Source organism: Filicampus tigris, chromosome 7, assembly GCF_054856515.1.
Source record: "Filicampus tigris isolate MCC_2025a chromosome 7, RoL_Ftig_1.0, whole genome shotgun sequence".
NCBI classification, from domain to species: domain Eukaryota; kingdom Metazoa; phylum Chordata; class Actinopteri; order Syngnathiformes; family Syngnathidae; genus Filicampus; species Filicampus tigris.
In genome coordinates this window covers 19,960,495-20,021,442 of record NC_141223.1, presented here as the reverse complement: position 1 = coordinate 20,021,442, position 60,948 = coordinate 19,960,495, and the positions used below count along the sequence as shown (strand labels likewise).

Genomic DNA, 60,948 nt, shown 5'->3' with positions numbered 1-60,948 from the left:
TGAAGACATACTTTGTAAAAGCAAACGATTAAAAATGTCAGTCACCGTTAGATATGCTTCACCGTCCCGTGGCTGTTTGGCCTATTCGACCAATTACGTATTATGAAACTGACACTATTATATGCATGTGGCGTGTGTTATTCTATGATGGATAAAGTTGTCATTAGCACACAGTTATTTGCATGTCAATGGACATAATACTTGTAATTTGCCAATAAAGCTTCACTTTGTGTGGCTGCCCTTGTTTGTCGCCGCTGAAATGAAACTATTAAAACCAGCAGCGATTGGGATGAGCCTGAAGTTGTTAGCTTTCAGCTAACTTTGGACTCGTCTGCAAGCTTCCACAGCAACGCATTACATCAGTGGAGCCACCGGCGGCATGTTGTCGAACAAAATCGCAATAATCTTCTAAGTATTTTTATTCATTTTCAACCTGTTTTAGCATGTGACCCATGTTTTGTTTTTGTTTTGCACACATGCTTTGGCTGTAATGAGGTTGTATTCAGAGATTTGCGTAACAAAATGCGGACTATCCGTAACAGTTGGCAGCTCTGTGATTGGCTAGCGATAATGACACAGTAGGAACACTGCCCCACAAATGCATTAACAATCACCCTGATTGACTTGCCACCAGTTCATGGTGTAATCTTGCTTCCATAAATCCGCTTGGAAATGTATTGGTATATGGACAAATGAATCACTGCCTTCACCTTACAGTAAATACATTCAAGGATCAAACTTCCCAGAAAACGACAACATGCTCATTTTAAAAGTGACTTGAAGGGGCAGATGGCTTTGCCAGGAAGTGTTGTTCTGCAAGAATGGAGTTTGCAATTTGGAATTCAAACATTTTGGAAAGATGGCTTTTATTGGTGGTCGGTGGTAATGGAGGTTGAAACCGCCTGCAACCCCTGCTAAGAGAAAAGAAAGTAAAACAACAACCTCTTTAGGGGAGTTAATAATATGTTGCATGACTTGCACTGTCATGCTGTTTCCTCCGCACAAGTAGGTTGTGCACTGATGCAAAATCCAGACCAGAGCCATGAGTCATCATCAAGATGAAAACAAAGCACTTATGTGTTCGAAATGGAACTGGCGACGCATTCACTGGTCGACAGGAAGGCCCAGGTGCCAAATCATTCCAGACAGTCAGCTTTAGAACCTGGATCAAAGTAGACACATGGGGCTCATGAGATCAGAAACCAGTCATTGTGTAGCATTCTCAATCGGGAATAAAACACGGCAGCGGATCCACGGTCCAGGCATATGGCATTTTGAGGTTACCAATACCACGCAATGAACTACTTTGTGCAGCTGTGCAAGGATACTATACGTTGTCAGGCGGCACAAAAGCACTCACTTGCCTTACTTCCTTGGTCAATTATGTCTATAATTAAGTTTTCCTTCATGTAAGCAGTTTTGGGGCAGCAAAACATGTTCTTTTTTTGATGCGACTATTTAGCTTTTAAATAATAACAAAGTAAAAGTGTTTTGTTTGTGAGTACCAGAGAGGGCGGGAATAGGTCATCACACTTGCATTGTATAGAAAAAACGTGTCTGCTGCAAGATAGAAAATGCATGTTGTATTTCTCCCAAATACACGATTTTCAACATTCTGGGCATAAACCATGTACAATATAAACGTGCAGATAATACCATGTTTGAGAAAGCCATGTGGAAGACAGACCCTGGCACCAGCCCTCCATAGTGGGCCAGCAGCGCTAGCTCAAAGTAACCTTATACTGTCCAAACAAAGTGCGACCTACGCATTTCAACTGGCCTACGTTTATGACCTGACCAAGGAGATGCATGAACGCAAAAGACATGGACCACCGTCTGTGCGGTTAAAGGTTACGTCGACCTGCCACAATGACAACATGATCGACTGTCGACTGTTGTTTCTAACGGTGAGAGGTCGCAGTTTGTCAGCACACAGATGCTGCAGCTCTTGCACTTGTATTTGTTTGACCAGAGTCCTCTTGCCATCACCTTTTCTACGATCTCTTACGAGCGTTGTTAAGGGGAAGATTAGACCTCCCTGTTTCAGCTTCCTGTTTGCAGTGCTTGTTTATCTTGAGCGGCAACAATAGACTTGTGATTTGTCAAGTGACAGTGGTGACTCAGAGGGTAGTGTGGTAGCTTGGGGAAAGTGTTGCAGTGAGGAAAAATCATTATATGTGTGCAGAGGGGAGCTGACTCTAAATGGATATTCGGGCCAGCTGTGTGTTTCTCACCTCATTCCTCTCTTCCTCTCTGTATGATAAGTAGCCGATGGGGATTTCCATGTGTGCAGGTTTGTCTCCGTGGCTGTTTGTTCACATTCCATTTTGTGAATGTTGTTAGACAGGCCTGCGATTGGTTGGCGGTCAGTCAAGGGTGTTCACTTTCTGTTGCAGAAAATCAGCAGGGATTGGCTCCAGCGCTGGCGACCCTTGTGATGATGCTTTGCAAATGCATGAATGATTGGTTGCTAAGAGACATGCACTTGCAATGTAATTCATGTGCATCAAAAACTATTAGGCTACTTCCGAGAGAAGGTCATTACTAATGCAACTTTATATTCAAAAAGAGGAAATGCTTAAACAAGCATTCACACAAAGATTATGTGTCAAAATATTGTGGAAATTCTGAAAGACAAGCATTAATGCTGTGATCATTATTTTGGGGGGCTCGGCTTGGGACTCGTTTGACTAAAGTTGGCTTGACTTAATTTTGACTTCAAACACATAACTTAACTTTTATCTGTTCGTAGTTAAAAATCAGCATTTTCAACCATGTGTGTCATTTGCTTTGTTTTTAAATTTAACAATTTGGCAGTGCTAAAGGTATTCATCTTTTGAAGGCATTTTGCATTGGCAAGAAAGTTCAGCCTTGATTGCATGTACAGCATTTACAGTATGTATATATTGTAGGTGTTCGTGCATGAGTACAAATTAAGGAACTGAATGATGCTGACATTTCAGTTCGGTCGCAGACAGAGGAAGTTTCAGCATTAATCTCAGTTGGCACATGACCGGGGGGAAAGAAATCTCAAGGTCATGTGATGCAAAATGGAAAGCAACCCACACGGAGCTTGTTTTCAGTTCCTCAGAAAAATGGTTCCGTTTCAAGCAAATAATTTGTTCAGAGGGCATCATGGTGTAATAGTGGTCAGCAACTCCGCATTACAGCTCTGATGTTCATGGTTTGAATCTGATCTTTGGCCTTCCTTTTTGGAGTTTGCATGTTCTCCCTATGCTCCTAATGCAAAGACATGCATTCATTGGTTCATCGAATACTCTAAATTGTCCATAGGTGTGAATGTGAGAAAGAATGGTTGTTGTTCTATATGTACTGTCTGATTGGCAGGAGAACAGTCCGGGTGTACACCACTCCGTCCCAAAATCAGCTGGAATATTCTCCAGTTCAGCTGCTGGAGCCTATTCCTAATTGAGTTCCCCTCTAACAAGTGCTATAGAAAATACATGGATGGATATGATGTGCATGTCCATGTTGGCATGTATCATAAGATCTCATGACTTCCCTCCACATACATTGCTACTGCCTATTCAGTAAATTGCATGAAGTGTGGGGCCTACCTCTGGTGATTTTGGGCAAGACAACCAGTCAACAGAAAGGACATCCGGACAGACGACCATGTACACTCATTGTGGTCATCAACAGAGACAAGACGAATTATTAAAGAAAGCAATGTAACATGTTGCGATGCTTCCTAACCATTTCTTCCGGTTGGCGTCGCCTTTTGGTGCCACTTGATTAGGCTTTTCAATCGTCATCAGCCTTTCCGCAAGACAGAAAAGAGAAAGCAGAAGGAAAAGCAAAAGTCTGCAGTCAGACACTCAATGTGACATTAGACTGGAGGCATCTAAACTGGACTTCAGCGGTCAAACATCAGTCTGTTCACAGAGATCTTCATGGGACAAAGCCAGCTGGTCAGTGAATAACCTCAATACTCTAGGGGTTTTCAAACTTTTGGGGGTCCAGGGAACCGGAGAGAAACTTTTCCAAGGATCCCCCCATTTTAGGTAATAGGGATGGGACAGATGGTATTCGGTAAAATGCAATAAAAACATAAAACTACCGGCATGAGTGGAGGATTTGAGAGGGAAAATTTGAAGAAGCATTGCCTTCCTTCAAATCTCAGGATTAATGTGGATTAATTTTTGTTTCACTGACATTTTACTGGCTGAAAGCATTGCTTGAAAGATGTCCCGTACCCTGGAAAAGCAAGTCTTAATTTGAACATGTACATCGGTTGCACATGATTAAAATGTAGTAAACGGAGCATTTAATTGGCCCAAAGATTAGATATAGAGGAGAAATTGGTACGTTTATTTTATAGGTATGCACCTTTTAAAATTATGCAACAGTTTAATGCAAGTTAAACCTCAACAAATTCTACTCGTTTTTTTAATCAGAGATGCATGTACATTATTCTAGATTCATTTTTCTGTGCTGATTTCAAATTTTCCCTAATTTCTAGGAGACGTACATCAGGTTTTCATACTACTAATAATATAATAACAATAATATAATATGTTATGAAGTAATATATAGAAAATATTTCTGTTTTTATTTATTTATTATTTGTTTATGGATAATGGGAGAGGGTCAGCAACAGACATCATAGCTATAAATTACAGCACATTGTAAAATCTGTGCTGCAAAAGGTTTTATTGGTCGAATTTAAAAATAAAAAATGAAAATATCTCAAAAACCCGATGCTAGAAAGGCAGTAAAGACATTTTTTAAATCAGCATCAAATACAGTATACATATAGCCTTCTCTGATTAAAATTCGCTGTTAATTTGTGAACCCAAAAGTTACGGCCAATATAAGAGCAAAATCAGCCTTGTGTTAATGTTTCTTTCCATTCAGTAAGGAGTGTTTCTCTTTATCTGTGTGTAAAATGCCCGGAGACAATTTCTGTTGTGATTGGTGCTACATAAATAAAATTGTATTGAATTTTTCAGACAACTCTCCTCATGGACACAAACGCGACTGTCTTCCAAGGCAATCGTAGCAACCTGACCTGCTCCCGTGACAATGTCGTGAAGACGGTGATTTTTCCCGTCCTCTACTCCATCCTGTTCCTTGCTGGGCTGTCGCTCAACAGCCTGGCGGTGTGGGTGTTCCTACGTATCCCCTCTCGCTCCCATTTCGTCATCTACCTCAAGAACATCGTGGTCGCCGACGTCGTCATGACCCTCACGTTCCCTTTCAAGGTGAGGCCCAAGGAGATTGTTTCATGTGGGATTAAGATAGATGACAGTCACTGATGGTGTAATGATTCGTTCACCTGACTTTTGTGCAGATTTCAGTTTCTGACATGCAGAAGGGAGATTTCAAGAGTGCTTTTGCAAAATTTGGAGACTGAGGTTAAAGTTTTTGTCCATAATTCCAAAAAGTGTGTTTGACCCAACACAACAACGCTCACCAAACCTAAAATAAAGCATGGTGGCGGCAGCATCATGTTTGGTGGCTGTTTTTTTTAAGATAGAAGTTGAAAAGAATTATGAACAGAGATGGACTCTTAACCCTTTTTTGCCGGTCTGTCCTTCGTCCGCGACCTGGGCACCTTTTCGTCCTCGTCCCTCTGTCCGAATTCATAAAAATAATTGTCCTCCGACCCTGCCCGTTCTCATCCTTTTAAAATGCTTCCGTCCTTACATTCCGTCAGTCCGTCCTCCCAGCCACCCAAAAAAAAAGTCCATCATGCTGTGGGCGAGATGCTAACGGTAGAGGTTTCATGATTCACACAAATTATTTAAAGCTCGTTAGCTGGCTAATTTCCTATTCACAGCCTGTTACCGACTGGGAGTATCGCAAGTGGATTGAATTGCTTACAACTGTATAACCATGAGAGCATTTAGCTGCCAACACAACCACAGTGACTTGCCCGGAGCCCGCCAGGGGACATAGCGAGAATATTTAAAGAGGAAGTCAACCCAAACAAGAATATGTTCCCAGCAGGCCCACTAGTTGAAATACGGCAGGGTTGTGAGTATGTTAATGATTGTGCTTGACGTTTGCATTGGTGTAGAAGTGTGCAGTATCATACTGAGAATGAAGTTCGAATCTTGAGATTTAGCAAATAGGTCATTGACTTTGTATTAAAAAGTTGGCCAGAAATTGATTTTTTTTCACACTGAGAGATTCATAACTTTCTTACAATTTATTCCAGTAAAATGCTACTTATATTTAACATTGGAATTTAAAAAAAAAAGATTTGTCTGATGATTCTGGTGTCATGTAAATCAATTCATCTTTAACATTTCACACACATATGTTCTTTAAGTTCATCCAATGAGGTGGGTCGGAAAGAAATGTACCATGCAACAACCTCTGGTGCTCCTCTGAGAACCATACAGAAATTATATGCACCCATTGCATTACAAATTTATAGATATGTCGCTTCCCACTAAGGTGCACTACTTGAGGCTGCCACGTTGTAAATGTGTTGACGATAAGCCATCCAGTCTGCTGAATGTAATACTGTGTATAGACTGAGGCGAATGAAATGGTAGTAAACAGCAGTCTGACATTTCACATGGGAATATAGTCATCTAAAAGATTCATGGAGCACTTTATGGCATCAAATCGGCAGCCAGAAACATTTTTCACTTTAGTTTGAACTTCCAAAAGTTATTTGCCTGTGAACAGCTTTACTAAGGTGAAATCCTTTGCAAAGTTCTTCAGACATGTGACCAAATGTAATGAGATACAGCACAAACAAGAGCTCTGTTAAGAAATTATACCTTTACAAAAATAATAATGTTCGGCCGTGATTGATGGGGAGTTTGTAATCGGTTCGTCCAGTGACTCTGACCGAACAAGGATAGAACCGTAGGAGGCGCGGCCATTCTCCTCATTAACAAGAGGTGTTATTCACGGAGTCACTTATTTCGTAATTTCTCCCAAATTTATTGATAAAATAGAAAATTACAACCCTTTTCATTTTCCTGATCAAAAAATATATAAAGTGAACTTGTTAGTGAAAACATGGCCATCTCGGCCCAGCCATCCCGGCCCAACCATCCCTTTAAGCTCGCTGGTGGACTTATCCCCAGTGGTAGAGCTATGCAGTGACCAATGGTAGCCGCTATCCCCTGGCCACTCCCACGTCTAGAGGAATATTTTCATAAACGTGATTCTTTGGTGCAAAAACCTTGCTGCCATCTCCATGCAGTTGTTTGACACTGAGGCATGTTGATGCTCTGCCCCCATAATTTATATTGACCATCTACACCAGGGGTGGGCAATTCCGGCCCTCAAGGGCCTGTATCCTGCCTGTTTTCCATCTCTCCCTGCTGGAACACACCTGATTCAAATGATCATATCTTCAGCAAGGTCCGCAGAAGCTGGAAAACGATCCTGATCATTTAAATCAGGTGGGTTGCACCAGGGTGACATAGAAAACATGCAGGATGGCCCTCGAGGGCCGGAATTGCCCACCCCTGATCTACACTCTAAAAATAGCTACCAGTCACTGATAGTGTAGTGGTACACGCGCAGAGTTGTGTGCAGGCAGCGTGGGATCGATTCCAGCTCAGTGATGGTGTCTGTGTGTGTGTGCCCTGCTAATAGGGTTGCGTCAGGAAGGGCATCTGGCGTAAAATGCGTTGCCAAATCAATCATGCGAATCGTGCGTGCACTTGATTCGCTGTGGTGACCCCTGAGGGGAAAAGCCGAAAGGATAACAACAACAACACTTTAAAAATAGTTGGGTCAACAATAACCCAAATTCTGTCAAAAAGGCACCGACACAACTTTTGGGGTTATTCATTTAACCCCAACAGTTGGGTCAATTGAATGACCCACAAAACAACCATGCTAAACAATCCAATTTTTTTTGGTCTAGAATTTTGAAGAATTAAGAGAACGTTATGTCATCGTGCTTCCTAAATGAATGAGTCATTGATCGCCAGTATGCAAACTGGTGTTCAGCACTGATTGGCCATTAGCTAGCAAATTAGCGCATGAGATGCAATACAAAAGAGATAGAATACAAAAGCAAAGAAAAAGGCATTATCTAGTAAATTAACTTCAGCAAAATGTTGTATTTCACTTCAATTAGTTGCTGCTTATTGTGGTGGTCAAGCTTATAAGTATGTGTACATTTACTTAAAACCCTGACTGTGGATGGTATGATTAAAAATAAGATTTTAGGCGCTGTGCATTATCTAGGCAAGACAGACCTCACAACTGCTGATTTGTGAGGTACAGTTAGCATGTCATCTTATAGCCATCACTTAGTGAGTTGTTGTGTCACCCTAGCCACCCCACCAAAAAAGTCGTAGCTCCACCCCAGTCTATCCAAACGGATTTTGGTTGAGAGGCAGGGTATACATCGGAGTGGCTGCCACTCAACAACTGGGATAGGTTCCAGCTCACACGCCACACATAATGAAAATAAATGCTAAATTATCTTCATTTGACTTGATTATTGTAATGGTCTTCTGACTGGACTCCCTCAGGCATCAAACAGCTGCAGCTCATTCAGAATGCTGCAGCTCAGGTTCTGACGAAAACAATGAGATCAGAACATATTGCTCCAGTCCTATAGGCTTTACACTTGCTCCCAGTCAGGTATCGAATAGAATTTAAGATTCTGCCACTGGTTTATAAATCACCGACTGGTTTGGGTCCTGAAGACATTAACGAAATGTTTTTTGAATATATAAATGTAACCCAGTAGGGCTTTGAGGTCTGCAAACTCGGGTCAGCTGTTATGTTGCATGCAAATGGAATAAGTTGCCGACCGAAGTGAAGTGAAGCCCCAAGTAAATGCTTTTGCCTTATCTTGTGCATGAAATGTGCATCCAAACAAAACTAGCTTACCTTGCCTATTCAACGGATGTATGGGAGATCCACATGACATTGTGTAGGTATACCAAATGAAGGGCTGACCATTTCCTCTATGAATTCTGTGTTGCTGCAGGTGTTATCAGATTCCAACATGGCCTCCACTGGCCTGCGAATATTCGTGTGCCGGGTCTCCTCGGTGCTCTTCTACCTCACCATGTACATCAGCATCCTCTTCTTCGGCCTCATCAGCATTGACCGCTGCAGGAAGACCCTGACGCCATTCAAGGGCACCAATGCCAAACGGCTGGCCCACAGGAAGCTCCTCTCCACCGTAGTGTGGATCGCCCTTCTGGCGATCTGCCTCCCCAACGTGATACTGACCGGTAAGATGCCACGATCGCCGTACTTCAAGTGCAGCGACCTAAAGGAGCAGGCTGGACTTTACTGGCACGAGGTGGTCAACCACGTGTGTCAGGTTATTTTCTGGGGGAACCTCTTAATTGTGATTGTGTGCTACACTCTAATCACCAAAGAGCTGTACAAATCGTATTCACGCACCAAGGCTCGAGGCCCTGTGGGGTCCAGGGCTTCGGCCAAGCAGAAGCAGCAAGCCAAGAGGAAGATGAACACCAATGTCTTCCTGGTCCTGGCTGTGTTCTTCGTGTGCTTCGTGCCGTTCCATTTCGCTCGTGTGCCGTACACAATGAGCCAGACACGGGGCCTCCTCTTCGACTGCCGACTCAAGCTCTTCTTCTTCCAGCTCAAAGAAAGTACGCTCTTCCTGTCGTCTCTCAACTCCCTCCTGGACCCGCTCATCTATTTCTTCCTCTGCAAGTCTTTCAGGACCACCCTATTCAAGACCCTCAGGCTACCACCCGGCACCTGTAGCTGGCTGCTCGAGAGTGGCTCAGACACTGATTCTAGCAGCACCACCCTCTGAAACACCTCTGTGTGCCAGTGTTGGACCGTCAGGGTGACAAGGCCTTCTCTGCAGAAGCACTGACAACCTACATTCTAATATTTGTCTATTCTCTTCATTCCATAGTTTATCTTGGCTGCACTGCTTCCAGTACGTGTATGTGGACGTTAGTTTTCCAAGCAGTTGTCAGCTTCTTTGTGCTGCCATGTCAATCTAAACTGCACATTCAAGTAAAGACAAGACAGGGTAGGGGCCGGGGGTTTAGGGATTTGGTTGGTGGGAGGTCGAGGTCGGGAGGTCAGTATAAAACATGCCAAAATTCAGATGTCACGGGGTGAGACATGGCAAGACTAGTTGCACATTCAGTGTGGTTTAACCAAATGAAATAGTGTGGAAACAAGTTATAAGTCGAGGGCCTTTAGAATGTAGTGCTAGCTAATGCAACGATGCTGTATTAGGAATGTGACAGTTTCTTTCACTAATCAGTTTCAAATTCGCCTTGGTGGGCCTTGAATAACGTCAGCATTTTTCCGTCCTCTGGTTGGTCAGAGCAAGTAAAGTCATGTCATGTCATCTTCCAAACCGCTTATCCTATATAGGGTCGCGGGGCAAGTAAAGTTCATTCATTCATACATTATCCATACCGCTTATCCTCACAAGGGTCGCGGGCGTGCTGGAGCCTATCCCAGCTGTCTTTGGGCAGTAGGCGGGGGACACCCTGAATTGGTTGCCAGCCAATCGCAGGGCACACAGAGACAAACATCCGCACTCACAATCACACCTAGTGGCAATTTAGACAGTCCAATCAACTAACCATGCACGTTTTTGGAATGTGGGAGGAAACCGGAGTACCCGGAGGAAACCTACGCAGGCACGGGGAGAACATGCAAACTCCACACAGGGAGGCCGGAGCCGGGATCGAACCCTCGACCTCTGAACTGTGAGGCGGACGTGCTAACCAGTCGACCACCGTGCCGCCCGCAAGTAAAGTTTCACAAGCAAAACACACCTGTAGTGATCTGCATACATTCATTCATTTATTAATCCGCATCTCTGGTGAGAATGATGTATCTTGTTGATAGGTTTTATGTATCCAGGTGACGTATGTGGCGCAGTTGCCAACTGTTGTACTGCACTAAGTTTTTGAACAGTATTGAAGGTTTGTATAATTGTGAGAGGTGGTTGGATGGCCCTAGTACAAAATGCACAGCCACAGCCAAGATTCAAGTGCAGAAACTCAAAACTGGGTGTCAGACTTGCTCTGCATTAGTACACTCTCTGAATGTTCTGGATCTGCCTCCATGCCAATGTTGTATTGAGGAGAATAACAAGAATTTTTACATGGCAAGTACCTCATTTTCCCATAGTTACCCACATCATGTTACCGCTTTAGACAGCAACTAGTTCAGAGTGACATTCTCCATCAGCCAGAGTGCCCTCGATTTTGCCTCCAAGAAATGATGAATCAACCATCAATTACTGTACACACTAATGAAGCTCAAACTATTAATTGATTATTATGATGCCTATTGTTAGAAGTTAAGTACCTGGTATGTTGTAGATAAAGAGTCTTTTTGCACCGGGTTGACTGTTCAACATTAAAAATGAGAATTCATGTATTTTCTGTACTTTACAGCCTGATTTTTTTATGTTTATAACAAGTTGTCTAATCATTTTTAAAAGTCATATGTTGACTCTAAAGAATTGGAGTTTTCTGTATAACTGTTCTTTAATTGGTATTGAGGCTTTTGGTTGACATTATGGTGTGAAAAGCACTGTCAATAAAGTTAGATTGATTCACTAATTGATTTATATTACTGAGAACTAAAAATGTATTGAGTTGGCTAGAAGTCTGTACAGTAATGCCAACCATTACTGTACTGTAGTGTATTGTATGTTTTAAAGTGATCATGCTATATCAAGCAATACAGAAGTAGTAGTAATATGGAATGCCATTAAAATTAATTAGAACATGTTTGAGGCCATCTAGTGGATAAACACAACACACACACACGCACGTTTGTTTGGTTGGTTGGTTGTTTGGTTGTTTGTTCGGTTGTTTCTAATGTTACATTGACAGCTATTTTGATAACAAATGGCTGTGCCCTAAAATTAGTTTTAAAAGGCATTTAACCTATTCAGCTTGCTGTTCAATTTAGTTACTTCTGCTTGCATTATACTGTGTTGCTAATAGTGGATGTGTAGCAGCTGCCATCCAGTGGCTCAGGAATGGATTACATAGCAGATCTGTTAATATCACTAGTATTTCATGGATAGAAAAAACTGTTTTTTTCCTATTATGATGATGATGATGGTGATTATTATTATTATGAAAAGTAGCAATATGATTATTATGATATGGTATATAATATATGAATATTTCCATTCACCCCAAAACACAACTCATTAACATGATAAAGTGTGCTTTCTTTTTTCATTCAAAATAATTAATGTTAAATGAAAGAGGAATTACTTATTCATATTTCCCTTTGTTTGTTTTTTCCCTTGTTTTTTTAAACTGGAAAAATTAGAAGGAAATTTGGGTCGGTACCAATTGGTTCCCTTTCATTGCTTGAAGATTTCCGTTTGTCTGGTTGAAGAGTCTCTAATCATCCCAGATTGCATTGTGGAGTATCAGCATAATCCTGGTGAGTTCTTATGATTATTATTGCTATGATGTAGTAATATGCAAATACTGACTACAACAACATTAGTAAATACATTGCTAAATTAGTAAAAAGAGCAGAATTATCTTTGTAAAAGCAGAATTGTTTCATACACCTCTTGTATTCGATCTCATTAGCCCGTGTAGCTGTACCAAATGAAATGAATGGATTTGAAATGGCATTGATATGTTATAAGTCTATATTCCGTCCAATAAAAATCCTGGTTGGTGCATTCTGTCCTTCTTTTTGTGGGAGCGACACAAATTGGACATAAAACCGGATTATAAAATTTCTACTCTGACAGCAGAAATTTTATGATGCTATTGTAAAAGCTTATTGCACTATATACTTTTCATTTAGATTTTTTATTTTAGTTATTTATTTTTTGCTATCAGATTTACAATAGGGAGGGGGGAGAAAAAAAACACATGCTCCTTTATTTGACTTCTGTTGTTCCTTTCAACAATAACTTTCAACAGCTAACTTTTAATTGTATAAACAAGGCAGTCAATGTGTCACTTTTCGAGGCTAAATTGTAATGTACAGAAGAATGTGTAAGAGGGATTAAAATTGCAATAAAATTGGACCTGACAAGCTCAGGGTCGAGCCGGCCTACCTGTTCTTCTCATCATAGCTTATGGTACCTCTCAGTCATAGGAGTGCCCCACTCAAAGCACAACACACATGTGACTAAATTTGCCTCCTTGTTTTTGGTGTCAAAATTCAAAAAAGTGCAACTCGAACATCTGTCATTTATACATCTGCAGGTTATCGTGACAACTGACAAGTATTGTAGTTAAAGAATATCCTCTGACACAAAACAGTAAACCATACTAAGATAGGTCAGTAGTTTCAATAATATGTTTCAATATTGCTCTGGACAACAATAAACCATTTGTAGCTACAGTACACATAGCCTAGCATTAGATTAAGATAGCAACCAATGTTAGCAAATTTACTTTCAAAATTGCAGTGGTAAATGAGATGTAAAACATAAACTTCTTAATTATTTCACTTGAAATAATTTTTGTTTATGTTTTCTTGGTGTCCTATTGCCCTCTAATGGCCACCAACCATTATCAAGTCTGACACATGTTATAAACTCGACAAGTGATTTTGCATTTCTAAACATTTTGTGATGGAAGACTACACAGGAACTTCCATAGGTCAAATTGCATTTGCAAATTTTTCCTCCTCGCACTTCCGCTTCTCGATGTGACGTGCACACATTCATGGCAGACAACGAGATGCTCTAAAGCGGTCACACCAGTCAAAAGCCCCAATCCACATGCTGACTGTGAAGTCAGACTTTTTCAAGAAAATTAATTCTGCCCTACTCATTCTTCCAAATGTTTTTGTGTCATGGACGTGCACGCTGCACACATTGCAGACAACAAGGTGCTTTAAGGCGACCTCACCAGCCCGAAGCCCTGGTCCCCACGCTGGCTGTCAAGTCGGACATTTTTCTTCCCCTCCCCACTCCTATGCCTTTCTCTGCGTGACAGGCGAACACTAACGGCCGACATTGCAAGATGTTGCTGATGACAAAGGCAATCGTTTTTTTTTATATTGTGGGGGAGGGACGACCTGGGTTTAACGCTCCACAATTCAGTGATACATATTTCTCAGTCTGCACGTTTTCAGCAACTATCTTAAAAAACAAAATTATGACTTCGCTCTGTTTTTTAATCCTTTTTTAAAATTTGTCTTGGTTGATAACCTTTACAAACAAGAACTTTTGTCTGCAAGTGTGCTTAAAATTGTGGGTCGTGAATGTAGTATATCCTATGTATTAACAAATCGACATAGATGGGCATCGCCTAACTGCCACCGCATTCCATCCTGCATATTTAATCAACCATATGGTCCTGTCCCTCGTCGGCGACAGCCAACTGCCGTCAAGAATAATCTTGACGTCACAAGCAGGCGCCACAGGAGCCAAATAAAGAAAAATATCAAACAAAAACAACAGACACACACACACATGCACGTGGTGATCGGTGAAATAAAAGCAGTTTGGGACACATGTCATTGCGTCTGTGTGACCACAAGGTGCACAACACTGTTTAATTTTTCGTTTTTTTTCCTTACTCGGCCGTGTGTCAGGAGTGCGGCACCTGCGTGTGACGTGGTACAGGTTAAGTCTGTTCTCAACATCGTTTGGCTGACTCGGACCGACTACGACCACGTGGGTCGATTAAATATACAGACAGGAAATAGGCGATGCCCAGCTCTGCAAATCGATACACAATAGTTATTTTGGGGGTCGGGGTTGTTATAACCTTGGATGAATGATATAACAAAGAATAAGGACACAGAAGACGGGGAGCAATCGCACCTGCCTCTGTATTTTCGTTCCACTTCCAACAACAATGTTACGTCATCAACACAGATTACCCAGGGGGCATCGCGGCATTTTGCCAACAATCATAAGGAATCAATACACAACATATCCCTTCCCCCTTACTGTTAAGGTGCCCTTAATAAAAGTCAACATTTTTACAACAACTTAGTATTTGTGTGCAAGGCCTCGGCTTCACTACACAAACAAGAATGAACCTATAGCAACGTTATAGAACGGTGCACTAACTATGGAGTGAGGGTAGACTACCTCAATCCGGACTCAACCCTGGGGATTATTCTGCCCCGATGGAATCGGTGAGTCACTACCCTACAATGTCAGGGGGTCGTCTGTTTCTTCTAGGGTAAGTATGACCAGTGACTAAGTCAGTCACAGCGTTTTTTGGTGAGGATTGAATGAGTCCTGAATTGTTGGGGGTACCTGGCATAGGCCCCTGAGCAGGGTTAGGTGTGCCTGGGACACTGTCCATTTTTGAAAGTGGCTCACGAGGCTCCTCTGGGGATTGGTGTTGCTCTTGATGGACCTCCGGCTCTGGATTGATGGATGTAACATGAGGTGAATCTTCAGCTGGGCCTGAAGAGTGTAGTAATTGAGCAACATGTCTCCTCCAGATGAGATGATCATGGGTTTCCACTGTGTATGACACTGGACCTGTTTGTGCAATAACTGTCGCTGGCGTCCATTTAGCACCATGGGCATAGTTCCGAGCAAGAACCTTACCTCCTGCTGTGAAAGACCGAAATTTTGCTTTTGCCCGTTGTCCTCTTTGAGCTTCCTGTTGTCGGTGAACAATGTCTTTTGTCTTTTGAGGTCTTAGAAGGTCAAGCCGAGGGCGGAGCGCTTTCTTTAACATAGATGAAGCAGGAGACACCTTTGTTGTGGCATGGGGTGTGTTCCTGTATGACAACAGAAAAGCACTGAGGCGTCAATTTAGAGACTGTGTGCTTGGTGAGGACTTCAGCGCTTGCTTCATAGTTTGTATAAATATTTCTGCAAGCCCATTTGTAGCAGGATGGTAAGGTGCAGACTTGATGTGCTCAATACTATTCTCTTCCATGAATGTTCTAAACTCTCACGACACCAGCTGTGGACCATTATCACTGACGAGTTGTTGAGGGAGACCAAACCTGCTGAAAATAGACCTTAGCTCTTCGATGGTTCTCTCCGATGAGGTGCTTTTCATGACAGCTACTTCTGGCCATTTGCAATGAGTATCAACAACCACTAGGAACATGTAGTTCTCCAGCGGTCCAGCAAAATCAATATGGACTCTTTGCCACGGTTCCTCAGCCCAGTCCCAAGGATGTAAAGGTGCGAGCTGTGGGAGGTTCCTCCATTTCTGGCAGTCATTGCATGACTTTGCTTTCTCCTCTATGGTTGCATCCAAGAAGCCTGGCCACCAGAAGTAACTGCGTGCAATTTCTTTCATCCTAACCACACCACAGTGCCCGACTTGTAGCTCGGCGAGCAGTTTCTCTCTAAGGGGCGGTGGAATGATGACTTAACGATAGCCCCACAATAAGCATCCATTCTGGACTGAAAGCTCATCTCATCTCACCAAGTAAGGCTTGAAGTTGGGTGTCATCTTTCTCCCTCTACTCCGAGTGATGATATCCACAATCTCAGACAATATGGGATCAGTGCGTGTGTGCTTCTTCACGTGAGCAGAGGTGACCGGAGCAGCAGACACCTCCTCAAAGTACAATATTTCCGCCTTCGTGGGCTCAGAGTGTACGACTGGCAGGGGGAGCCTTGAGAGTCCGTCAACATTCTGATGTTGGTCCGACTTTCTATACTTGATCGTATAGTGGTGAGCAGACAACAGCAGGGCCCATCGCTGCATACAACTGGCCACCAGCGATGGAATGCCCATATGTGAACCAAAGATTGAGGTCAGGGGTCGATGGTCTGTCAGTATTGTGAATTTCCTGCCAAATATATACGGATGAAATTTCTTGACCCCAAAAACTATAGACAGAGCTTTACGCTCAATCCGCGCATAATTGCTTTCCGTCTTAATCAGCGTCCTCGAAGCAAAAGTGATTGGTCTCTCTTCCTCCGACGGCATGACATGTGACACGACAGCACCCTCCCCATACGGTAAAGCATCACACTCCAGCTAAAGAGGTAGTTTGGGGTCAAAGTATGCGAGGGCAACAGAGTAGACAAGAGCTGTCTTCACATCTTTGAACACTGACTCACATTTGGCCATCCACTTCCATGGTGTTGTTTTGTTAAGCAGTATATGTAGTGGTTTCAACATGTTAGCAAGGCAACAAACCTTGCATAGTCAACAACCCCAGAAAATATCTCAACTGACTCACATTTTTGTGCGACGGAGCCTCTACGATAGCCCTCACCTTTGATGGTGCCTTGTGGAGTCCCGTGCTGTCAATCACATTTCCCAAGTCTTCAACAGAGGGCCGGAAAAACTCACATTTGTCTTGTCTGACGTTCAAACTATATTCTTCCAGACGTTGCAGTGTTGCATCCAGATTTTGTAAGTGGGACTGATCATCGGGCCCTGTGATAAGCAAGTCATCCAGGTAGCACTAAACCCTGGAAAGGCTACTCAGGATCCGGTCCATTTGGAAAAGTGCTGGAGCAGAAGTGATTCCAAAGGGGAGCCTCTGATACCGATAAAGACCTTTGTGAGTCACAATAGTCAACATCTCCTGTGACTTCCGTTCCACATGCATTTGAAGATATGCTTGCGATAAATCAATCTTGATAAACTTCTTCCCTCCAGCCAGACATGAGAAAAGATCAGCAATGAGGGGTAATGTATACTTTTCAGTTGCCAAAATTGGATTCAGAGTGACTTTGAAATCCCCACAAATTCTTGGAGTTCCATCCTTTTTCATGACGGGGACAATTGGTGTAGCCCACTCACTGGTGCTTACTGGTTGCAGGGCCCAACTCTTCACTCATCTGTCCAATTCTGCTTCGACTTTCGGTTTGATGGCATATGGGACAGGCTTAGCTTTTAGACACCTTGGGGAGCTCCCAGGTTTAACAGTCAGTGTAACAGTAATGTATTTCATGCTGCCAAGCTCAATATCAAAAACCTTGGGATGCGTTTTCAAGATCTCCCGTAAGCGGTTTGTTTCTTCATCTCTGATCATGAACACATGTTGCCAATTCAATTTGATCTTCTTTAGCCACTGACAGCCCAGCTGGATGATTCCCTGAAACGACGTAGAAGGGAAGAGTCCGTTTTTGTTCATTATGTTCCAGTGTCATGTACACAACTCCTAACACTGGGACAGGCGCACCCGTGTATGTCCTTAACTTCAGTATCATCTTTTGGAGGACAAGGTGTTGGAATTTATCTTTATAAACAAATTCGGACACCATGGACACACGAGTACCAGTGTCCACCTGCATCTGGACTGGCTTGTTCTTAAGTGATGGTGTGACCCAGTATCCTTCATCATTGTCATCAACATCAGACAAGATATGTACTGTGTCTTCCTCTGACTCACAATCGCTATGCTCATCCTCTTCATGTCCCATCTTATTTACATATTTCTTTTGGGTTACACCACCTCTCTGTCTCTCATTATACTGTTTCTGGGACTGACTCTTTTTACTTCCACTGACACGTTCAATGTGCCCCCTTATACCACTGTTCCTACAGTCCAAGTCCTTACACCAGCACTCTGGTGCCTGGTGCCCTGTTTTTCCATAACAATAGCATTGTTGGCTTGGTACTGTTTTCTTGGCGGACTCAAACACCTTATGCACTTGGGTGGATGTACTTAACAACTGTGCTTCTTTTGCAACCATTCTCCATTGATGTGCTAATTTCAATTGCCTTCTCCAGTCGCAGAATTGGCTTGTGTTTATAGTCTTTTTTGAATAGCTTCAGAGCGCAGACCACACACCAGCCGGCCACGTGTAGCATCATTTAGTGAAAGTCCAAATTCACAATGTTCAGATAACTGTTTTAATACAGCAACAAATTGTGAAACCGATTCCCCCTCTTCCTGATTCCTTTTATGGAATCTGAACCTCTCTGCAATGGCCAGTGGCTTTGGTGCATATAGTGACATTTTAATATAGTCACAATTTCCACATAAGTCTTGTTTCCTGGCCTGTCAGGTTGAACAAGACTACGCAGGAGGTTAAATGTCTTTCCTCCCATAATACTCAGAAAAGTTGGTACGACAACATCCTCTTCAATCTTGTTAGCAAGGATAAAATACTCAAACCTCTCGGTGTATGAAGACCATTGCTCTGCATTTTCGTCAAATGGCCCCATATGTCAGACAAGAGCGGCCATCCTCGATGATATTCCTCGAGCGATTAGCCCTGCAGAATGTTCTCTTTTCACTGTCGAGACGTCTCCTCCTCCCGTCGCGGCAAAAACCTTCTCTCCGCGGAAAGTACTCCTCCTCCCGCAGCGACAAAGCTCGCCGTCAAAGAACGAAGACTAGACTGTTAGCCACAACGTCGCATCGCACAGCCGCGGAAAAAACAACTCGGCAATGTTGGACTCCCAGACGAAAATAATAAACGTGGGGCCGTACCTCATCACCAGTTTGTTATAACAAAGAATAAGGACACGGAAGATGGGGAGCTATTGCACCTACCTCTGTATTTTCGTTCCACTTCCAACAACAATGTTACGTCATCAACCCAGATTGCCAAGGGGGCATCGCGGCATTTTGCCAACAATCACAAGCAATCAATACACAACAGGGGTCACCTCAACACAGCCTCAGCGTGATGCAAGTGATGAGCAAGGATGTAGCTCAGTTAAGTTTCCTGTTGTTTTCAGTCAGGCTTCTTACTTTTAATAGAGGTTTAGAAGAAAGAACTGTTGTCTTATTGCTGTTTTAATAGGGGAAAACAAAATGTATAAAAAAAAAAAATTATGTTAAAAGGAATTTGCGTAAGTTTCTTCCTGTAGATCTCATTTTTGCACATTGTGGATTTGTTCGTAGGATAAATTGCGTTTCTCAATCAAGTGTGCCCTTGTGATTGCTTGCCTGTGTGCGTGTGTGTGAGTGTGCCAGTAAGTCAACTGCGGGTTATTGAAATGTTTGGAATGATCGAGGTTATCCCGGGGCAGTTTCTTTTTCACATATGTTGCAAGGGAGTCTCATTCAAGTGCACTAGTAAAAAGGATACATACACACTTTTGTATGAGCTCAATGTGACGTTTGAGAATTGCGCAAATAATGTGTTTTCCCTCCTCACGTTTTGCTGAAACACCCTCTGAAGAAACTATTCTTTCTTATTAATGGAACTGCGGAACAGTAGAAACGCATAAAACCTTTTGCCCATTTTCAAACCCTAACTCTGGCTTGAAAGATTACTTTGAAGCCCAAACTTTGGCTTGAAACCATAAATTGAAATCAGAACTCAGGCAAAAAAAAAACTTGTTTGACACCCAAATTCTGGCTTGAATCCCTACTTTAAACCCTAACACTAATTGGCTTGGAACCTAAACCCCATTTGAAACCTCTATTCTGAATTGAAACCTTATCATTGGTATCAAACACTAAGTTGAAACCCTCATTTGAAACTCTAATTATGGATTGAAACCATGAGGTTTCACCTAGCCTTGGCTGGAAACTCAAAATTGAAAAACCAACAACTGTCTGAAATCCTAACCCAGGCTTGAAACTCTACTTTGAAATCCTTACCCCTGTATAAAACCCTAAAAATGTCTTGAAACCTTAATTTGAAACTAATTTTCCACCCAAACCTGGTTTGAAACCCTATTTGGTGTCTATAAGCCTAACCCTGGTTTATAACCCTAATTTGAAATCCTAACACTGTCTTGAAAACAATCTATACTCTAATCCTGATTTGAAACCATAATACTGGCTTGAAATCCATTGGCATTAAAACCCAATTTGAAACCGTAATTATGGTTTGCTTGAAACCCTACTTTGAGGGGTTAAAGAGGATGTGTGAAACGTCAAGAAATTAAATGGCGAACTCTATCATGTGTCATGGAGTCCTTGAGTGCGATAATGAAGCGGTTGGCACATTGCATGTCCCTTCCCTCATGTTTCTGTGAGCGTGTGAACGAGGCCGTACACATTGTAAACCACTTTATAATGTCCAAAGGAGCTGTATAAATGCAATCGGGTTTATTCCATGTAAGGTGTTAAAGCAGGAAAATGTCAACATTTCATTTATTTCAGGTCTCCCATGGTAACTGTAAAAATAAAAAAATAAAGATAACATCTTTACATAAAAAAGGTAGCATCTTTATGGACTTCTTTCTATTAGTACAAAGCCATTAGTTTGTGGCGTGCCATGAAACCAAGGGGCACATATGTTTGTCTGGGGCTGATTTAACAGCGAGCTTAACGTTCAACAGTGAAAGCACCGTGGGGCTCTTGCCTGACAGGTGGCTGCACTTGTGAACTAGATACTGCAGACACTGCGGTAAACACAACACAGATGACAAAGATAACTAATTTCTGTTTGTATGACAGGAAATGTGATTTAGAGCAGTGTTTTTCAAACTTTTTTGAGTCAAGGCACATTTATTTAATTGAAAAAATCTCGCAGCACACTGAAAATTGTGAAAAAAAAAAAAGCTTATTTTAACAATATAAGTGTTATATTGTTTATATAAGCATTTTTTAACATTATACAAAAGGTGGTTCATAAAGTTGGCTCAAACTGACCCAATTAGCATGTCGTGATTTTTTGACCACAATTGGGCTATTTTTGAGCAAGCAGTTTTAAGAGTGTAAGTGCATTGGGTTTAAGATTTGACGCAGCACTTTGCAGCTCTACAGACAACAGTAAATCACATCAAGTCGGCCAAACACCCAAGACCCTAAGACAGGATTGAAACCCTAACCATTGTTTGGGCCATTAACCCATTAAAGCCTGAAGCCTCCCGTGAGACATCTCTCTAAAACCTATGGCTCTATTTGGAGTCACCCTTGAAAACCTGACATTTTTGCAGAAATTCAACACCTACAGAATAATTAAATCTCAGCCCCTATAGCAGGCAGAAGCATAATTCCAAACAAATTTAAGAGCTTAGACATGTGGCTTTCACACAGGCCCGAGTTTATTAATCTTTACTGTTTCAATCGAAGATGCAAGCAAAGCACTATTGTTAATTTAAAAAAAAAACATTGAGTGGTAATTACCATGCTGTATTCTCTTACAAAGACGTTGAAATCGTTTTTGTCTACAAACACATATCTTAACCATACATCACGTTTGGCTGGTTTCACGGCTTTAAAGTCCGCAAGCAAGCACGTCGTCTATATAACTGCCATGACTTATATCAGAGCTCCCTCGATCGAATGAATTACTCCTCGAAAAAATTCTGGATATCCTATGACGACTCACGATACTGTCACATGTATATTCTGAAACATTTCATTGGCTAAGAGACTGAGAATTGGATTAAAAATAGAAAATGAGGTATACCCTCTCCCGGCTTTAAAGGGAGAAAAACATAACACCGCTCCTGGCTTTAGTGGTAGAAACACGCTTGTGTGTTCCCGACTTTAATGGGTTAACCCAGGCTAAACCTTAACTTGAAACCTGAAACACTAATAGGCCACCTGTTTTCTGAAATTGAGCAATGATTGGTCGTTATCTGAGCCCGGAGCGCCTGTGATGTCATGTTCACGCGACAGAAGTGACACAATGGACGCCCCTCTGATGGCTAAAATCGGATGGATTTTGCTGCTTTAATTCATATTCCAAAAACGCAATATTAAGCAGAATGCCATGTTTCAACTAGTGGACCTGCATAGAACACAGTCTTGAAGAAAATATGTTTGGGTTGACTTCCACTTTAAAACCCTAATTCAACGAGGCACTAACGAGCCATTTTTGTGGTAGCTAGGTTGAACTAGCTTCTACAAAATTTGTTGAGGTTTTGAGCATGGTAAAGGCGGCTTTAAAAATGGCAAAATATATAATATAATGTAGAAATGCAGCGTATTATGATACATACTGTAACATGTTTAGCAAAATATAGGTTTATCATCATTTTTCTGAAGCCGCTACACCACACACTTTACCGCTGGGTCAAGTAGCAAACTAGAGAGATAATTAACGATCGCCCAGGGGTCGCTTTTCAACGGCAGCATTTCTACTCGTCGCTCTCTTCCAATCTGCTGTCATTCCTGGTCCTGATCCAACAAGGAAAGCCACACAGGAAATTATGCCTGTCATGCTCTCACAGGACGCTCGTTTTATTTATAGAAGGGTGCAAAAGGAAGTCAAATTCTATAAAGCATCACTACGCCAGTATGCATTAGGAACCAATATCTCATCACATATTGTACTGTATATCGACACACAGCACAGCATTCTAACCTCCTAAAAAACCCCACCCAATTTTTGCTTTTGACTGCATAGTCTCATGAGAAAAGAGAAGTGGGCTTTTTTAGGGGGGTGGGCAGGAACGTACAACTGGTCCTCGGACGAGGGTCCGCCGGAACGAGCCCATGGTGTTGTCCTTTGACTGGCACGCACGAGCGCCAACCTCTCGGGGAACAATTGGGACAGGAAGTGAGTAAGGAAAGTCTCTTTCACTCACAGGAAGCCTGGCAAAGTCCTCAGGGGGCCGGAGACAGAAGCTCGAGAGACAACACACTAAAACAGACACGCAGATACACACTCACACGCACACTCTTCAAGACAGCAGTATTTCAACCGAAGAACTAAAGTAACATCAATACGTGCTCAATTGGGTTTCCTTTCTTTGGCTAACTTCCTGTGGATGAGAGCGGAAAAAGCGGAATCGGATATTTCACTACTTTCTACTTCTGAAATATTGTGGTTTTTTTGCCCCCGTTATTGCCTTATATCTTCTTCTCATGCTGCACAGTCACATAGCACAGAAGGACACAAGGTAAGACTGAATCATTTCACTAACTTCATCTTTCAATCATCTTATTCATCTTATCCCTCAATAAGCAAAAACATTCTGTAGTCTCTCTAATGGATTCATTACTTAATTTAGAATGATTTATTATGCATACAGTCTATAACCCTTGAGTGAAAGCTTAATTTGACACTGTAATCCCGGTTTGAAACCCTAACCCTTGCTTCAAAACCCCAACTCTTGTTTAGAGCACTAAAATCCCCAAACAATGTTGGATGTAATGGTCATGTCTTGAGATATGATGAAGCAGCATGTGGTCCTTGAGCCATGGCTATGTTTGTACACTAAGTAACTGTCAACAATTAATCATGATCACGAGCTGAAATCCTTGTGGACTGCCTTCTTTCCACTTCTAACATCTCTTTCTTGCATTTAGTCGACCTTTCATCCTTTTGAATGAACTCTTTCAATTTTGGCCCTTTAAACACTGCATATGTCTGTTTAGTCATACGACCTTGTCATCTCTAGAAAACCAAAATGAACACCTCGCTAGCCAACGCTTCGGTCAAGTGTGTCCGGGATATCAGCGTGACCTCGGTGGTGTTCCCCTGCCTGTACAGCATCCTCTTCATAGTTGCCCTGCTGCTCAATTCTATGGCGGCATGGATCTTCTTCAGCATCCCCAGCAAGTCCACATTCATGGTCTTTCTAAAGAATGTGGTGAGTGGCTTCATGATAAAAACTTTAATAATGTCATTATTGCTTTGGCTGCATCTTCAGAGCTCTGGAGAGTCTGTATCAATGCCACAGGAAGCCATGTTTGTACCATACTACTTTTTTCCTGCATTCAAATGATACTATTTCAAATAAGTTAACAGATGCGAAACACTGCCCCAAGCAAACCACTGGCCATGATGTTTGCGAGCCAGAGGCTGAGCTGCACTGTGTTTGTTTACAGAGTAAGCATAGATAAGGTCGAGTCCAAGGCAGTTACACTTCCTGGGTATCTATCAGTATCTCTATTGTGTTATTATGGACATAGTTATCATTGGCACAAAAATTCTAACCCGTGTCAATGGTGGAACATTTGATGAGGATGTCTGGCTCACTGTTAAAGCTTCTGGGTTTGGGTCACTGCGTGTACTTTGTATGTTCCTGTGTGGAGTTTAATTCTGCTTGCACGTATTGGTGGCGCAAAACTTTCCGTAGGCAAGGCTAGGCAGCCTGATTTACTGCATATAGCACAATTGATACATAAAATAACTCAGTGTGTTTTGAATGGTTACAAAACAACATTTAAAGGCAAAATGATTTAACGCATTTAAAGAACAGAAAGATTTAAGACATTTAAAAGCAAAGTAGATACATAATAAGCATCCATCCCTACGTTATCGATACCGCTTATCCTCACAAGGGTCGCGGAAATAATAAGCAGTTCACTAAAATTACTAAAATAATGTACAGCGCAAGAACATGATTTGGGAAAAATGGATTATAGAACTTCTCTAAAAGACCTTAATTCTAGGTATGGGGCGAAACGTTTTTTAACCTGCATTTAAAAGCATTTACATTTACACTAATTTCACTTCTGATGACAGCTTATTCCATTTGCGTGCAGCATGACAGCTCAATGCTGAAGCACTGTTTGCTTTGAATTCTGGGTTCCAGTAATTGACTTGAGTCTGCTGACCTCAGAACCCCACAAGGTTATATATTCCATGAGCATTTCGTTAATGTATTCAGGACCTAAGCCATTCAGTGATTATAGCCATAGATGTGAAGAAGAGTTTGGTTGTTTGTCTATGTGTTGACTGGTGACCAGTCCAGGGTGTACCTCCTCTCTCACCTAAAGCCAGATGAGATAAGCCTCAGCTCACAGGTACATGTAATTGTTAGAAAATGGATGGATGGCGGGATGGTCGATGGATAGATTCATGTATGGTTGGATGGATGGATGTTTGGATGGATGTATTAATGGTTGTAGGGATAATTGGATGAATAGATGGATGCTAGAAGGATAGTGATGGAGGACTGAATGGTTGGGTCCATGTTTGGATATGTTTTTATTTCTAACCAAACCATGTGATCTTTTAAAACAACAGGTGGTGGCTGACTTGTTAATGACGTTGACCATCCCCCTGAGGGTCCTGAGCGACGCCGGCGTGGGTGCGGGTCCGCTGCGGGCCTTCCACTGCCGTTACTCGGCCGTTCTCTTCTACATCACCATGTACATCAGCATCATCTTGCTGGGCCTCATCAGCCTGGACCGCTACCTGAAGATAGTCCGGCCCTTCGGCAAGGGCGCCCTGCAGCGGGTCTGGGTCGGCCAGGCTCTGAGTGCTGCTGTGTGGGTGGTCATGTTGTCTTTAGCGCTGCCCAATGTGATTCTAAGCGACCAGCCACCACGCTACTCTAACGGACGAGTCAAGTGCACCTCCATGAAGAGCCAGGCCGGCCTGGCTTGGCATGAAGGTTTCAACTACTTCTGTCAGGTATCCTTGATATGAATAATTCATCATTCATCATGAGGGAATAATTCATCATTAGTTCATTTGTTACACCATCCCATTATAATGGCTTGAAAATTCTGCCTTCACAAAGACAATAATGCTAAGTTTTCTGTCCTATGTAGGTAAGGCACTAACTAAAATGGCTGTCTTTCTGTGTGCAGAGCTGGGCATTTTACTAAAAATTCATAGTCCATTTATTGCCTTCCGCGTACAGCCAGGGTACTCTTCTGCCGTCGGTTTATCCGCCATTTTGTCCGGCTGGACCAAATAGTAATCGTCTATAGGCCGGTCTGACTATCATTTTAAAAGGGCTTCTGTTAGCGTTTCCGACTACCGACCTTATTTTCAAGAATATGTTCTATGCAGAACCACTAGTTGAAACAAGCTTTCTGATGAATATTGCATTTGTGGAATATGAAGCAGCAAAATCTACCCATCTCAGGGGGTAGCCATTTTTGTCACTTCTGTCGACTCAAAAATGACATTACAGGGCTCAGATAATGACCGGCTTTCTCAGCATCAGAAAACAGGCGAGCTGTGATCGGTCGTTACCTGAGCCTTGTTTCAACTAGTGGGCCTGCATAGAAATATTCTTGAAAAAAATATGTTTGGGTTGACTTCCACTTTAAGTTCATACTCTGAAACAATTGGGTTAAAAATAACACAATTTGGGGTCAAAAATGTATCTGTCGATTTTTGTGGATTGGCCTTTTTTTTTAACCCAATTGTTTTAGAGTGTGAGCTTAAAGTGGAAGTCAACCCAAACATATTTTTTGGGCCAATTTGACCTCCATTCTGGCATTGTTTTGTACAAAGCTTCCCATTTTTTTGAAAAAAAAAAAAAAAAAAAAAAAAAAAAAAAAGTTGGGACAAATTGAGCCAAGTAGTGAATTGGTCCTTTTCTTACCCAAAATTGTGTTATTTTTCGCTCAACTGTTTTGAGAGTGTTGCATAAACATCTTTAGTTAGTTCGATGGCTAATTGGTTATCTTAGCTAGTAAATTACCATGACAACAGGTAGAGAATGGGGAAAAGATTCAAATGTTGTGCAGATCCAATCAAAGGTGATAGGTAACTGGAATTCTCTTTCACTTTTTTTTTCATTTGAATCAATACAATTGATCTATTCATAATGTTTTATTTTATCCTCCATGCATCAGGAGTCAGAGAAGACAGTGTATCAGCATGAAACACACTTAGTTACTTAGCAAGCAAAGCTCGTCACTTTCCACAACATCAAAGAACATATTGATTAATTTAATACTATGACATTGTTAACCTCACAAGCTTCTTTAATTAGCTATTTAATTGGCTAGCATGCAGGTTAATGCATGCTAATGTGGCTAATGTAGTAACTTTCCATGACAATTTGGTAGATGGGTGGGGTATGGGCCAACAAAACATGGTGATCTACATGGTTAAACAAGCAAGCTTAGTTAAGTTTCTAGTTAGCATGCTAGTTTATTGTCTCTTGCTAGAAAGCTGGTTGATTTTCCACTGTCAAAATGACACTTTATTACAAATGTAAAATGACATAATTACACAATGTCTTCTTCACTTTTGCTAGCAATTTGGTCCTGATTGGGGCCATCTGTGTGCAATGTAGATATTGTTGTTAACTTGTTACCATTACTTTAATGTACAAGTACTATTCATTTGTGCAGGTGTTGCCATTAATAGTGCAGTGGTTCACATATGTGATTAATTCCCACTCAATGCCTCATTCATAATAGACCTGTAATTGAATGGCGACTATTCAATGGTGTACTCCAGCTTTTCCTCAAAGTCATTTGGTGAAAACTTCTGTTCCCTTCATGATCCTGAACAGGATATGCTGTATATAAAAAGATTAACATGTGCAGGTGCATCATGTTTTCTCTTTCTTTATGTTTCCCTGCAGGTGATCTTCTGGGGAACTCTGGCCCTGATGGTGTTCTGCTATACATTCATTAGCAAGAAGGTATATGAGTCATACAAAGCCTCAAAGAGCAGCTCTCAGGAAGCCAGCCGCAAAACCAAAGCCAAGGTCTTCGTGGTGGTTGGCGTCTTCTTCGTCTGCTTTGCTCCCTTCCACTTTGCGCGAGTTCCCTACACACTGACGCAGACCGGCAATGCCATCAGTCAGTGCCGGACGAAGAACGGGCTCTTCATAGCCAAAGAGACCACGTTGTGGCTGTCGGCCACCAACGTGTGTCTTGACCCGCTCATTTACGTGTTCCTGTGCAGCGTGTTCAGGAAGAGACTCACGTTCACACTCAGACGAAAGCCCCTCCACAAGGAAGACTATCCCACTGCCACGTCCACGCAGCTGGAGATGTCGCAAATGGCAAACAACAACAGAGTGGTGCACATTAACCCACCAAAATAACAGACTGGAACTATCTAACAAGTTCATTATGTAAATATGTCGAATATTCTGTAAGTAAGATAAAACTGCATGGAAAATGATGTGAAACTTTAAAAATGTTAACGTGTTTTTAGATAATATATGCGTTAAATGTTGTCCATTTCTGATAAAATTGCCTCTACGGCAGCATCCATGATAATTATCTTTCGGTACAGCAACCTTTTAGTTTAACTTATGTGATGTCCAAACCACGAGCCCCTTGTTGACTTTTTAAAAGATGCTGATTGGTTTGTTAATTTTTTGACAGGCATAGCTAATGTAAAGGCAACGTATTATAGAAAACTGACTTTTTCATTACTTGTATCGACATATGTGGGTCTCTGGAGTGCCAGCCCACCTATCCATCCATCCATCCATTATCTCCCGCTTATCCGAAGTCAGGTCGCGGAGGCAGCAGCTTCAGCAGGGAAACCCAGACTTTCCTATCCCCATCATCATCTTCCAGCTCTTCCGGAGGGATCCCAAGGCATTCCCAGGCAAGCCGGGAGACATAGTCTCTCCAGCGTGTTCTCGGTCGCCCTCGGGGTCTCCTGGAGGTGGGACATGCCTGGAACACCTCACCAGGGAGGCGTCCAGGAGACATCCTAATCAGATGCCCGAGCCACCTCAACTGGCTCCTCTCAACACGGAGGAGCAGCGGCTCGACTCTGAGTCCCTCCTGGATGGCCGAACTTCTCACCCTATCTCTAAGGGAGAGCCCGGACACCCTGCGAAGGAAACCCATTTCGGCCGCTTATATCCGAGATCTTGTTCTTTCGGTCATGACCCACAGCTCATGACCATAGGTGAGAGTAGGAACGTAGATCGACCGGTAAATTGAGAACTTCGCCTTTCGGCTGGGCTCCTTCTTCACCACGACAGACCGATACAGGGTCCGGATCACAGCAGACGCTGCACCGATCCGCCTGTCGATCTCCCGTTCCATCTTACCCTCACTCCTGAACAAGACCCCAAGATACTTGAACTCCTCCACTTGGGGCAGAATCTCATCCCCGACCCGGAGAGGGCACGCCACCCTTTTCCGACTGAGGACCATGGTCTCAGATTTGGAGGTGCTGATTTTCATTCCGACCGTTTCACACTCGGCTGCGAACTGCTCCAGTGAGAGTTGGAGATCGCGGCTTTCAGAAGTCAACAGTACCACATCATCTGCAAAAAGCACAGATGCAATACTGAGGACACCAAACCGGACCCCCTCGACAAATCGGCTGCGCCTAGAAATTCTGTCCATAAAAGTTAGGAACAGAATCGGTGACAAAGAGTAGCCTTGGCGGAGTCCAACCCTCACTGGAAACGAATCCGACTTACTGCCGGCAATGCGGACCAAACTCTGACATCGGTGGTACAGGGACCGGACAGCCCTTATTAGGGGGCTCGGTACCCCGTACTCCCGAAGCACCCCCCACAGAACTCCCCAAGGGACATGGTCGAATGCCTTCTCCAAGTCCACAAAACACACGTAGACTGGTTGGGCGAACTCCCATGCACCCTCGAGGACCCCGCTGAGGGTGTAGAGCTGGTCCACTGTTCCACGGCCGGGACGAAAACCACATTGCTCCTCCTGAATCCGATATTCGACCTCCCTCCTCTCCAGCACCCCTGAATAGACCTTACCGGGGAGGCTGAGGAGTGTGATCCCTCTGTAATTGGAGCACACCCTCCGGTCCCCCTTCTTAAAAAGGGGGACCACCACCCCGGCCTGCCAATCCAGGGGCACTGTCCCCGATGCCCACGCAATGTTGTAGAGACGTGTCAACCATGACAGCCCCTCAACATCCAGAGCCTTTATTGACTCCGGGCAGATCTCATCCACCCCCGGGGCTTTGCCACCGAGGAGCTTTTTGACTACCTCGGTTACTTCAACCCCAGAGATAGGAGAGCCCACCTCAGAGTCTCCAGACTGTTGTTTGTGCTTATGCACCAAACAGCAGTGTAGAGTACCCACCCTTTTTGGAGTCCTTGGAGGGTGTGCTGGAGGGCGCTCCACCTGGGGACTCCATCGTTCTGCTGGGAAACTTCAATGCTCACGTGGGCAATGACAGTGAGACCTGGAGAGGTGTGATTGTGAGGAACGGGCCCCCCAATCTGAACCCGAGCGGTGTTCGGTTACTGGACTTCTGCGCTCATCACGGATTGTCCATAACAAACACCATGTTCAAACATAAGGGTGTCCATATGTACACTTGGCACCAGGATACCCTAGGCCGCAGTTCGATGATCGACTTTGTAGTCGTACCGGCTGGCCAAGCGGAATGCAGCTCTGGCGGTTGCTGAGGCAAAAACTCAGGTGTGGGAGGAGTTCGGGGAGGCCATGGAAAATGACTTCCGGACGGCTTCGAGAAAATTCTGGTCCACCATCCGGCGTCTCAGGAGAGGGAAGCAGTGCACCATTAACACTCTTTATAGTGGAGATGGGGTGCTGCTGAGCAGTGGCTCATTTGCATGAGACTGGACAGACCCCAAAACCTATTGATTTTAACAGGGCTGTTAAGAGAGGTTGAAAAGTGTGCTGTAATTTTTTATCCTTAGGGTATTTTTCATCCTTAGGGTATGTCGCATTTTATCAAAGGCACCTATAACAACTATTTCAATTTGTGGAAAAATAGCAAAATATAACTCCTTTAAAGGTCACCAAATTGGGTATATGAAATTAACACAAACTTAAAGGACAATTGATGCCGCACATCACTGCAACAATGGCCACGCAGTTCCTGCTACACAACATAATGTTTGCCAAGTCACTGGACGCATGATGTCAAGCATACTCAATGTCGTTGTCAACTTCCTGATCTCTAATCTCCTTGAACCAACACTTTCCCTTCTGTAAACTCAAAGGAAAACATTTAGTCAGCGTTTGTACAAACACTCTTTGCTTACAGCTGAGAAAATTGCTACTTTTTTTTTCATGATTTTTATGCTTCCTCAAGGATATTATTATTTTCTGTTGTGTTTTTTGCAGGATTACAGAAAATAGTCTTAATTTACTGATTGATTTCCACAAAATTGTGAGGAAAAAATAGCTCCAACGCTGCCTCGAACTCATTGCTTTGAGTACTCACCCTACCAGCACACACACAGTGGGGAAAACATACCAATGATCGTGCCAAATTTTAAAAATATCCCCCCTTTCAGATAAAAGTCAGCAATGGCCAGAGTGCCAAATTTCTCTAAAATATTATCGTCAGAAATCCTGTGGTGTGGGGTGTGTTAAAGAGTAATTTTTCTGCCCCGATTGGTCAGGGTCCAACAATCATAAATGTTAAACCTATATTTACGATCACAATATGTTCTGTGTGTAGTCCCCACCATTGTCAGTGCAGGCATCATATGTTAGTTATCTCAAGTGTGTACACTCTAAGAGCAGTGGGAACACATTTGCCGATTTTTTTTCTCAGGCATTTGTGGGGTCCCTCACATACTAAAAATTGGTTCAGATGTTAAAAATCATTAGTATGTATGTGCCACACTTTTTTTTGGCCATCTATGTTATTGTTAACAGAGCTGGGCATTTGATTAAAATTTCCCGGTCCATTTGTTGCCTTCCGTCTGCAGCTGGTGTAGCTTTCTGCCGTCTGTCTATCCGCCTTTTTGTCCGGACCAAATAGTAATCGCCTACAGGCCGGTCCACCTATCATTTTAAATGGGCTTCCGTTAGCGTTTCCGTCTACCAACTTCGACCAATTCCGCTAGCATCCTCCACCCCTACCCCTCCCAGACCCGTCCCAGACACCAACCCTAACTTTGGGTAAAAATTACCCAAAGCTGGTAAAAAAAAAGAAAAATTCCACAGCTATAGCGCATGGGTTAGGAAAACAACACTGGTTTGTTTTTAGTGTGTAGGTATGATGTGTAATGGTTTATTAAGGTCAGGTCTTGAACAAGTTTGCCGCTCCGACCGCAGGGTGACCTAAATCAGACACAGTTACTCAGGGTGTTAAAGCAGTGATCCACAGAGTGCACATAACAGATGCTTGATCAGGCTGAATGTATACTACAACAGAAGCAGTCAGCACCTGAGAGCACTGAAAGAGGGAAGCTAGAAGAAAGTGGAGTAGATTGACTTTATTCTTTCCAGAACCACCTCCTCCCTGAACAATTTTTAGGAGATTTATAAACTACTTGAGGAGGGATTAACATTACTTTTCACGTGATTTTCAGTAACATTCTACATGTAGATTTGATGAATGTAATGATGAATTATGATCTTCCTCCATCCCACCACGTATTGGCTTTACTGCAGAGGCTGATATTTGGTCAGGAAATTAACGAGCTATTTCGCTACGGCCGGAGCCGCGGTTACTGGAGCCAGAAGAAAGGCCGTTTGTCACCCTCCGATTAAATCTTCTGACAGCCACGGCGATGAGTTATGAGAAATTCTAAATGACATTCATGGAAATTAAATCAACTCTGTAGATAGTGTTGCTTGGCACCACATGCACGGACGCAGGTCGGGGTCAGGGAAGAGTCAAGACAGGGAGGGAACTGTTAGAGGGCCCGACACTTTCATGTTGCTGGCCGCTTGCTTATTGAACTTGTGTGTCTCTGCTTGACTGAAGCCATATTAAGCAATGTCCTTGTTCAGTGGTTCCTAAATTGGGGAAATTTAGGTGATCCCTAAAAAAAAAAAAAAGGTTCAAACCTATGGGTATTGGCTAAACCAATTATTCCTCTCTACCTTAGTTTTGGGCAAATTACGGTAACTCTTATCACAACAGCTGTTTTAGAGAAGAGTCAGTGGTGTAAAAAGGGCGAGGGTGACAGACGACCCTGGCCACACCAGAGGTCGGGTCATCCACAGATCAAGAACAGAACCTGTTTTGAGCCATGGATAACACAAATTGTACGATCCGTTGAAGAAATTTTGTAATTATGAAAACATTTTGTAATGCTGTTTTAATGTCAAGGACATGGTGCTTGATGATAATGGTGATGCTTGATTAAAGTGTGAAGCCTAAGCTGTCAAATGCTGATGGCCTTATCCGTCCAAATAATTCCTATGAAATGTAAGAGGACGTTTATAGTGACAAGTCGTCTTCCACTGGGGTTCTAAGTTGTCATATTTAAAACCAGAGCTGGGCATCGCCTAACCGCCACCGACTTGCCGTCTGCATATTTAAATGAACCACGTGGTCCGGGTCAGTCAAACAGCGTCGAGAGTGGACTTAACCTGTACCACGTCACACGCAGGTGTCGCACTACTGACATGCAGCCGAGTAAGGAAAAAGTAAAAATACAAAACAGTGTTGTGTACCTTGCGGTCCCACAGACTAGAAGACAATAGCACATTGTGAGCTGAGATGAGAGCCCATTAACCATTTTGCACCACCCAAAGTAAAAACCGTTAACGTAATATACTTTATAACAAGCGTTTTTCAGCAGTGATTGAGTTTTTTCACTGTCATGTCAGGTCACTGCGGTGTGCTGACCGCCTTCTACTGGTTGTACCTTGTAAAAAATTTAAAACTAAAAGCCACAGAGCCTTTGAGCCAGTTGCTCCTAAATGGTGGAATGCACTTTCATACGAGCTGAGAACCGCCCCTTCATTGGATATTTTTAAAAGGCAATTAAAAACACATCTTTTAGGTGTGCATTCAATTCATATTTAATTGCATTTTCTTTATTTTACCACTTTTTTGTTGTTTATTTATATTTTATGCTTATATTTGATTACATTGTTGTATTTTAATTATATGAAGCTTTTTGTGAGGTCCTGTGAGAAGCGCCATATACAGTAAATACATTTTACTTATTTTACATGTGTTACTTGCTAGAGGAGAAATTCATACATTTTCTTCTTACTCTAGATGACTATAGTGAGGACGTTTGTTTGTCAGATTTTGTTTGAGTGTTTATGAATGGATCTTCAAGTTGTTGTTGGAATTGTATCCACATTCCGGGACTGGTTTAAATTTCATGATGAACCAATGCTCTCTGTTTTGTATTTCAATTTAATCTTGAATTGTTACTTTTGATGGAGGTAAACAGGCATTTGAGGCTGAGAGCTATGGCCTACATACCATCAGGTCGTCAGGAATTTAGTCCAGTGCATTTGGCATAATATTATTTTCTGTTAAAAGTTAGTTCAATAGCCATGTTCAATAGAGTTTTCAAGCTCAATGGTAACCATTTTCTTTTGCTGACTTCAATTTTCACTTTCAAGTAAAAAAAAAAAAAAAAAAAAAGAAAAGGAAATCAGCATTCATTTTGTCCTAAATTGCGAAATCCGGAGTGACATGTGACCCCATAGCGTGAGACAATTTACATGATGGTGGGACAACATGTCACATGTTCACACTCTCTATATGATTGCTTACAAATCTGCACTGACAGAAAATATGAAAATGACATGAATAGAAAATATATACCTGAGACTTTGGTCTTTCATCTGGTACACATTTTGTTTATAATGTGTCATGTTCATCTTCCAAACCGCTTATCCTGTACAGGGTCGCGGGGAGGTGCTGGAGTCTATCCCAGCTGACAATGGGCGAAAGGCAGACTACACCCCAAACTGGTCGCCAGCAAGTCGCAGGGCACACACACAGACACCGTCACTGAGCCGGAACCAATCCCATGCTGCTCGCACATAATTCAGGCGTGTGTACTACTACACCATCAGTGACCCTTGTTCATACTGTATATGACATATTGATTCCAAGAAGTAGCTCAAAGTGTAAAAAGTGTGACAACAAGCCCTGGTCTTTAAGTGCTGTGAGGATTATGAGGGGGGACCTTTGGAAAAAGTCTGGATCCCAAAATGTTGAGAACACCTGTTTTAGTTAACATACTGTACAGAGAGGGAAGAGACTCCTCCCTGCACCCTTAATTAAGTCTACCATAAATCTACCCTCATAAAATTCACCACAAGGCAGAAACATTTCCACAAAGTGTCTTGCTCTTGCTCATTACAACACATCACATCAGTGCCCACAAACTTGTCCTACACTAATACTGGATACCCTTTCATTGTCATTATTTTATTTGGTACAGTATTTCTAAATTCTGAATCTAAATTCTTATTCTTATTATCTTATTGTCTTTATGGATGATATCATATTATATTTATTTAACTGATTATGTGTATGATTATTTCTACTTTTAAGGAGTTATTTGATACATATTTGGCATTATCACCATTCACCACATGATCAACAGTACACACTCATGCACCCTATCAAACTTTTTCCCACTGTCTTTTTTTTTTTTTACCCAACAGATGATATTATAGTAACTTAGTTGGTTCTGTGTATGATTATTTCTACTTTTAAGTTGCCATTTCATTCATATTCTTTTATTTGGCACTATCACACAATGAAAACCCTACACATAATATATACACCATGTCCTTTCATATGACCTATTTTAATGCTTCTCTTATTCAAATGAATGAATCCATGATTTTTTGGAATTTCAAGGCTGCTTTCATCCCGTATTCTTTTAGCGATTTTTTTTACACATCTACACACTGTCCTCATAAGTAGTGCCCATATTTAGTATTTGTCTTATTTAATTTACTTTATGGATGGCATTGTATTTCCAAGCGTAATTGTAGAATTACTAAATATTATTATTTCTCCCATGTGGTTTAAAAATTTCCCCCGCTTCCATGGCCTCTCATTAGTATTGTCCCATGGTTATTTTAAAAATTACATTTAGCGGTGATGTAATTAATTGGGTCTATGTATGACTATTTATAATTTCAAGGTGTTGTTTCATGCATGTTCTCTCATTCAGTGGTATCACCTCATGCTGTACATAGTCATCCTGTCCTAATACAGCTACATTTTATGCGTGTCTATTTAATTGACTTAATGTATGATACGGTACGAATTTAACTGATTATATGTACCATTATTGTCTCATTCCGCGGTATCATCCAATGAAGAACAAGGCTGACTGTCTAGGTTTAGAATTAGATGCAGACATAACGAAAATAATTAATCAATTTAGTAAGTATTTAGTTTAAAACTTAACCTTATTTAGACTTTCGTTTTTTTCAATTTTTATTCTACGTTCCTCTTATGAAATAGTGTACTTAAATATATTCTATTTTTCATATTTATAAAATAAACGTATTTTATATACAGTATTACTCTATAGATATATATATTTATATAGCTCGTTAACGCTTCATTTCGCCACTTCCGGGTTCCCGGAGGTCTCGTGCAGTCACGTGACTCACATGTGCTACAGATCACGTGACGGGGCGCCTGCCTCCTCTTCACTTCCGTCAACTTTTCCTCGGCGGATCCCAAACATGGTGGACATCGAGGAGTCCCGGACCTTGCTGGCGGTGGAACCCGAGGATGAGGACTCCGTGTCCGCCGGTGGGGAGAGCGGTCCTGCCGGCACACCGCTACCCGCCATTTGCGACCCGGCGCACGTCTTACACCGGGTCGTTGTCCTGGTTTTTATGTGTTTCCTCGGCTTCGGTAAGCACGAAAAGGTGCCAGTGTGCAGTGTAGGGGTTACTTTTAAACTTTTTTTTTTTAATGTAAAACAGCCTTCAGCTTCACATAAAACTAGTGTCACGTGACATTTAAATTGTGTGCTTGTGGTGTTATTTTATTCCAGGAAGCTACTTCTGTTATGACAACCCTGCTTCTCTTCAGACTGAAGTCCTTCAGGTAAATTAATCCCCTTTGGGTGTTGTAAAATAACAATAATATAGAAATGTTCCTGCATTTAAAACACACGCCTCCAATAAAGAGTCATGTTAAAGTATAACCACAGTAATATGTCCATCGAGTAAAAATTCGCCATCCCACTGTATTTAAATATTTCACTGAGACAGGGCATGGCCTGAAAATAAAAGGAAAACTATTTTCCCACGAAAATCCGTTTTCTCATTTGAAATAACGCTCGTCCCTCTTTAGACCCCCACCCCACACAGAAAAAGCACATGACAATGACAAAAAACGAGTTTTGCGTTTTTTTTTTTTTCCCTTGTGTCAATTGCTTTCGTTTTTAACTTGCATCAACTTCCACAGAAATGATAGAATTACTGTAATTGTTTTCTTGACTTATAATGTTAAAATTAGTGCACTGTTGTCAAATGTACAGTATGTTAAAATGATTCCCTAATAAAGTATTACTTAGAATCCAAGTGATGTCTAAGCCTAAGACATTAGCATCATATGACAAATTGTCATAAAATGAGTCATCAAACTGTGTGGCAACTGGTCTATATTGTGTGTCTGTTGTTGAAGAGTAACACTGCACCAGCTCACAATCGTTTTTCATGAAGATTCGGCCGATAGAATAAGTCTACCCACCAAATAAATAATAAAATAATTAGTCCAAGACAAATCATTTAAATTATTTTTCCACCTATTGTGACCTGTATAATCTATTTTCAAGAGGGGAAGTAAGTATAAACAGCTTATATACAGTTTGCACTGATTATACTTTTTCAAATATTTGCCATTGGCCAAAAGGTTTGGCCTTGGTTTATTGGACCATAACATGCTGACACTGCCTGTGTTTTTTTTAAGCTACCAGTAGTACCTTTCTGTTTGCAGCCATGTTGTCGGTGCAAGCAGTGCACATCAGCGCACATCAGTGAAGATGCATTTTTGAACTACACAAGCAGCATAAAAAACAGTTTAATTAAAAAAATTGTCTTGAGTGATAAACTAATTGATTAGATCAATTAGTATCCCAACACTACTATATACTTGTATTTCAATTGTTGTGTCGGGTTGTGGTTTGTCAAAATGCAAAAATAAAACAATCAACTTGTGTTTTGTCAAGGATTTGAACCTGAACACAGCTAAGTTCATGCAACTGTATGCCTGGTACTCGTGGCCCAATGTTATCCTCTGCTTCTTTGGAGGATTCCTCATTGACAGAGTCTTTGGCATTAGGTAATATAATCATTTAATAATGCGGTTTTCAACTACATGACTACCAAATGTGTAAAAAAACAAAAACAAACATATACTATTATTTCAATTTTACTTCATGTTTTTTCTTATTAGGCTGGGAACCATCATTTTTTCCCTGTTCGTTTGTGTTGGACAGGTAGGTGATTTTAATTATTATTATTATTATTATTACACGTATTATTATTAAACGTGATTACATTTCATTTTAATGTTGTTGTTTTTTTTTGTCCGTACAGCTCATATTTGCCACTGGAGCTTTGGTAAATCATTTTTGGTTGATGGAAATTGGACGTTTTATATTTGGGTGAGCGAATGATTGTTTTTGTACTGAAATTTATGTGGAAACATAAAATAGACTAAACAAGTCATTTGTTATTAAAAAAATAACTAATATGCCATACATTTGAGTGCATTTAAGCACATTTTGAATGTTGAAACTCTGCATAATGTTACAGTAATGTACAATAATGAGTATACTTTTCAGGTATAAAACCTCTACTTTTTTTTTTAATGAACACTAAGGCTTAACGCGTTGCTGTATTTTAATGTAAGTCATAATGATGGTACTTGGAGAGCAAATAATTTTTTTGAGTTGGTACTTTGTTGGAGAATAACTGCAATATAAGAATGTACTGTATATTTAGGATGGCTGATTTTAATTGGTACAGTTAGAGATGAATGCAGGCAACTATTTTTTTTTAAAGGCCAACTTTATTGCATTTATCATTGAGGAAACTGTATTTTTCCATATCGATATACCTTTTTCATTTCTCAGCACAGCCTGTGAGGGAAATACATTTTAAAAGAAGTATATTTTATTAATCCTTTGGATTAATAGCGATTTTTATACACCTATGCAGTACTTCATGAAATTACATTTAATGCTCTCAGGGAATATATTACATCATAAATGTAATTTTAATTTTTTTATGGGAGGATTAAGGGTTTATGTGATTTATTTTCTTATGCTGTGTTGTTTTGGATAGAATTGGAGGGGAGTCCCTGGCTGTGGCCCAGAACACATATGCAGTCAACTGGTTTAAAGGGAAGGAGCTCAATCTGGTGTTTGGTCTTCAGCTGAGCATGGCTCGCTTGGTAAAAAAAATAAAAAATAAAAAACACTTGCACACACGTTCAACTTGGGTTCAGAAGCAGCTCATTAATGCATGAATGCATCCACTCTCGTGGTCTGCAGGGCAGCACGGTGAACATGAACATCATGGGCTGGGTGTACAGCAAAGTGACTCAACTAGTCGGCGCTCCCGGTCACATCACGCTAGGCTGCTCGCTCATGATAGGTAAAGTAGCAAAGTGCATCGTAACAACATTCAGACTTGGGTTACGTATCCCTAGTTACTCGAGCCTTCAATGGTTGTGTTTAAAAAATCTCAGATAACAGATTTAAAAGGAGAACTGAAAGTGCAACAGGCTGCTTCATGTGAATGGCACCAGTCAAAAGAAGTGTCACTTCTACTTATTTTTAACACATCCACTTTTAGAAACAAGTGTGTCAAGGAAATTACGACTTTCTCAGCCAGTTTTTTTTGGTTTATTGTTTGGGTTTGGTGATATGTCGTGCAGTAGTGGTGAAAATGTGTTTTATATTGTTAAAAAACAAGCATTTTTTTAACATGGCATACATCAATTTCACTGGAATATAGCACTTTTTAGATCAACTTGTCATTACTGCCACTATAACTCTTTCAATGCCAGCCATTTAAGAAAAAAAGGGAACGTATTGAGTGCCAGCCAGTTTAGAGCACTGATCTTTCAAGGCTCACAGAATATTATGTACTATATGTAAACACAGGAAACTACCAATTAGGCTCTCCTCTTATATCTCACACACATGCATCCTCGCCAAATTTTTTCTACCTTATTCCCTTTTTTTTTTTCCTATTTTCTCTCCTCAGCTGCTGCAACCTGTATTTTCTCGCTAATCTGCGCTCTGGTGCTGGCTTTCCTCGACAAAAGAGCCGAGAAAATCCTCCAGAAGGACCAGGGGAAAACCGGTAAAGTATTCGGACTATGGCTGATTCTTGCCTCCTTTTGACCCCCAGTGCCAACAGCTTTACAGTACTAGTAGTTGTTTTGCTTTACACTTTTAGTTACAATATCTTGGACTTCGATTAATATGCGCTGTAAAAAAATGAAACAAAAGAAACATTGCTGTAACCTAATTGTATGGCTTTTTAAAAATTAGTTTATGCTTCAATGCATGTTTGTGTCTTGACTGTCAGGTGAGGTAATTCAACTGACTGATGTGAAAGACTTCCCATTACCCTTGTGGATCATCTTCATCATTTGTGTCAGCTACTATGTGGCCATCTTCCCTTTTATTGGACTGGGACAGTGAGTATTATACAAGCGCCCCCTCACTCAACCAGAAATCATTTAAAAGGTTTCGTGTGAGTGTGTGTGTGTGCGCGTGTGTGGGTGTTGTTTATATGTGTGTTTATCCTCCTAGAATTTTATGAAATTGCTCTTAGGTTAGCGGGGTTATTAATGATCTCTAGATTCGTGAGTCTAAAACTGTTTTTACACTGTAATTGTTAGCAAATCAGCATACATTATCTTGGGGATTCTTCCCAAACCCACATTTTGGTATATGTGTGTACTTGATTATCACTATTCCGCAAGTGAATGCATGTCACATTGTAATGACAATTAATCAAATAACTCTAATACCGTATTATTTTCCGGACTATAAGCCGCTGTCCTGTGAAAAACACTTATCTCCAATTTTGGAAACTTTAAAAATGTTCACTTTAATGCGATGTCTATAACGCGGAAACACGATTCATGTAAAAATAAGAAAATGAAAAAAAATGGAGATAAGTGTTTTTCACATGACAGCGACAATATATAAGCTGCACCTTTATATAAACCGCACCTCTCTGTGTTGAAAACTATGCACGGCGCGGCATCGCTGATTCCGCTACCGGGGTAGCCATGTTGATAGCATACTGGAGGCGACGCGACTACTGTTGTTTTGCAAAACGAACTCGCTGTGTTTCTCCCTTGATTTAAACAGCTGAAATATATAAACATGGTAAACTGTTTCTGTGTTACGGGGTGCAGCAATGCTACCCACGATCGCGAAGGAAGAAAATTTAACAACGGACAGAGTTTTTATAGGTTTCCTGCTTGGTGGAAGACAGAGGGAACCCTCGTTTCGTACGTGTCAAAATGAAAAATCCACAGAATAACCCCACCAGTCTATAAACTGCATGGTTCAAAATCTAGGAAAAAAGTAGCGGTTTATGGTCCGGGAAATACGGTAATTGGATTACAAAAAAAGGTTGACACAAAATCTCTGCCTTGATGCTTTGTAGGCATCATTTTTCCACATGGACTACTACGAACCACTCTATATAAAAATAAATTGGATACAAGCTGGGAGGAAATAGTCAGCCAAATACAGAGCATGTCCAAAGTTTGGGATTACCATATTCCACACCTAAAAAAAATAAAATAAAGTGCAGTGTGTCTCCCGCCTAGTTGATGTTCTAATTTCCACTCTTCTCTAGCTAACAGGAGAGCTGCGCGCTTGTCTTCGGTAATGTGCAGCTGAATTTTGAATGAGACCATTTTATGTCTCATTAGAGTTGTTATTAAGTTTACAGACGCTATAACAATGCATATAATTTACAATAATAGTTTCTTATGGGGAGCACTGAGCATCGTAGGCCACTGCTGAAAACACATTTGTTGTCCTTGAGTGAATGAGGATGAGAATTCAGCTCCTAAACAAGACGTCATTATGTTTGAAGGGCACGCTTGGAGTAAAATAGAGAGTCTCGTTAGATGAACACAAAGTCCATGTCTGCAGTAAGTTTTAGAGGCACGGTGCTGCATTATTACCAAGCCACAAAGGGGTGTAGGTGGGGGTCAGAAATGGAAAGTGTCTTTGAAAATGTCTCGGCAATTTGACAAATCAGTCAACGTCGTCGGAACTTGCAAGACACTCTCAAATCTTAGCGACTTACATAGCTTATCCATTCCACTGCACTGTGCTCCTAAAACAAGAAGTTGTGTAGTTGTCGTACAAATGTTAGCCAAAATAACGGATGCCAGAGGGAAAGCTGCTTAAGTGTAAGCACTGAGCAACACAGTAATCTTGCCTGCTTTTTGCCCAGGGTCTTCTTCATCGAGAAGTTCGACTTTTCCCCTGCTGAAGCAAGAGCTGTCAACAGGTAATTCTTATCGGATGCAATTAATGGCTGCTGAGGCAATTTTACACCATCCCATATTTCATTTACAAGCGTAATTTTCTTATTTACTTGTACATTTTTTCCTCCCCATAAATGTTTTTTTTTTTGCTATTTACAGTGTCTTTAAAAAATCTTTATAGCCCAGTATAAATACCAGTTTTTGTTATCCCCAGTTAAAACAGGGTGTGCACACTTCTGCACCCTCATTATCTACCACATCACGTTATTTTTACTTCCCCTCATAAATAGTCTTTTTTTTCCAATTGAGTTCTGGAGGCCATAGGTCACATTAATCGTGACAAATGTTTTGAAATGATTTATCTTGGTCTCATTTTTTACTTAAAAAAAGGGTTTTTTAACAGGGGTGTTCACATTTTTAATGTAATTGTAATCATGGCTTTTTTACGACTGTATTTTCGAAATGATTACCGGTAAGTATTTTTTTTCCATAAACACTTAGAGATAACAATTTTAACAATTTTAACTGTAAATTTTAAAACATTTGCCTTTTTTCATTACACATAGTTTTAAAAGCTTATTTGTTTACTTTTATTGGTAATTTTTTTTGTTGAGAGCTTATCTTTTTACAAAAAATAATTCCACAGATGTTTGTAAAAGCTTTTTGACTTTATTCTTCTACGAATCTTTTTTTACAATATATATTTCAAGCTTTTTGACTTTATTCTTCTACAAATCTTTTTTTACAATATATATTTCAAGTTTTTATACAGATGGCGGCACCGTGGACAACTGGCTAGCACGTCTGTCTCACAGTGCAGAGGTCGTGGGTTTGAATCCGGCCCCGACTTTCCTGTGTCGGGTTTGCATGGTCTCCCCGTGCCTGTGTGGGATTTTCCCGGTAGTCCGGTTTCCTCCCACACGTAAAAATGAGAAAATTGAAAGAAATGGAAATAAATGTTTTTAACAGTACAGCGACGAATTTATATACCGTATAAAAATCTCATAATTTATAATATAACCCATCTCCGTTTTCCCTTCTGACTCCCTCAGCATTGTTTACATTATCTCGGCACCGGCGTCTCCTGTTTTGGGCTTTGTGGTGGACAAAACGGGAAGGAACGTGATTTGGGTCATGTGCGCTGTGTGTACCACGCTCGCCTCTCACATGATGTTGGCCTTCACCTTCTGGAGCCCCTGGATCGGCATGGTAACCTGTGAAATTCAGTTTCCGTTGCTAGTGCTATAATTAATGAAAAAAAAAAAAAAAAGATGTAAAAATAAAGTCTCAGTGTAAGACGAGCACTAATTAAAAAAAAAATTAAGTGGTGATTACCATCCTCTATTCTGTTACAAAGCTGTCAATATCGTCATTATCTACAAACATAGCTTGACCATATAAGCACGTTCGACTGATTCCACTGGTTCAAAGTCCACAAGTTTTTCGTCTTTTTCACTGTCGTCACTTATGTCAGAGCTGACAGCGTACGCCATTACTGCCCGAAAAAATTCCGTGACATCCTCCACGGTCTCACAACACCGTCATGTGTCTATTCTAATGTATTTCATTGACTAAGAGTAGACCGAGAATTGAATTAAAAAATGAAAAAAAAAAGATCATTTCTTCCGGCTTTAAAACTACAAAGACGAAACATTGCTCCCGGCTCTCATGGTAGAAACGCGGATATGCGCTACCGGCCTTAATGGAATGGAAGAGGAAGTCAACCCAAAAAATTGAGTAGAATTAAGCAGCAAAATCCACCCCGTTTTCTAAAGCTGAGCCATGATTGGTTGTTACCTGAGCCCTGATCAACTGTGATGTCATTTTCAGTTGACTGCAAGTAACAAACTGGCCGCCCCCTGAGATGGACAAAAATGGGTGGATTTTACTACTTAACTAGCATGCACAAACACAGTATTAATCAGAATGCCTTTTTAGACTAGTGGGGCTGCATAGACTATATTATTGTAAAGGACAGAGCTGGGCACTTGACCCTTTTTTGCCGGTCCGGCCGTGATCCTCAACCCTTGACCTGGCTCCCTTCTGGCCGCGACCCCCCGCCCTTATTCATAAAAATAATCACTCCCCCCCACCCCCCGCCCTGTTCCGCCCTCCGGCCCCCCAAAAAAAAGGTGTCCGTGATTGACACCGTCACGGGAGGGATGCTAACGGCAGAAGCTTTTTAACGATCATCAGCTGGCTAATTTACTATTCGAACCCGCTGTGGACACGCTTCAAAATGCGCCACTAGTACTTTACTACTTCCCCAACTACGTGTGCTTACTTCCATTACGAGCCCCGGGGTTGGTTTTGTCGTATTGTATAATTATTTGGGTCCAACAGAGGGCCAGAAGTCGCATTCAACAAGTTATTTATTTTCCATACTTCCCTTCGTCGCTTCAAAAAGACAGCGACAACAATGGATATCGTACCTGCTACAACCATAAAGAGACCGAGATGACTAGACTATGCATTTCAATTTATTGCCAAATTAGTTTGCTTTTGCGTGCTGAATCCTCTCTCTCCCCCTCTCATGTGACATAATGGACCGATCAGAGCAGCAACAATTCCTGATGGGTGCGTGGCATGTGTTGCAGACCTGTCGCCAACAGCACAATGCGTCGGTCACGTGGATCAATGCGGCAGTTGTCGCTCGCGCCGACGCGGGATTAGAAAGAAGCCTTTCACTGAGTAGGCTGAGATGAAATTTGGCCGCCTCGCGACCACGTCAAACGCATGAGGGCAGGTTAGTGGGCCAGACTAAAATCCACTTCCGGCCATGCTTAGTCCAGACATTTTAAAAAAATTGTCACCAAACCCCAAACCCCCAAACACCCTCCCACCTACCCTCCCCAAAAACGGCCATCCGGCCGGGCTGGAGGCGGACTGCCCAGCTCTGGTAAAGCAATGTTTTGAGTTGACTTCCACTGCAGTTTTATTCAATAATAGACAATACAATACAATGCTAGTTATATAGCGCATTTCAGATGCGTATATATTTTGTAAGTTATATACAGTGCTTAGCTAAGAACTGACACACCACCTGTCATAAAGGAAATGAAGTTCAGTGAAGGGCAATTATGCAACCAAAACTATTACAGTATTTTCGGTACTATAAGCCGCTACATTTTTCTTAGGTTTTGAACCATGTGGCTTACAGACCGGTGCAGCTATTCCGTGGATTTTTCTTCGCTAGGGGCAGTCCAACCGGAATTACATTACAATACAATACAATGCAATGCAATACAGTTGCCATTAACTGGATGTGACTGTAGGTGGAGGAGTTCAACAGGCGAAGGAGCTATGCACCAGGTTAAGCACTAGGCGTTGCATTGGGTGGTATGTGGAAGTAGAGCAATAAAAGGACGTTAACTGACAAACTAGAATCACAGCGGGCAGTGAAATGAAGATAAGTACTTAGTTTTTTTATAGTATATAATCTCACATCTTTGTTTTCCAGTCACTACTGGGCTTGTCCTACTCCCTCTTGGCGTGCGCACTTTGGCCTATGGTGGCCTTCGTGGTACCTGAGCACCAGCTGGGGACAGCCTATGGCTTGTATGAACCCTTCTACTTATTTTTCCTTCTGAACTGTTGCATATTGTGTTTCATTGATGGTAATGTTTCTCTCTATAGCATGCAGTCTGTCCAAAACCTGGGATTAGCGCTCATCGCCATAGCAGCAGGAGCCATCCTCGACACCAGAGGATACCTGTTTCTGCAAGTCTTTTTCTGTTCCTGCATCTGCAGTCAGTTTCTTTTCTACTTTCATGATTGACAGTCTTTAGGGGATTTGTCCACATTCGTGCTCTCTTGTCTTGCAGTTGCATTGATGGCGGTGGTAATGCTTTACTTTGTGGATTATCTAAAAGGTAAGAGAATGTCTTATCCTTGCTGTTGAAGCACGGCCTTCTATCCCACGCCCTTAATCACTTCCCTCCTGTTTCTTTCCCTCCAGGAGGAGATTTGAACCGGTCAGCTGCAGCCAGAGCCAAACTCCTGAAAGAAGCCACTTCAGATGCTGGGTGAGTAGCAGCCGCTCTTGCTCCCGCTGCCGTCGCTTTTCCGCCCACTCTCAGGCATCTTAGAAACGTAATGAACAACCCACTCGTCTAATCAAGTGGCACACATATTTTGTGGCTCTTCTGATAGTTGCTGTGCAGATTGTACGCTGAGCTGAATTGACTGTTTAGTCTACTGGCATGTTTACCCTCACCAGCCACTTCATTAGGTACATCTGTGCAATGAGATCTAATGCGCTATATGCGGAATATCACATGACTAAATCCGGAAAACAGGTTACTGTACTGTATATGTCACAATAAGTAACGGTGTGATGACATGATTGTTTGAAGCCAAATTTTCATTTAAAAAAAAAAAAAAAATCATTTATGGTTGGTATCTTTGGATTTCTTTTTTAAATGTATCATTTATTTATACAAATATGATATGATTTATGTAAACAGGAATAAAGCCGAGACAATGCTATTGGCGTCTTTCGTGGCTCTGTGGTGACATCTTGTGTTTAAAAAAAAAAAAAGAAAGAAACTGTAGACATTTGAAGTTCTCACAGGTGCCTTTCAGCACTATAAACTTGTTGATCTAACATTGCACTTGTTGTTTTGGTGGGCCACACTTCCGTTTCTGTCCTCATCGTTTGCACGTTGTGTTCACAGTGGTGGAAATGAGGTCACATCTGTTTCTTTGTTGCCTTCCACTGAAGGCCTATGTCTGATTTATATGTCTCCATGCTGTTATTGTTATTTTCCAGATAATGATGATGAGTGATCGCACACGGTCCTGGGCGTACAGAGGCAGCAGGCCACACCGTCCACCCCTCAGCTGTCAGTCATGGGCCATGGGGGCAGGACTGTGGAACTTGTGACTCTGCCCAGTACTGCCATCAACTGAGTATCTGGATGTAACGTGTTTTTTTTTTTGTTTTTTTTTGGGATCTTCTGCTTAAGAAGAAATTGAACATTTTAAAGCCTTTTCAGTATTGAAATGGAGAGCCTCGCAAACCAAGATACCTAATTACCTTATTGTACTATAGAGAGTCATTTTTTAAGTGCATTTTAATGTTATGCTGCCTTTTGTACATGTCATTTATATACAAAAAATTCTGGATTCTCTCCAAGGAACCAGAGTGATTTTAATCATATGCACTATGGAACGGTAATGCTGGCTGCTTTAAAAGAGCATTGCTCTTTAATTGAAGTATTAGTCATCATATAATTATGTTATCTGCTCCTCACTGGCTTGGGGATTCATTAGTACATTTTTGGCATTAATAACCACTCAATTATATTTTGTATTTTGAATAAGTTTTATTCATGTGTCCTTTTGAGGACAGGTTATTCATTACGTTTTAATTAGTGAGCTGAGTGAAAGAAATGACTTGTCCGCATGAAAATGATTGATGCACTACAGCCGAGTAGTACTGTCAAAAGCTCTACAAACCACTTGAACAATCATGAGTTGGTTTTGTTAAACCAAGTAAAATTTGTCAATAAAAAGCTTTCTGAACAACACAGTTTTTATTTTATTCTCCACATGGAGTGTGTTTAGTTGTTTGTGTCTGTGGTGCTGCTGAAAGTCTTAACCGTTGTTGTTGGTGTAGGAACACGCGGCGGCCCAGTCAGCTGACAGAGGGCGACTTGGCTAGACTGTCACCTATGTCTGCATTTGGCTTACGCAACCGCTATCTGTCCAAGCTTGGAGCACAGGTATCATGCACACAATGAATCACTCAGCGGTAGACAAAATGATGTCTTGTCAGTTGTATGCAGTACTATCTATTACAATTGATCGCCTCAAGCAGGTGGCAATATTTTCTTCCAACCTTTTACTCGAGGTCTCAAAGCGATTAATCGATTATTATAATAATTATCTATTAATTTGATGATCGATTAGTTATCGATTAATAGGTTTTATAGGTGTATTTGTTCAAAGAAATGCTCATTTGACTTTAGTGGTTTGGCTGTAATTTATTAGACCTATAATGTGCGACTTCAGGTCTTGATGGTGAGCCAGAAGGATTGATTTTAATGCCCCGCTGATGTATTTGTTTATCCATCACCACCTCCTCGGCTCCAAATGAGGTCTTCTCCTGCTCTTTACTCTCTGCTCCCAGCTGCCAGGCCACTGCTCCAGCCATCTGTCATCGCTTGCCCACAGGAGCGTTCTGAAGTGATGCCCTTCATTCGGCCGTCCGCGCTCCTCTGGCACTATAGTGATGTGACTCGAGACAAGTATGCAATGACAATAAGAAAAGGGAGAACGAGTAAGCGTGTTTACCACCTTTCGAACTTGTAGACATCACGTTTGCACCTCCAAGCCACTTTCAACCGTCCCACGGGTGTGTGGACAGGTATCCCTTCCCTTGTTTGGTTTCAGTTAATTTGCCTGTTGGAGACGCAGACCACAGATGCTGTTTTACTGTATTATTTTGCATTTTGCGTCAAGACGAAGTGGGGACCGTCAAGACTCAACGACAGAAGGGACCAACTCTGTCAAGTTTGAGCGCAGACATTGTTTTCTTTATTTAGTTGAATACACAGCCTTATGTTGTGTCCAAGCGCTCAGGGCTACTCAGCACATTTGCCACTTTTACAGCCCCTGCAATGGTTTTATAGGATGGGTTAAATTACTTAACTCCTGTGAGCTAAACAGGATGATTCAGACCTGTTGAATATTAACTAATACCTACAAAATAAAGAGATATTAAAACTGAGGAAAAAAGCTTGTTAACAGTGTGAGGTCTGGACTAAAAGTTATTCCTGCACTTGTCAGAAATGGGGGTACACGAGGATTCAATTGCTCTCCATAAGGAGTGATCTACATTAACTCTCGAGATTAAGTATTGGACACTAAAGCCTCAATTATTTCGAAAGTTAAACCAACTTTTAGCTATTGATGCTGCCTGAATTTCCTGTGGTCAATTGCGTGTCCCCAAAGGACTCAAAGTTTCTGCAGTGCAATGCACCTTTTTCAGGGACATTTAAAAGTTTTCAAAGTTGTACTGTTAAGGGTACCACAAGAGTATCAGGACCCCAAAGAGACATGATCGTGGTAACTTGTCTTTCCTGTGATTTTTTTTATCACCGCTTTAGACCAAAATAAAATAGAGGTGGAAAGAGTTTTTTTATTTTTTATTATTAGACCTTTAAGGATATTTCCATGACAGTTATAGAACTAGCACGCTCGAACGGTAATGCAGTAGTTCTCATGGGGGGGTGGTGGGGTTAATTGTCCTGAGTCAAACGTGTATACTGTAATTAAGTGAACCTCAGAAGTTGAAGCTTCAGTTCACTGAGCATTTAAAGCAGAGTTATGCAAATACAGTACCAATCTTAAAGGGCCAATAATTACATTATTATATATTTTTTTCAGTGAGTCAAAGGTCCATTTTAGGGCCTGGCCAATATGGATTTTTTTTCGGCCGATGCTGATTTTTGGCAGAAAAATAAAGACGGCCGATTAAAAAGAAAATTGTAATGAATAAAATAAGACTTCACAGTTTGAAATGCGCTATATAAATACAATTGTATTATATTGTATTATTGGTGTGTTGAGCAAAGTTCTGGATCTCTGTGGATATTTTATGAAACCCTGACTGTGGATGATATGACAAACAATGACTCCTCTGTTACAGAGATCATACATGTGATCAGGTGTAAGCCTGAATGCCAGGGCAGAGTTTTTTTTTTGTGCCAGCTCCATCCCTGCTTACATGTGATTTCTATCAAGAATGATGTTAAGTTAGTGACATAAACAGTTGACATAGCATTTTGTATAATTTATTCTGTAAAACCATGTGTGTACTTTGAGTGGTGGAAGTACTGATGTTAATTCACTAACATCACATAAAAAGCTCTAAGAGCGCTTTCTGGTGCAACAAGTAATGACTAACAAGGCAATTAAAGCATGGGTGTTGCTACTCACATTGTCAATGACGCACACGGCCGAACAAAATTTATATTCCGGAATGTATACCAACTTAGTCGCACCCTCTGCTTCCAGTCATGTGATACAAGCCACGCAAATTGAATCACTGACAAAAGTAACAAATATTTAAGACACCTTCATTAAAGCGATAAACATAGTTTTCCTTAACATTGAATGACTTTGGGGCCATCTGTATATGCTGTCTGTGTATCGTTGGCATGGAGACAAGTTCTGGTATCTACATCTTACCTGACCCAACCAAAACATGTTGTGTTCCGCTAGCCTCACAACTAATGGGCTGGTTGACTGTGCAATGGCTCTGTAGTGTCAAGTCTGGCTTTTGGGATCACTGCTATTCATAGGCTGTCCAATTGTGTTTGATCTTGGAAAAGATCGTTACAGTTCGGGGGCCAAAAATAGGTGGCCTGGCTATTCAATACTCTTGGACTAAAGGATTAACCCTTGTTTAGTTTAGTTTTTTTCCCCAAAAAATCTTTTTCTTCTTTTTTTAAAAAAAAAATTGATATACATGCATAACACACCATTAAAGGGACGGCGGGGGCCGGGATGGCCATGTTTTCACTAACAAGTTCATTTTATATATTTTTTGATCAGGAAATGAAAAGAGTTGTCATTTTCTATTTTATCAATACGTTTGGGAGAAATTAGGAGTGACTGCATGAATAATGCCCCTTGTTTATGAGGAGAATGGCCGTGCCCCCTAGCGTTCTATCCCTGTTTGGCCGGAGTCACTGGAGGGACCGATTACAAACCCTGCATTGGAAATCATTGTGCTTTTATTGCTTATAACGTCCAAAAACGGCGATCAATTGGCACCAACATTCATGCGGGCATCTCTACTAATGCCCACTTCAACATATCAAAAGGATTAACCTTTTGTGAGCAGAGCTACACAGAGCTACAACCCCAAATATGGTTATAAAGCCCTCACTTTAGAGACAATTTGTTGTTTTGTGGCTTAAAACGACATGTGTGGCTGCGCTGTGCCCTGTGCTCTTCGTGTGCCTTTAGGCTGGGACCAGCGCACACCGCTTCTTTGCTTAAAAAAAAGAAAAAACCCTGCTTCTTTGCTGATGACGGTTGGGACGGGCGAGGTATTAAACGCCAGTCAGGATACTTACAGAGACTGCAGTGGAAATGAGACGTGCACATTTATTTGGATGAGGAATGGCCCCAGTTTTTCGACTGACAAACACGCCGTCCAACTTGAAACGTAAAGTCGAAAAGGTACGTTCCAATGTGGCCACACTCGGTTGTGGAGTCAGCCACGCTGGAACTTTTTGTTCGCTGAACATTGACGCATGTTCCATGAGGGCTTAATTAACTCACTCTCTGGCGGCTGAAAGCGGTGTCTTGACGACTGCTTGGGAGGAAACCCCACGAGGCAACCCCGCGACATGAAGATCAACGCAGGCTGGCCGCAGAGTAAGGAGCTAATGTTGTGCTAACACCTTTTGTTTTAACGACCTGAAGATAGTTGTTGCTATTAGCCGTCCCATTATCATACCTTCAGCCGGGGAGGGGAGAGGGGGGCGTAAAGCTCCATTCTGCCTGCTGCTTCTGCAAGCCACCGTCTCCCTCCTGAGTTGAATCGAGTTTAGCGTCGCTAAATGTCCGAAATATAGCTAGTCGGGGTTCGTGTGCACATTCATGCACATGGCCGATTCAGCTTGTGAAAGTGGAGGAGCAATCGTCTCGGTATTTTTGATTTTGTGGAGGTGATCACGATGAGATCACATTTTATATCAATAAATCCAAACTATTGTGCAGAACGCTGTTGTACTTTCACAGGTTGAAGTGGACACGAGTAGTAATGTGCATTTGCGTTTTGGTGGCGATCGGTCACCGTTTTAGACAACAGAACTGACAAAGCGAGCGATATTACCACGCTTGCCTCCCTACCGTGGCATAGACCGCTGGTACCGAAAACATAACATAATAAGAAATAAGCCAAATATACTTGCATCTCAACAAAGTTGAATATCATACAAAAGTAAATTTTAAAAATTCAAGCCAAAAAGCAGCTCATATATTTTATGAGCTATAGAAATGAAGTAGGAAGTGGCCTTCTGAAATGTGTTTCCTCCGTGTTGAATGAATCTGCATGATGAGTTTCCTTTTTCGAATTGAAATGCTGAAATTAAGTTTTCGACAAAATTCAAATGTATTGAAATTCATGGATCTATGCTTTTTTTAATTTAATTCATTTTACTGAGTTTTCGGTTAAATGTGTTGTTGATATGACTGACAAATTATGTCTTTGTCATATAGGGATTTCTGCGTGCACGTTCATCTGACATTTTTTGGTGCATTTCCAAAGCATGCATTTTCAGTGTGCACACTAATGCATGCAGTACCACGCTGTATAAAAACGCGCGCACACAGTCAGCATCCCATTGGCTGCGAGGACACCCCCCTCTAACATACCCACCCACCCTCGTCCAAACCAAGTCAGGTCATCTCTCCGGCTGCTCCCCTCTCAAAGTGTCCACTTGATCCGTGAGTGGCTGCAGAAAGAAGGGGAACCGCTACAGCGAGAGAAAGCGGCAGAGAGACAGCGTCATGCTGAGGAACTCCACACACAGGTTGGTGTCACTCCGCCGCTTACTATTGCGCTGTGCTCTGCTTGGAGGCGATTACGCATCTCGTGCAGAAAGCGGTAACTTGAGCGCTGTCCTTGCAGAGGCATGCATCCGGGAGAGGAGGCGAGGATGCGCGGCAGCAGTAGCGTGGCGCGGGAGAGGAGACACCTTGCCCTGCGCATCAACAACCAGGTGAGACATATTTTTCCCCTTTCTATTGGAGCAGCAGTCTTAGCGTGGGTTGGATTCATGCAATAGAAAAATGTTTGTGTGGGTGGATCTCCTCCTCTTCCTCCTCACACTCTCTCTCTCCAGCTCTGTGAGTGGCACGAGCAATGATGTAATCCACTTTCTGGGCTTTTAATGGGAGCAGGAAGTTGATCAGACGACATGGAGGCTCATTGATTAGAATAAAAAACAGCAGCGATAGAAGAAGTGGAGTGGAGCCATTTGCACAACATTATCCGGCTCTCTCAAAGCCCACATGCAACTTTAATTGCGGAGGTTTCCGCCTCCCTGTTGTTCAAATGGATGGATTCAATTTGGTTTTATCTGTATAGGCTTGCAGACACCTTTTTACTTTTTTTTTTTTTTTTGCCATGGCAACATCTTTAATCCCTTTAAGGTATTCCTTCAGCCAGATTGTGTGTGTGTGTGTGCGCGTTTTTTTAAACAGCGAATATTACAGCGGATACTACGCTGTTCTTGAAGTGCATCATTGGATCTAGGGGAGCAATCTTCATTTCAAGGCACCTGATAATTTATATATTGTTGGGTATACTACACTGTTCTTAAAGTTCCAAAACCATTGTTTTTGTATTCCAGACACTTTTTCAGCCAGAGAACGAAATCTGGCCCTAGGAAACAGTGAAACATTTGCATTGGTGCCCAATATGTCACAATTTGGGGTACAGAAATGAACTCCCAACTGCTCTCCTTTTCTAGAAATTCTGTTGTAATTAAGGATGGCATATATGTCACTGATTTATATCATATACCGTAACTCTAAAATAATGGTCTATGTCACATTTTAACTTTTTTTTTTTTTTCCTCTTAAACTTCTCCTCAGGATTCTGGAATCCTCTGCTAAAATTTGCGATGTGCTTAGATCATTCAATTCTAACCCTGATATGAAATTATGAATATACATATAATACAGTCAGTATTTGGTTCAGGTTTTGTTGTTTTCTGAAAAACGGACTTTTATGAGGGTTTACAATGTATTGTTTTAGCCGAATCGTATGCTTCCTGCAAGCGTTGAGGTGCACAAGTTCACCTGCTAGCAATGAGCTGCTGAATATTTGATGCCCATGATGTAGCGTTGCGCATTATTGGCCGCTGAGCACATTGAGCTTTGCGAGCAGTGTGAACGCTGTTCCATCACAGCTTTTCCAACTCGCACGCCAATATATTACAGTGGTGCAACATACACACACATGCACGGGCAGACATACTCGCGCATAACCGGACAGCACTGCTTAAACTCGCTCAATTTTTTTTCTCTCTTCGGGATCTGCTCCAATCCATTTCCACTACTCCACCTGACAGTAGAGATTCATTATCCCCAAAAATGACATTTCCCAAAATTGACGCAGCTTATCTCCTCAGGAGTTCACCTCCGTGGAGGACACTTGCTGGCCCCCCCGGAGAAACTACTCTAAGCAGTAATCGGCGTGTGAAATATGAGTGAGGATATAGAAATGCAGTTTATTGGATATAGAGGCCGCGCCACTTACTGGTGTCTGTGGGAGTGATTCAGGTTCATCACTCAGGCGTGCACCCACCACCCTCCTTCGTCCCCGCCCCACCCCACCGCTGAGAGACACGTTCATCTGTCCAGCTATTACCCCATAATCAATGGGACAGCACAGTTTTTACGGCCAACGGGCTGGTGCTGTTAACCATTTTACACCGAGCTTATTTAAGCAGCACGCCACAGGGAGGGGGTGCCACTTCTTTTTTTCTTCCCTTAATGGGGTTAGGCATGAAATACACAGTGCAGGTGGCATTGTTGACGCAGCACTTGTAGCCGGAATGATGAAGTCATCCATCACTTCCAGCATGAGGTCGCTCCCGATCCGAGCGTCCCAGCATGCAACACTCTTAATCAGAACATCTGCTCGCAGCTCAACCTGGAATCACAGATGCCGTGATCGAAGTATGAGGACGTTTACGACGGGCGATATCATTTTGCTCAAGTGCGTGATATGTCCACGCCGGCAGCAATATTATATGTATAATATGTCATAAGGAGACTTATTGTGTTTTTTTTGTGTTTTGCATCATACTTCCAGCTGTTTCCTGCCATGTCATCCACAATATGTTAAATGAATGTTTCTGTGATAGTATCAATCAAAACGTTTTGTGTAATCCTAACTAATAATTCACGAAAGCCTAATGAACATTGCAAAATCAGGTGACCAACCTGCCAAGCCTAACAAACACTGATAATGATGTCTGCACCGACAAATGCAAATCGCCTCCCCCATCGTGTCAACTTGGTATTTTGACGTACAAGATGTTCAGTCAGGACATTTGCTTGCCATGGTGTGCATGTTGTTAGTCTGGTAACAAAGTCATTATTTTTCATTTTTTCCTTACTCGGTCGCATGTCAGGAGCGGCACCTGCATGACTTGGTACAGGTTAAGTCCGTTCTCGACGCCGTTTGGTTGACTCGGATCGACTGGGACCACGTGGGTCTTTTAAATATGCAGATGGGAACTCGGTCGCAGTTAGGCGTTGCCCAGCTCTGTTATTTTTCTCAAGAGCTTTATTTTTGAGAAGTTCAAGACAATACACTAATGTAGCTGTTACAGAAAGCATGCTTCTGAACACCAATTGGTGGGCTAACCTTGTCTTTCTTTAGAAAGAAAATATATGCATGACAAACACAAGGGCAAGGAAGGAAAGGAAAATCTGATCTAAGCAGTCTATGTAACCATAGGCTGTTTTGTGTATATGTACAGTATGTATAGTACATACATACTGTACATATAGTGAATATATGTATATACTGCAGCTGTGTTAGTTATGATATAAATATTAGCTGGATATGGGCATTTGTGTGTTGAACTCGTTGGCTAAATGTTGGCATTAGACGTACTTCGCCGATTCTGACTTGGGGTCATGAGCCGCATCGCATCAGTTCTATGGCTAGGTGTCGGCCGAATGAGCCAGCCGGGCCAGCCCGGGCGGGATCCCAGACACCGTGAAGGGCGACTGCTACCACCGGTGCCCCAGTGGCCACCGCAGCTGTGGAGATCCGTGGGAAGGGCCCGGCCCATGCCCAGAGTCGCCGCCGCCACGGACCATGCTGCCCCAACCCGGCCCCTGGCCAGGCCCGATGTAGCGCCTCCATAGAGCGCCTCCATATAGCGCCTCCATAGTGGCGAACACTGCAACTGCAGCCAAAACACATTGCTGCCGCAGACATTAGTCGTGCTGTGTTGAGCAACATCAATCGCTCTGGCTGGAGGCGGCCTCCTCGCAATTTTGAAAGCAGGAAAAACCCTGCTTCCTGATTGCTATCGTTCCGTTTTGGATCAGGCAAATTACTTTTATCACATCTTATACCACAGGGCTAATCTTTCAGAGATGTCCGATAATCTGGCCTTTACGTGCAAAAAATGCTTCACTTTGGGCTTGGTATCATTACAGATGTATCATGCTTAAAGGGTGAGTCAACCCAAACATGTTTTTTTCAAGAATATATATGCAGGCCCACTAGTTAAAACAAGGCAATATGATTCATATGAAATATGAGTTAAGCAGCAAAATCCACCCGTTTTTAGCCATCCCAGGGGACGGCCATTTTGTCGACTGAAAATGACATCATGGACCCTCAGTGCTCAGATAACGACCAATCACGCCTCACCTGTTTTCTGAAGATGAGCTATGATTGCTCATAATCTGAGCCCTGAGGGTGTGTGATGTCATTTTCAGTCGATAGAATTGACAAAATGGCCTCCCCCAGAGATGGCTAAAAGTTGGGTGATTTTGTTGCTTAAGTCATATTCCACAAACATTATATTGATCAGAATGCTGTGTTTCAACTAGTGGGCCTGCATAGAACATATTCTTAAAAACATATGTTTGGGTTGGCTTCCGCTTTAAGTTCTCTACCTCCTAAAGGTACCGTATGCCTGGGAAAGGGAGTGGCTGCTGATTGGTGAGGAACCAAAATAACTGTGCCAAAACATTCTTTTACAAAGGTTGTGCTCACTTTCAGTGTTATTTTCACCTCGATTCATCTGGTTGTAGCTTAAATTGGTGTCAAGCTACACTACATCGTATACCGAGAGCTGTCCCTAATATTCTGGGGATCTTATTTAGCAAGATAAAAGGGATGAGACAGTTTCAACCGAACCTGAGCATTAGTCTTTCTGTAAAGACAGAATATTTGAACTCATATTAGATTTCATTAGTTTGGCTGCGTGTAGCAGCCATTGACTGTTGCCGTGTTTTTTGTCATTTCCCTGCCATTATCATGCCTTGCAGAGAGAGCGTGTTGTCTCACTGAGTGATCTTGCGCTTTGATCACTCAAGAAACAACCCTCACCGTGTTGGAAGCGAGCAAACTTGTGTGCGCGAGCGCACTTTCATTTCCCACCTCTGCCTCGCCGTATGTTAGCCAGAGCCTCTCTCTACCGGTAAAGTGTAGCAGAGGGAATAGTCTCAAGTGCTCCATTTTGCATTTTGATACACAGTGTGTTCATGTTCTCGCTCCCCTTGCCTCGCCGATGTCTTTCTTTTTTTTTTCTAGACCTTAGATTAGATATGTGCCCCCCAATCCCCTTTTTAAATATTTGTATTTGTTTGCATAACTGCCTTTCAAGGACCACTTGCGCTGCATCACACTGATATTTCTAATATTCTGAATACCACAACCACAATAATAAACTTGAATTCAATTTACTTTCATTCGTACAAGTTGTGAAGAACTACTAGTTCAGCTCAACTGTGAGTTGAAATGTAACTTTTATTAAATGTCTAGATAGTGTATCGACTTGTACATTTACTGAATGTCATTTGGAAAATATCAGCAATATTCTAGCATCCAAAGTAAGTAACAGGTCAGAAAATTGGTTTATTTAGCAGCAATGTCCAATTTGGCTTAGGCCATTAATATTATAATTTAAGACGGAGGGCCCTATTTTCGTAGACCGCACAAGTGTCAGCATATTCTGATTTTTGTATCAGCACAAGACTCAAATACTGTATGCTTCTCCCATGTCGAAAGGAATCGTTTTGATTGGCCATAATAGAATTCAGCTTTGACTACTCCCACAGCGGTGCAGCACTCCCTCTCGCAGATTCGTTGGTATATGCTTGTCTGCAAAATTACCAACATCGAGTCTAATTCGCCTCTGCGCAGAGATACTCCAAACACCTCACCGAATTTGTGTCGGTCATAAAAATAGAGTCCCTTGTGTACAAGTAAAATATATAAAATAACTTGCATTTTAATTCAGTTGACCTGAAAAAGTAATTACAAGACCTCTTTCACTGGTTAGCTTGTGTTTTTAATTAACCCATTAAGGTCTAAAGCGCCTGGCTCAACATTTCCCCAAAACCTAAGGGCGACGATAGAATCACCCGCTTAACTGAGGTTCTCCCAGAAATTCAACACTTACAAAACAATTGGTATCTCAGCCCCTGTAGCAGATAGAAACATAATTCCCAAGAATTTGAAAGCTTGTATATGTGGCTTTCACAGAGGCCAGAGTTTATTATTATTTACCGTTTCAATCGAAGATGTAAAAATAACGTGTCAGTGCAAGAGAAGCACTATTTTTAATGTAAAAAAAAATCAGGTTTTAATAACCATCCTCTATTCTGTGACAAAGACGTCGATATCATCATTGTCTACAAACATATATCTTAACCACGTATCCCGTTCGACTGGTTCAAAGTCCACAAGTGTGTCGTCTATATCACGGCGCTTACTTATTTCAGAGCCCCCGTAATCGACGGCGTCCGCCATTAGCCTATGGCTCGAAAAAATTCCGGGACATCTTCCGCGGTATCGTGACACGTCACGTGTTTATTCTGATGCATTAAATTGGCTAGGAGACCGAGAATTGGATTAAAAAAAAGAAACAGATGTATACGCTCTCCCGGTTTGAAAAGTAGAAAGATGCAACAGCGCTCCCGGCTCTAGTGGTAGAAACGCGGTTATGCGCTCCCGTCCTTAACGGGTTAACCACTGGGAATAGCAAGAACATACAGTATATTGTTGCTGTCCTGTGAAAAACACTTACTGTATGTCCAATTTGGGATTTTGAAAAAATCACGTTAATGATGTCTGTAACGCGGAAGCACCATTCACGTAAGAATAGGAAAATTGAAAAGAATTCACATTAGTGTTTTTCACAGGACAGTGATGGTATGCGGCCATGACACTCTGTCAAGCTCCACCTACCACGAGCTAAACTTAGCTCCTCCCTCAAATACAAAGATCTTTAAACAATTAACATAATTTAATGTCTCCACAAGGGGGTGCACGTTTTCCATACAAATGCTGATGATTTATATTCATGATGCCAATAAAAAAACATTTCTACTTTTTTGGGGCGGGCGGGGCATCCTGTGCCACCCCTGCTGTGTGGCCACACATATTCAAGTCAAGTCAAGTCAAATGAATTTATATTGCCCTTAATCACAGGAAAGTCTCAAAGGGCTTCACATGCCGACAGCATATACTCGACATCCCGTGATCTTAACCCCCACATATTGTACATATCAGAAACCACCACTGCCAGCAAGTGTATGCATAACAATGGTTGGTATCTCACTGGTCATTGCGTAAGTGGGCTGGCAGCAGGTGTTTGCCAATCTCGTCTTCGTCACTTGGCGGGCTGGCTCTTGTCATCTCATCTTGCCGGCCAGTGTGCGCTGTGACCGACTGCTTGCTTTGATTTTCCGAAGCAGAGATCAGTGTGAAAAAAGGTTAGTGCCTACAAAGAACATAAAACATGTGAACTTGTGGTGGGGGTACATCACCAAACACAAATAGAAATGAAATAGGCAGATAAAAGATTTACGGGGTTAATTCCACACTTGACGGCTGGGCGGGCACTCCAGTGACCCAACTTTTTTTCTTTTTCGAGCAATTAAAAAGTCGATTTTTTTGTAATATGTTCCTTTTAACTGACATTGATTTACGTTAATTCAGACTTGATATGCATCTTGACTGGAGTGGCTCCTCTTCATCAGTCACTTCCTTGTGTGTCCAGCTGCAGCTCACCAAACATTAGACAGATGCAGATGTTTCACGCTGCCAGTCCAATCTAGGGAGATCGATGTGTGTTGAATATTGTGTGTGCGTGTGTGTACATGCTGACCTGCCTGTGTGTGTCACCATTAAGATGGCATGGTTGTGGAAGAATATGCGCATGTATTTGCAGTCATGAATGTGAATAATACAAGCACTCCTGCAAATGATTTTAGGAATGCGTCCCCTAATTTTTCATCAGCAAATTACAATCCGTGCCGCGGAGCGTATCGATTGCCTTTTTATTTAGAATTTGAAAATAATGCGATGGTGTTGTTGTGACCCACGCGCCCAGCAGGGAAATGTGGCGTTCATATCGAAGTTTCATGCAGTCATGCTATCCATTTGAACTTTTGCCGTCCTCTTGTCATCAGCCGTAGTCACCTTGCTCCTTTTTGCTCACGTCCAACTTTGAAGTGTTTTTCATCGTCTGCGGTGACCCGCAATTTATGGCCGGTTGTAAACATGCAGGTGCCGCAGGACAATAATGAAGGCATCTGCAAAATAAAACGGGCGACTTGGCCTCCGATGTTACTTTTAATATGTGATAGTTCACTTTTGAAAT

The 60,948-nt window shown here is 41.8% G+C and overlaps 4 protein-coding genes across 8 annotated transcripts in view; all 4 read left to right on the top strand.

Moving 5' to 3' along the window:
• The first annotated feature begins 2,138 nt into the window (after nucleotides 1–2,138).
• Nucleotides 2,139–11,346, top strand: p2ry12 (purinergic receptor P2Y12). 2 transcript variants are annotated; one of them, XM_086036894.1, is made up of 4 exons: nucleotides 2,139–2,293; nucleotides 4,974–5,225; nucleotides 8,942–9,578; nucleotides 9,644–11,346. In XM_086036894.1, the coding sequence occupies exons 1-4, from the start codon at nucleotides 2,258–2,260 to the stop codon at nucleotides 9,694–9,696; spliced, it is 978 nt and encodes a 325-aa protein (XP_085893020.1). In that variant the 5' UTR covers nucleotides 2,139–2,257; the 3' UTR covers nucleotides 9,697–11,346. The 2 variants fall into 2 exon arrangements, with proteins under 2 accessions (XP_085893020.1, XP_085893019.1); XM_086036893.1 differs by having other exon boundaries at nucleotides 8,942–11,346.
• Nucleotides 11,347–23,356: 12,010 nt separating this feature from the next.
• On the top strand, nucleotides 23,357–29,023 carry p2ry13 (purinergic receptor P2Y13). Of its 3 annotated transcripts, none has more exons than XM_086035670.1 (4): nucleotides 23,357–23,609; nucleotides 24,203–24,302; nucleotides 25,685–26,074; nucleotides 27,993–29,023. In XM_086035670.1, exons 1-4 carry the CDS (start codon nucleotides 23,575–23,577, stop codon nucleotides 28,458–28,460), a joined length of 993 nt encoding a protein of 330 aa, XP_085891796.1. In that variant the 5' UTR covers nucleotides 23,357–23,574; the 3' UTR covers nucleotides 28,461–29,023. The 3 variants fall into 3 exon arrangements, with proteins under 3 accessions (XP_085891796.1, XP_085891795.1, XP_085891797.1); XM_086035669.1 differs by having other exon boundaries at nucleotides 24,111–24,302; XM_086035671.1 differs by lacking the exon at nucleotides 23,357–23,609 and having other exon boundaries at nucleotides 24,111–24,302.
• Nucleotides 29,024–36,657: 7,634 nt separating this feature from the next.
• Nucleotides 36,658–49,294, top strand: mfsd1 (major facilitator superfamily domain containing 1). 2 transcript variants are annotated; one of them, XM_086036808.1, is made up of 17 exons: nucleotides 36,658–36,931; nucleotides 37,074–37,126; nucleotides 38,253–38,365; nucleotides 38,480–38,522; nucleotides 38,623–38,690; nucleotides 39,373–39,481; nucleotides 39,582–39,684; nucleotides 40,300–40,398; nucleotides 40,627–40,738; nucleotides 42,526–42,582; nucleotides 43,612–43,768; nucleotides 46,020–46,117; nucleotides 46,196–46,308; nucleotides 46,384–46,431; nucleotides 46,518–46,584; nucleotides 48,180–48,285; nucleotides 48,693–49,294. In XM_086036808.1, exons 1-17 carry the CDS (start codon nucleotides 36,682–36,684, stop codon nucleotides 48,750–48,752), a joined length of 1,656 nt encoding a protein of 551 aa, XP_085892934.1. In that variant the 5' UTR covers nucleotides 36,658–36,681; the 3' UTR covers nucleotides 48,753–49,294. The 2 variants fall into 2 exon arrangements, with proteins under 2 accessions (XP_085892934.1, XP_085892935.1); XM_086036809.1 differs by lacking the exons at nucleotides 48,180–48,285; nucleotides 48,693–49,294 and adding an exon at nucleotides 47,331–48,088.
• A 3,669-nt stretch (nucleotides 49,295–52,963) lies between these two features.
• Nucleotides 52,964–60,948, top strand: part of schip1 (schwannomin interacting protein 1) — a 298,684-nt gene continuing 290,699 nt past the window's right edge. The window contains exons 1-2 of the mRNA XM_086036087.1: nucleotides 52,964–53,112; nucleotides 53,211–53,301. Coding sequence (XP_085892213.1) covers nucleotides 53,090–53,112; nucleotides 53,211–53,301 — 114 coding nt within the window. The 5' untranslated portion in view covers nucleotides 52,964–53,089. The remainder of the gene's footprint in view (nucleotides 53,113–53,210; nucleotides 53,302–60,948) is intronic.

Coding starts and splice junctions, on each gene's coding strand:
- p2ry12 (XM_086036893.1), top strand. CDS start 2,258: ATGATAAGTAGCCGATGGGGATTTCCATGTGTGCAG. Junction 2,294..4,973: donor GGGGATTTCCATGTGTGCAG/GTTTGTCTCCGT, acceptor TGAATTTTTCAG/ACAACTCTCCTCATGGACAC. Junction 5,226..8,941: donor CCCTCACGTTCCCTTTCAAG/GTGAGGCCCAAG, acceptor GTGTTGCTGCAG/GTGTTATCAGATTCCAACAT.
- p2ry13 (XM_086035669.1), top strand. CDS start 23,478: ATGAGAGCGGAAAAAGCGGAATCGGATATTTCACTACTTTCTACTTCT. Junction 23,610..24,110: donor ATAGCACAGAAGGACACAAG/GTAAGACTGAAT, acceptor TGTCATCTCTAG/AAAACCAAAATGAACACCTC. Junction 24,303..25,684: donor TGGTCTTTCTAAAGAATGTG/GTGAGTGGCTTC, acceptor TTAAAACAACAG/GTGGTGGCTGACTTGTTAAT.
- mfsd1 (XM_086036808.1), top strand. CDS start 36,682: ATGTGCTACAGATCACGTGACGGGGCGCCTGCCTCCTCTTCACTTCCG. Junction 39,482..39,581: donor AGCTGAGCATGGCTCGCTTG/GTAAAAAAAATA, acceptor CGTGGTCTGCAG/GGCAGCACGGTGAACATGAA. Junction 46,309..46,383: donor TTTCTGTTCCTGCATCTGCA/GTCAGTTTCTTT, acceptor CTTGTCTTGCAG/TTGCATTGATGGCGGTGGTA.